The sequence below is a fragment of the Chiloscyllium plagiosum genome, unplaced genomic scaffold (genome assembly GCF_037043375.1).
Source record: "Chiloscyllium plagiosum isolate Xiang-an unplaced genomic scaffold, Cpla_swu_hap1 HiC_scaffold_27, whole genome shotgun sequence".
NCBI lineage: Eukaryota > Metazoa > Chordata > Chondrichthyes > Orectolobiformes > Hemiscylliidae > Chiloscyllium > Chiloscyllium plagiosum.
This window is the reverse complement of record NW_028270165.1, coordinates 68,276,749-68,348,837: the sequence shown is the minus strand read 5'-3', so window position 1 is coordinate 68,348,837 and position 72,089 is coordinate 68,276,749. Positions and strand designations below refer to the sequence as shown.

At 35.0% G+C, this 72,089-nt stretch overlaps 2 protein-coding genes across 4 annotated transcripts; one reads left to right on the top strand and one right to left on the bottom strand.

Moving 5' to 3' along the window:
• The first annotated feature begins 40,778 nt into the window (after window positions 1–40,778).
• Window positions 40,779–43,826, top strand: LOC122545558 (proteasome subunit beta type-5-like). The gene is made up of 3 exons (XM_087974818.1): window positions 40,779–41,004; window positions 41,716–42,022; window positions 43,007–43,826. The coding sequence occupies exons 1-3, from the start codon at window positions 40,801–40,803 to the stop codon at window positions 43,291–43,293; spliced, it is 798 nt and encodes a 265-aa protein (XP_087830944.1). The 5' UTR covers window positions 40,779–40,800; the 3' UTR covers window positions 43,294–43,826.
• A 7,563-nt stretch (window positions 43,827–51,389) lies between these two features.
• On the bottom strand, window positions 51,390–55,036 carry LOC122543597 (uncharacterized). 3 transcript variants are annotated; one of them, XM_043682421.2, is made up of 3 exons: window positions 54,957–54,982; window positions 53,312–53,506; window positions 51,390–52,801 (listed from the first exon to the last, which is right to left on the bottom strand). In XM_043682421.2, exon 3 carries the CDS (start codon window positions 52,717–52,719, stop codon window positions 51,439–51,441), a length of 1,281 nt encoding a protein of 426 aa, XP_043538356.1. In that variant the 5' UTR covers window positions 52,720–52,801; window positions 53,312–53,506; window positions 54,957–54,982; the 3' UTR covers window positions 51,390–51,438. The 3 variants fall into 3 exon arrangements, with proteins under 3 accessions (XP_043538356.1, XP_043538355.1, XP_087830962.1); XM_043682420.2 differs by lacking the exon at window positions 53,312–53,506 and having other exon boundaries at window positions 54,957–55,036; XM_087974836.1 differs by lacking the exons at window positions 53,312–53,506; window positions 54,957–54,982 and adding an exon at window positions 54,461–54,605.
• Window positions 55,037–72,089: the final 17,053 nt, after the last annotated feature.

Here is a 72,089-nt window from a genome sequence, read left to right as displayed (position 1 = left end):
GTAACTGTAAATATAAGATGTAACAGTAAATGTAAGATGTAACTGTAAATATAAGATGTAACTGTAAATGTAAGATGTAATTGTAAATATAAGATGTAACAGTAAATATAAGATGTAACTGTAAATGTAAGATGTAATTGTAAATATAAGATGTAACAGTAAATATAAGACGTAACTGTAAATATAAGATGTAACAGTAAATATAAGATGTAACAGTAAATGTAAGATGTAACAGTAAATGTAAGATGTAACTGTAAATATAAGATGTAACAGTAAATGTAAGATGTAACTGTAAATGTAAGATGTAACTCTAAATATAAGATGTAACAGTAAATATAAGATGTAACTGTAAATATAAGATGTAACAGTAAATGTAAGATGTAACTGTAAATATAAGATGTAACTGTAAATATAAGATGTAACTGTAAATGTAAGATGTAATTGTAAATATAAGATGTAACAGTAAATATAAGATGTAACTGTAAATGTAAGATGTAATTGTAAATATAAGATGTAACAGTAAATATAAGACGTAACTGTAAATATAAGATGTAACAGTAAATATAAGATGTAACAGTAAATGTAAGATGTAACAGTAAATGTAAGATGTAACTGTAAATATAAGATGTAACAGTAAATGTAAGATGTAACTGTAAATGTAAGATGTAACTGTAAATATAAGATGTAACTGTAAATCTAAGATGTAACAGTAAATATAAGATGTAACAGTAAATATAAGATGTAACTGTAAATATAAGATGTAATAGTAAATGTAAGATGTAACTCTAAATATAAGATGTAACTGTAAATGTAAGATGTAACAGTAAATATAAGATGTAACTGTAAATGTAAGATGTAACAGTAAATATAAGATGTAACAGTAAATATAAGATGTAACTGTAAATATAAGATGTAATAGTAAATGTAAGATGTAACTCTAAATATAAGATGTAACAGTAAATATAAGATGTAACTGTAAATATAAGATGTAACAGTAAATGTAAGATGTAACTGTAAATATAAGATGTAACTGTAAATATAAGATGTAACTGTAAATGTAAGATGTAATTGTAAATATAAGATGTAACAGTAAATATAAGATGTAACTGTAAATGTAAGATGTAATTGTAAATATAAGATGTAACAGTAAATATAAGACGTAACTGTAAATATAAGATGTAACAGTAAATGTAAGATGTAACAGTAAATGTAAGATGTAACAGTAAATATAAGATGTAACTGTAAATATAAGATGTAACAGTAAATATAAGACGTAACTGTAAATATAAGATGTAACAGTAAATATAAGATGTAACAGTAAATGTAAGATGTAACAGTAAATATAAGATGTAACAGTAAATATAAGATGTAACTGTAAATATAAGATGTAACAGTAAATGTAAGATGTAACTGTAAATGTAAGATGTAACTGTAAATATAAGATGTAACTGTAAATGTAAGATGTAACAGTAAATATAAGATGTTACTGTAAATGTAAGATGTAACTGTAAATATAAGATGTAACAGTAAATGTAAGATGTAACTGTAAATGTAAGATGTAACTGTAAATATAAGATGTAACTGTAAATATAAGATGTAACTGTAAATGTAAGATGTAACTGTAAATGCAAGATGTAACAGTAAATATAAGATGTAACAGTAAATATAAGATGTAACTGTAAATATAAGATGTAACTGTAAATATAAGATGTAACTGTAAATGTAAGATGTAACTGTAAATGCAAGATGTAACAGTAAATATAAGATGTAACAGTAAATGTAAGATGTAACAGTAAATATAAGATGTAACAGTAAATATAAGATGTAACTGTAAATGTAAGATGTAACTGTAAATGTAAGATGTAACTGTAAATGCAAGATGTAACAGTAAATATAAGATGTAACAGTAAATGTAAGATGTAACAGTAAATATAAGATGTAACAGTAAATATAAGATGTAACTGTAAATGTAAGATGTAACTGTAAATATAAGATGTAACAGTAAATATAGGATGTAACAGTAAATGTAAGATGTAACTGTAAATGTAAGATGTAACAGTAAATGTAAGATGTAACAGTAAATATAAGATGTAACAGTAAATGTAAGATGTAACTGTAAATGTAAGATGTAACAGTAAATATAAGATGTAACAGTAAATATAAGATGTAACAGTAAATGTAAGATGTAACAGTAAATATAAGATGTAACAGTAAATATAAGATGTAACTGTAAATGTAAGATGTAACTGTAAATATAAGATGTAACTGTAAATGTAAGATGTAACAGTAAATATAAGATGTAATTGTAAATGTAAGATGTAACAGTAAATGTAAGATGTAACTGTAAATGTAAGATGTAACAGTAAATATAAGATGTAACAGTAAATGTAAGATGTAACTGTAAATGTAAGATGTAACAGTAAATATAAGATGTAACAGTAAATATAAGATGTAACTGTAAATATAAGATGTAACTGTAAATGTAAGATGTAACTGTAAATATAAGATGTAACTGTAAATATAAGATGTAATTGTAAATGTAAGATGTAACTGTAAATATAAGATGTAACAGTAAATGTAAGATGTAACAGTAAATATAAGATGTAACTGTAAATGTAAGATGTAAGTGTAAATATAAGATGTAACAGTAAATATAAGATGTAACAGTAAATGTAAGATGTAACTGTAAATATAACACGTAACTGTAAATATAAGAAGTAACAGTAAATATAAGATGAAACTGTAAATATAAGATGTAACTGTAAATGTAAGATGTAACTGTAAATATAAGATGTAACTGTAAATGTAAGATGTAACAGTAAATATAACATGTAACAGTAAATGTAAGATGTAACTGTAAATATAAGATGTAACAGTAAATATAAGATGTAACTGTAAATGTAAGATGTAACAGTAAATGTAAGATGTAACTGTAAATATAAGATGTAACTGTAAATGTAAGATGTAACAGTAAATATAAGATGTAACTGTAAATATAAGTTGTAACTGTAAATGTAAGATGTAACTGTAAATATAAGATGTAACAGTAAATATAAGATGTAACTATAAATATAAGATGTAACTGTAAATGTAAGATGTAACAGTAAATATAAGATGTAACAGTAAATGTAAGATGTAACTGTAAATATAAGATGTAACTGTAAATGTAAGATGTAACAGTAAATATAAGATGTAACTGTAAATATAAGTTGTAACTGTAAATGTAAGATGTAACTGTAAATATAAGATGTAACAGTAAATATAAGATGTAACAGTAAATGTAAGATGTAATTGTAAATATAAGATGTAACTGTAAATGTAAGATGTAACTGTAAATATAAGATGTAACAGTAAATATAAGATGTAACTGTAAATGTAAGATGTAACAGTAAATATAAGATGTAACTGTAAATGTAAGATGTAACAGTAAATATAAGATGTAACAGTAAATATAAGATGTAACTGTAAATGTAAGATGTAACAGTAAATATAAGATGTAACAGTAAATATAAGATGTAACTGTAAATATAAGATGTAACTGTAAATGTAAGATGTAACAGTAAATATAAGATGTAACAGTAAATATAAGATGTAACTGTAAATGTAAGATGTAATTGTAAATATAAGATGTAACTGTAAATATAAGATGTAACTGTAAATGTAAGATGTAACTGTAAATGCAAGATGTAACAGTAAATATAAGATGTAACTGTAAATATAAGATGTAACTGTAAATGCAAGATGTAACAGTAAATATAAGATGTAACTGTAAATGTAAGATGTAATTGTTAATGTAAGATGTAACAGTAAATATAAGATGTAACTGTAAATATAAGATGTAACTGTAAATATAAGATGTAACTGTAAATGTAAGATGTAACAGTAAATATAAGATGTAACTGTAAATGTAAGATGTAATTGTTAATGTAAGATGTAACTGTAAATATAAGATGTAACTGTAAATGTAAGATGTAACAGTAAATATAAGATGTAACAGTAAATATAAGATGTAACTGTAAATGTAAGATGTAATTGTAAATATAAGATGTAACAGTAAATGTAAGATGTAACAGTAAATATAAGATGTAACAGTAAATGTAAGATATAACTGTAAATGTAAGATGTAACTGTAAATATAAGATGTAACAGTAAATGTAAGATGTAACTGTAAATGTAAGATGTAACAGTAAATATAAGATGTAACTGTAAATGTAAGATGTAACTGTAAATATAAGATGTAACTGTAAATGTAAGATGTAACAGTAAATATAAGATCGAACTGTAAATATAAGATGTAACAGTAAATATAAGATGTAACAGTAAATGTAAGATGTAACTGTAAATGTAAGATGTAACAGTAAATATAAGATGTAACTGTAAATATAAGATGTAACAGTAAATATAAGATGTAACAGTAAATGTAAGATGTAACTGTAAATATAAGATGTAACTGTAAATGTAAGATGTAACAGTAAATATAAGATGTAACTGTAAATATAAGATGTAACAGTAAATGTAAGATGTAACTGTAAATGTAAGATGTAACAGTAAATATAAGATGTAACAGTAAATGTAAGATGTAACTGTAAATATAAGATGTAACTGTAAATATAAGATGTAACAGTAAATATAAGATGTAACTGTAAATATAAGATGTAACTGTAAATGTAAGATGTAACAGTAAATGTAAGATGTCACAGTAAATATAAGATCGAACTGTAAATATAAGATGTAACTGTAAATGTAAGATGTAACAGTAAATATAAGATGTAACTGTAAATATAAGATGTAACTGTAAATGTAAGATGTAACAGTAAATATAAGATCGAACTGTAAATATAAGATGTAACTGTAAATGTAAGATGTAACTGTAAATGTAAGATGTAACAGTAAATATAAGATCGAACTGTAAATATAAGATGTAACTGTAAATGTAAGATGTAACAGTAAATATAAGATGTAACTGTAAATATAAGATGTAACTGTAAATGTAAGATGTAACAGTAAATATAAGATCGAACTGTAAATATAAGATGTAACTGTAAATGTAAGATGTAACAGTAAATGTAAGATGTCACAGTAAATATAAGATGTAACTGTAAATATAAGATGTAACAGTAAATATAAGATGTAACAGTAAATGTAAGATGTAACTGTAAATGTAAGATGTAACTGTAAATATAAGATGTAACTGTAAATATAAGATGTAACTGTAAATGTAAGATGTAACAGTAAATATAAGATCGAACTGTGAATATAAGATGTAACTGTAAATGTAAGATGTAACAGTAAATGTAAGATGTAACAGTAAATATAAGATGTAACAGTAAATGTAAGATGTAACAGTAAATGTAAGATGTAACTGTAAATATAAGATGTAACTGTAAATATAAGATGTAACTGTAAATGTAAGATGTAACAGTAAATATAAGATCGAACTGTAAATATAAGATGTAACTGTAAATATAAGATGTAACAGTAAATATAAGATGTAACTGTAAATATAAGATGTAACTGTAAATGTAAGATGGAACAGTAAATATAAGATGTAACAGTAAATGTAAGATGTAACAGTAAATATAAGATGTAACAGTAAATATAAGATCGAACTGTAAATGTAAGATGTAACTGTAAATGTAAGATATAACTGGAAATATAAGATGTAACTGTAAATGTAAGATGTAACAGTAAATGTAAGATGTAACTGTAAATGTAAGATGTAACAGTAAATATAAGATGTAACTGTAAATGTAAGATGTAACTGTAAATATAAGATGTAACTGTAAATGTAAGATGTAAGTGTAAATATAAGATGTAACAGTAAATATAAGATGTAACTGTAAATGTAAGATGTAACAGTAAATATAAGATGTAACTGTAAATATAAGATGCAACAGTAAATATAAGATGTAACAGTAAATATAAGATGTAACTGTAAATGTAAGATGTAACTGTAAATATAAGATGTAACAGTAAATATAAGATGTAACTGTAAATGTAAGATGCAACAGTAAATGTAAGATGTAACTGTAAATATAAGATGTAACAGTAAATGTAAGATGTAACTGTAAATATAAGATGTAACAGTAAATATAAGATCGAACTGTAAATGTAAGATGTAAGTGTAAATTTAAGATGTAACTGTAAATATAAGATGTAACTGTAAATGTAAGATGTAACAGTAAATGTAAGATGTAACTGTAAATATAAGATGTAACAGTAAATATAAGATGTAACTGTAAATGTAAGATGTAACTGTAAATATAAGATGTAACTGTAAATGTAAGATGTAAGTGTAAATATAAGATGTAACAGTAAATATAAGATGTAACTGTAAATGTAAGATGTAACAGTAAATATAAGATGTAACTGTAAATATAAGATGCAACAGTAAATATAAGATGTAACAGTAAATATAAGATGTAACTGTAAATGTAAGATGTAACTGTAAATATAAGATGTAACAGTAAATATAAGATGTAACAGTAAATGTAAGATGTAACAGTAAATGTAAGATGCAACAGTAAATATAAGATGTAACTGTAAATGTAAGATGTAACAGTAAATGTAAGATGTAACTGTAAATGTAAGATGTAACAGTAAATGTAAGATGTAACTGTAAATATAAGATGTAACTGTAAATATAAGATGTAACAGTAAATATAAGATGTAACTGTAAATGTAAGATGTAACTGTAAATATAAGATGTAACTGTAAATGTAAGATGTAAGTGTAAATATAAGATGTAACAGTAAATATAAGATGTAACTGTAAATGTAAGATGTAACTGAAAATGTAAGATGTAACTGTAAATATAAGATGTAACAGTAAATGTAAGATGTAACTGTAAATGTAAGATGTAACTGTAAATATAAGATGTAACTGAAAATGTAAGATGTAACTGTAAATATAAGATGTACCTGTAAATATAAGATGTAACTGTAAATATAAGATGTAACTGTAAATGTAAGATGTAACAGTAAATGTAAGATGTAACTGTAAATATAAGATGTAACAGTAAATGTAAGATGTAACTGTAAATGTAAGATGTAACAGTAAATGTAAGATGTAACTGTAAATATAAGATGTAACTATAAATATAACTTGTAACTGTAAATGTAAGATGTAACAGTAAATATAAGATGTAACTGTAAATATAAGATGTAACTGTAAATATAAGATGTAACTGTAAATATAAGATGTAACAGTAAATGTAAGATGTAACTGTAAATGTAAGATGTAACAGTAAATATAAGATGTAACTGTAAATATAAGATGTAACTGTAAATATAAGATGTAACAGTAAATGTAAGATGTAACTGTAAATGTAAGATGTAACAGTAAATGTAAGATGTAACTGTAAATATAAGATGTAACTGTAAATATAAGATGTAACAGTAAATATAAGATGTAACTGTAAATGTAAGATGTAACTGTAAACATAAGATGTAACTGTAAATGTAAGATGTAAGTGTAAATATAAGATGTAACAGTAAATATAAGATGTAACTGTAAATGTAAGATGTAACTGAAAATGTAAGATGTAACTGTAAATATAAGATGTAACAGTAAATGTAAGATGTAACTGTAAATGTAAGATGTAACTGTAAATATAAGATGTAACTGAAAATGTAAGATGTAACTGTAAATGTAAGATGTAACAGTAAATGTAAGATGTAACAGTAAATATAAGATGTAACTGTAAATGTAAGATGTAACAGTAAATGTAAGATGTAACAGTAAATATAAGATGTAACTGTAAATGTAAGATGTAACAGTAAATATAAGATGTAACTGTAAATGTAAGATGTAACTGTAAATATAAGATGTAACAGTAAATGTAAGATGTAACAGTAAATATAAGATGTAACTGTAAATGTAAGATGTAACAGTAAATGTAAGATGTAACAGTAAATGTAAGATGTAACTGTAAATGTAAGATGTAACAGTAAATATAAGATGTAACAGTAAATGTAAGATGTAACAGTAAATATAAGATGTAACTGTAAATGTAAGATGTAACTGTAAATATAAGATGTAACTGTAAATGGAAGATGTAACTGTAAATATAAGATGTAACTGTAAATGTAAGATGTAACTGTAAATATAAGATGTAACTGTAAATGTAAGATGTAACTGTAAATATAAGATGTAACAGTAAATGTAAGATGTAACAGTAAATATAAGATGTAACAGTAAATGTAAGATGTAACAGTAAATATAAGATGTAACTGTAAATATAAGATGTAACAGTAAATGTAAGATGTAACTGTAAATATAAGATGTAACTGTAAATATAAGATGTAACAGTAAATGTAAGATGTAACTGTAAATATAAGATGTAACAGTAAATGTAAGATGTAACAGTAAATATAAGATGTAACAGTAAATGTAAGATGTAACTGTAAATATAAGATGTAACTGTAAATATAAGATGTAAATGTAAATGTAAGATGTAACTGTAAATATAAGATGTAACAGTAAATGTAAGATGTAACAGTAAATATAAGATGTAACAGTAAATGTAAGATGTAACTGTAAATGTAAGATGTAACAGTAAATATAAGATGTAAATGTAAATGTAAGATGTAACTGTAAATATAAGATGTAACAGTAAATGTAAGATGTAACAGTAAATATAAGATGTAACAGTAAATGTAAGATGTAACTGTAAATATAAGATGTAACTGTAAATATAAGATGTAAATGTAAATGTAAGATGTAACTGTAAATATAAGATGTAACAGTAAATATAAGATGTAACAGTAAATGTAAGATGTAACTGTAAATATAAGATGTAACTGTAAATATAAGATGTAACTGTAAATATAAGATGTAACAGTAAATGTAAGATGTAACTGTAAATATAAGATGTAACAGTAAATGTAAGATGTAACAGTAAATATAAGATGTAACAGTAAATGTAAGATGTAACTGTAAATATAAGATGTAACTGTAAATATAAGATGTAAATGTAAATGTAAGATGTAACTGTAAATATAAGATGTAACAGTAAATGTAAGATGTAACAGTAAATATAAGATGTAACAGTAAATGTAAGATGTAATTGTAAATGTAAGATGTAACTGTAAATGTAAGATGTAACTGTAAATGTAAGATGTAACTGTAAATATAAGATGTAACAGTAAATGTAAGATGTAACTGTAAATGTAAGATGTAACAGTAAATATAAGATGTAATTGTAAATGTAAGATGTAACTGTAAATATAAGATGTAACAGTAAATATAAGATGTAATTGTAAATGTAAGATGTAACAGTAAATGTAAGATGTAACAGTAAATATAAGATGTAACAGTAAATGTAAGATATAACTGTAAATGTAAGATGTAACAGTAAATGTAAGATGTAACTGTAAATGTAAGATGTAACTGTAAATATAAGATGTAACAGTAAATATAAGATGTAACTGTAAATGTAAGATGTAACTGTAAATGTAAGATGTAACAGTAAATATAAGATGTAACTGTAAATATAAGATGTAACAGTAAATGTAAGATGTAACTGTAAATATAAGATGTAATTGTAAATGTAAGATGTAACTGTAAATGTAAGATGTAACAGTAAATATAAGATGTAACAGTAAATGTAAGATGTAACTGTAAATGTAAGATGTAACAGTAAATGTAAGATGTAACTGTAAATGTAAGATGTAACTGTAAATTTAAGATGTAACAGTAAATATAAGATGTAACAGTAAATATAAGATGTAACTGTAAATGTAAGATGTAACAGTAAATATAAGATGTAACAGTAAATATAAGATGTAACTGTAAATGTAAGATGTAACAGTAAATATAAGATGTAACAGTAAATGTAAGATGTAACTGTAAATATAAGATGTAACAGTAAATGTAAGATGTAACGTAAATGTAAGATGTAACAGTAAATGTAAGATGTAACAGTAAATATAAGATGTAACTGTAAATGTAAGATGTAACAGTAAATATAAGATGTAACTGTAAATGTAAGATGTAACAGTAAATATAAGATGTAACTGTAAATGTAAGATGTAACAGTAAATATAAGATGTAACAGTAAATATAAGATGTAACTGTAAATATAAGATGTAACTGTAAATGTAAGATGTAACAGTAAATATAAGATGTAACTGTAAATGTAAGATGTAACTGTAAATATAAGATGTAACAGTAAATATAAGATGTAACTGTAAATGTAAGATGTAACAGTAAATGTAAGATATAACTGTAAATGTAAGATGTAACTGTAAATATAAGATGTAACAGTAAATGTAAGATATAACTGTAAATGTAAGATGTAACAGTAAATATAAGATGTAACTGTAAATGTAAGATGTAACAGTAAATATAAGATGTAACAGTAAATGTAAGATGTAACTGTAAATATAAGATGTAACAGTAAATGTAAGATATAACTGTAAATGTAAGATGTAACTGTAAATATAAGATGTAACAGTAAATATAAGATGTAACAGTAAATGTAAGATGTAACTGTAAATATAAGATGTAACTGTAAATGTAAGATGTAACAGTAAATATAAGATGTAACAGTAAATGTAAGATGTAACTGTAAATATAAGATGTAACTGTAAATGTAAGATGTAACAGTAAATATAAGATCGAACTGTAAATATAAGATGTAACAGTAAATATAAGATGTAACAGTAAATGTAAGATGTAACTGTAAATGTAAGATGTAACAGTAAATATAAGATGTAACTGTAAATATAAGATGTAACAGTAAATGTAAGATGTAACTGTAAATATAAGATGTAACAGTAAATATAAGATGTAACAGTAAATGTAAGATGTAACAGTAAATATAAGATGTAACGGTAAATGTAAGATGTAATAGTAAATATAAGATGTAACAGTAAATGTAAGATGTAACAGTAAATATAAGATGTAACTGTAAATGTAAGATGTAACAGTAAATGTAAGATGTAACTGTAAATGTAAGATGTAACAGTAAATGTAAGATGTAACAGTAAATATAAGATGTAACTGTAAATGTAAGATGTAACAGTAAATATAAGATGTAACTGTAAATATAAGATGTAACAGTAAATTTAAGATGTAACTGTAAATATAAGATGTAACAGTAAATGTAAGATGTAACTGTAAATGTAAGATGTAACAGTAAATGTAAGATGTAACTGTAAATATAAGATGTAATTGTAAATATAAGATGTAACAGTAAATATAAGATGTAACAGTAAATGTAAGATGTAACTGTAAATATAAGATGTAATTGTAAATATAAGATGTAACAGTAAATGTAAGATGTAACAGTAAATGTAAGATGTAACAGTAAATATAAGATGTAACAGTAAATGTAAGATGTAACAGTAAATGTAAGATGTAACTGTAAATATAAGATGTAACAGTAAATGTAAGATGTAACTGTAAATGTAAGATGTAACAGTAAATATAAGATGTAACAGTAAATGTAAGATGTAACTGTAAATGTAAGATGTAACAGTAAATGTAAGATGTAACTGTAAATGTAAGATGTAACAGTAAATATAAGATGTAACAGTAAATGTAAGATGTAACAGTAAATATAAGATGTAACAGTAAATGTAAGATGTAACTGTAAATGTAAGATGTAACAGTAAATGTAAGATGTAACTGTAAATGTAAGATGTAACAGTAAATATAAGATGTAACAGTAAATGTAAGATGTAACAGTAAATATAAGATGTAACTGTAAATGTAAGATGTAACAGTAAATATAAGATGTAACAGTAAATGTAAGATGTAACAGTAAATGTAAGATGTAACTCTAAATATAAGATGTAACAGTAAATGTAAGATGTAACTGTAAATGTAAGATGTAACAGTAAATATAAGATGTAACTGTAAATGTAAGATGTAACAGTAAATGTAAGATGTAACAGTAAATATAAGATGTAACTGTAAATGTAAGATGTAACTGTAAATGTAAGATGTAACAGTAAATATAAGATGTAACTGTAAATGTAAGATGTAACTGTAAATGTAAGATGTAACAGTAAATGTAAGATGTAACTGTAAATGTAAGATGTAACAGTAAATATAAGATGTAACAGTAAATGTAAGATGTAACTGTAAATGTAAGATGTAACAGTAAATATAAGATGTAACAGTAAATGTAAGATGTAACTGTAAATGTAAGATGTAACAGTAAATGTAAGATGTAACTGTAAATGTAAGATGTAACTGTAAATATAAGATGTAACAGTAAATATAAGATGTAACAGTAAATGTAAGATGTAACTGTAAATGTAAGATGTAACAGTAAATGTAAGATGTAACAGTAAATGTAAGATGTAACTGTAAATGTAAGATGTAACAGTAAATGTAAGATGTAACTCTAAATATAAGATGTAACAGTAAATGTAAGATGTAACTGTAAATGTAAGATGTAACAGTAAATATAAGATGTAACTGTAAATGTAAGATGTAACAGTAAATGTAAGATGTAACAGTAAATATAAGATGTAACTGTAAATGTAAGATGTAACAGTAAATGTAAGATGTAACAGTAAATATAAGATGTAACTGTAAATGTAAGATGTAACAGTAAATATAAGATGTAACAGTAAATGTAAGATGTAACTGTAAATATAAGATGTAACAGTAAATGTAAGATGTAACAGTAAATGTAAGATGTAACTCTAAATATAAGATGTAACAGTAAATGTAAGATGTAACTGTAAATGTAAGATGTAACAGTAAATATAAGATGTAACTGTAAATGTAAGATGTAACAGTAAATATAAGATGTAACTGTAAATGTAAGATGTAACAGTAAATGTAAGATGTAACAGTAAATATAAGATGTAACTGTAAATGTAAGATGTAACAGTAAATGTAAGATGTAACTGTAAATGTAAGATGTAACAGTAAATATAAGATGTAACAGTAAATGTAAGATGTAACAGTAAATATAAGATGTAACTGTAAATGTAAGATGTAACAGTAAATGTAAGATGTAACAGTAAATATAAGATGTAACAGTAAATGTAAGATGTAACAGTAAATATAAGATGTAACTGTAAATGTAAGATGTAACTGTAAATGTAAGATGTAACAGTAAATATAAGATGTAACTGTAAATGTAAGATGTAACAGTAAATGTAAGATGTAACAGTAAATGTAAGATGTAACTGTAAATATAAGATGTAACTGTAAATATAAGATGTAACTGTAAATGTAAGATGTAACAGTAAATATAAGATGTAACTGTAAATATAAGATGTAACTGTAAATGTAAGATGTAACAGTAAATATAAGATGTAACAGTAAATGTAAGATGTAACAGTAAATATAAGATGTAACTGTAAATGTAAGATGTAACAGTAAATGTAAGATGTAACAGTAAATATAAGATGTAACTGTAAATGTAAGATGTAACAGTAAATGTAAGATGTAACTGTAAATATAAGATGTAACTGTAAATATAAGATGTAACTGTAAATGTAAGATGTAACAGTAAATATAAGATGTAACTGTAAATATAAGATGTAACTGTAAATGTAAGATGTAACAGTAAATATAAGATGTAACAGTAAATGTAAGATGTAACAGTAAATATAAGATGTAACTGTAAATATAAGATGTAACTGTAAATGTAAGATGTAACTGTAAATATAAGATGTAACTGTAAATATAAGATGTAACTGTAAATGTAAGATGTAACAGTAAATATAAGATGTAACAGTAAATGTAAGATGTAACAGTAAATATAAGATGTAACTGTAAATGTAAGATGTAACAGTAAATGTAAGATGTAACAGTAAATATAAGATGTAACAGTAAATGTAAGATGTAACAGTAAATATAAGATGTAACTGTAAATGTAAGATGTAACTGTAAATGTAAGATGTAACTGTAAATATAAGATGTAACAGTAAATATAAGATGTAACTGTAAATGTAAGATGTAACTCTAAATATAAGATGTAACAGTAAATGTAAGATGTAACTGTAAATGTAAGATGTAACAGTAAATGTAAGATGTAACTGTAAATATAAGATGTAACAGTAAATGTAAGATGTAACAGTAAATATAAGATGTAACAGTAAATGTAAGATGTAACAGTAAATATAAGATGTAACTGTAAATATAAGATGTAACAGTAAATGTAAGATGTAACTGTAAATATAAGATGTAACAGTAAATGTAAGATGTAACAGTAAATATAAGATGTAACAGTAAATGTAAGATGTAACTGTAAATATAAGATGTAACTGTAAATATAAGATGTAAATGTAAATGTAAGATGTAACTGTAAATATAAGATGTAACAGTAAATGTAAGATGTAACTGTAAATGTAAGATGTAACAGTAAATATAAGATGTAATTGTAAATGTAAGATGTAACTGTAAATGTAAGATGTAACTGTAAATATAAGATGTAACAGTAAATGTAAGATGTAACTGTAAATGTAAGATGTAACAGTAAATATAAGATGTAATTGTAAATGTAAGATGTAACTGTAAATATAAGATGTAACAGTAAATATAAGATGTAATTGTAAATGTAAGATGTAACAGTAAATGTAAGATGTAACAGTAAATATAAGATGTAACAGTAAATGTAAGATATAACTGTAAATGTAAGATGTAACAGTAAATGTAAGATGTAACTGTAAATGTAAGATGTAACAGTAAATATAAGATGTAACTGTAAATATAAGATGTAACAGTAAATGTAAGATGTAACTGTAAATATAAGATGTAATTGTAAATGTAAGATGTAACTGTAAATGTAAGATGTAACAGTAAATATAAGATGTAACTGTAAATGTAAGATGTAACTGTAAATATAAGATGTAACAGTAAATGTAAGATGTAACTGTAAATGTAAGATGTAACAGTAAATATAAGATGTAACTGTAAATGTAAGATGTAACAGTAAATATAAGATGTAACAGTAAATATAAGATGTAACAGTAAATGTAAGATGTAACTATAAATGTAAGATGTAACTGTAAATTTAAGATGTAACTGTAAATTTAAGATGTAACAGTAAATATAAGATGTAACAGTAAATATAAGATGTAACAGTAAATGTAAGATGTAACTGTAAATATAAGATGTAACTGTAAATGTAAGATGTAACTGTAAATGTAAGATGTAACTGTAAATATAAGATGTAACAGTAAATGTAAGATGTAACAGTAAATGTAAGATGTAACTGTAAATATAAGATGTAACAGTAAATATAAGATGTAACTGTAAATGTAAGATGTAACAGTAAATGTAAGATGTAACTGTAAATATAAGATGTAACAGTAAATGTAAGATGTAACTGTAAATGTAAGATGTAACTGTAAATATAAGATGTAACAGTAAATGTAAGATGTAACTGTAAATGTAAGATGTAACAGTAAATATAAGATGTAACAGTAAATATAAGATGTAACTGTAAATGTAAGATGTAACAGTAAATATAAGATGTAACAGTAAATATAAGATGTAACAGTAAATGTAAGATGTAACTGTAAATATAAGATGTAACAGTAAATGTAAGATGTAACGTAAATGTAAGATGTAACAGTAAATGTAAGATGTAACAGTAAATATAAGATGTAACTGTAAATGTAAGATGTAACAGTAAATATAAGATGTAACTGTAAATGTAAGATGTAACAGTAAATATAAGATGTAACTGTAAATGTAAGATGTAACAGTAAATATAAGATGTAACAGTAAATATAAGGTGTAACTGTAAATGTAAGATGTAACTGTAAATATAAGATGTAACTGTAAATGTAAGATGTAACAGTAAATATAAGATGTAACTGTAAATATAAGATGTAACAGTAAATGTAAGATGTAACTGTAAATGTAAGATGTAACAGTAAATATAAGATGTAACTGTAAATGTAAGATGTAACAGTAAATATAAGATGTAACAGTAATTGTAAGATGTAACTGTAAATATAAGATGTAACTGTAAATGTAAGATGTAACAGTAAATATAAGATCGAACTGTAAATATAAGATGTAACAGTAAATATAAGATGTAACAGTAAATGTAAGATGTAACTGTAAATGTAAGATGTAACAGTAAATATAAGATGTAACTGTAAATATAAGATGTAACAGTAAATGTAAGATGTAACTGTAAATATAAGATGTAACAGTAAATATAAGATGTAACAGTAAATGTAAGATGTAACTGTAAATATAAGATGTAACTGTAAATGTAAGATGTAACAGTAAATATAAGATGTAACTGTAAATATAAGATGTAACAGTAAATGTAAGATGTAACTGTAAATGTAAGATGTAACAGTAAATGTAAGATGTAACAGTAAATATAAGATGTAACTGTAAATATAAGATGTAACTGTAAATGTAAGATGTAACAGTAAATATAAGATGTAACTGTAAATATAAGATGTAACAGTAAATATAAGATGTAACAGTAAATGTAAGATGTAACTGTAAATTTAAGATGTAACTGTAAATGTAAGATGTAACAGTAAATATAAGATGTAACTGTAAATATAAGATGTAACAGTAAATATAAGATGTAACAGTAAATGTAAGATGTAACTGTAAATATAAGATGTAACAGTAAATATAAGATGTAACTGTAAATATAAGATGTAACTGTAAATGTAAGATGTAACAGTAAATGTAAGATGTCACAGTAAATATAAGATGTAACTGTAAATGTAAGATGTAACAGTAAATATAAGATCGAACTGTAAATATAAGATGTAACTGTAAATGTAAGATGTAACAGTAAATATAAGATGTAACTGTAAATATAAGATGTAACTGTAAATATAAGATGTAACTGTAAATGTAAGATGTAACAGTAAATATAAGATCGAACTGTAAATATAAGATGTAACTGTAAATATAAGATGTAACAGTAAATATAAGATGTAACAGTAAATGTAAGATGTAACTGTAAATGTAAGATGTAACTGTAAATATAAGATGTAACTGTAAATATAAGATGTAACTGTAAATGTAAGATGTAACAGTAAATATAAGATCGAACTGTGAATATAAGATGTAACTGTAAATGTAAGATGTAACAGTAAATGTAAGATGTAACAGTAAATATAAGATGTAACAGTAAATGTAAGATGTAACTGTAAATATAAGATGTAACTGTAAATATAAGATGTAACTGTAAATGTAAGATGTAACAGTAAATATAAGATCGAACTGTAAATATAAGATGTAACTGTAAATATAAGATGTAACAGTAAATATAAGATGTAACTGTAAATATAAGATGTAACTGTAAATGTAAGATGGAACAGTAAATATAAGATGTAACAGTAAATGTAAGATGTAACAGTAAATATAAGATGTAACAGTAAATATAAGATCGAACTGTAAATGTAAGATGTAACTGTAAATGTAAGATGTAACTGGAAATATAAGATGTAACTGTAAATGTAAGATGTAACAGTAAATGTAAGATGTAACTGTAAATATAAGATGTAACAGTAAATATAAGATGTAACTGTAAATGTAAGATGTAACTGTAAATATAAGATGTAACTGTAAATGTAAGATGTAAGTGTAAATATAAGATGTAACAGTAAATATAAGATGTAACTGTAAATGTAAGATGTAACAGTAAATATAAGATGTAACTGTAAATATAAGATGCAACAGTAAATATAAGATGTAACAGTAAATATAAGATGTAACTGTAAATGTAAGATGTAACTGTAAATATAAGATGTAACAGTAAATATAAGATGTAACTGTAAATGTAAGATGCAACAGTAAATGTAAGATGTAACTGTAAATATAAGATGTAACAGTAAATATAAGATGTAACAGTAAATGTAAGATGTAACTGTAAATATAAGATGTAACAGTAAATATAAGATCGAACTGTAAATGTAAGATGTAAGTGTAAATTTAAGATGTAACTGTAAATATAAGATGTAACTGTAAATGTAAGATGTAACAGTAAATGTAAGATGTAACTGTAAATGTAAGATGTAACAGTAAATATAAGATGTAACTGTAAATGTAAGATGTAACTGTAAATATAAGATGTAACTGTAAATGTAAGATGTAAGTGTAAATATAAGATGTAACAGTAAATATAAGATGTAACTGTAAATGTAAGATGTAACAGTAAATATAAGATGTAACTGTAAATATAAGATGCAACAGTAAATATAAGATGTAACAGTAAATATAAGATGTAACTGTAAATGTAAGATGTAACTGTAAATATAAGATGTAACAGTAAATATAAGATGTAACAGTAAATGTAAGATGCAACAGTAAATATAAGATGTAACTGTAAATATAAGATGTAACAGTAAATGTAAGATGTAACTGTAAATATAAGATGTAACAGTAAATATAAGATGTAACTGTAAATGTAAGATGTAACAGTAAATGTAAGATGTAACTGTAAATATAAGATGTAACAGTAAATGTAAGATGTAACTGTAAATGTAAGATGTAACTGTAAATATAAGATGTAACTGTAAATGTAAGATGTAACAGTAAATATAAGATGTAACTGTAAATATAAGATGTAACAGTAAATGTAAGATGTAACAGTAAATATAAGATGTAACAGTAAATATAAGATGTAACTGTAAATATAAGATGTAACGGTAAATGTAAGATGTAACAGTAAATGTAAGATGTAACAGTAAATATAAGATGTAACAGTAAATATAAGATGTAACAGTAAATTTAAGATGTAACTGTAAATATAAGATGTAACTGTAAATATAAGATGTAACAGTAAATGTAAGATGTAACAGTAAATTTAAGATGTAACTGTAAATATAAGATGTAACTGTAAATGTAAGATGTAACAGTAAATATAAGATGTAACTGTAAATGTAAGATGTAACTGTAAATATAAGATGTAACAGTAAATGTAAGATGTAACTGTAAATGTAAGATGTAACTGTAAATATAAGATGTAACTGAAAATGTAAGATGTAACAGTAAATGTAAGATGTAACTGTAAATATAAGATGTAACAGTAAATATAAGATGTAACAGTAAATGTAAGATGTAACTGTAAATATAAGATGTAACAGTAAATATAAGATGTAACAGTAAATGTAAGATGTAACTGTAAATATAAGATGTAACAGTAAATATAAGATGTAACAGTAAATATAAGATGTAACAGTAAATGTAAGATGTAACAGTAAATATAAGATGTAACAGTAAATATAAGATGTAACTGAAAATGTAAGATGTAACTGTAAATGTAAGATGTAACTGTAAATATAAGATGTAACAGTAAATATAAGATGTAACTGAAAATGTAAGATGTAACTGTAAATATAAGATGTAACTGTAAATGTAAGATGTAACAGTAAATATAAGATGTAACTGTAAATATAAGATGTAACTGTAAATGTAAGATGTAACTGTAAATATAAGATGTAACAGTAAATGTAAGATGTAACAGTAAATGTAAGATGTAACTGTAAATATAAGATGTAAATGTAAATGTAAGATGTAACAGTAAATATAAGATGTAACTGTAAATGTAAGATGTAACTGTAAATGTAAGATCTAACTGTAAATATAAGATGTAACTGTAAATATAAGATGTAACAGTAAATATAAGATGTAACAGTAAATATAAGATGTAACTGTAAATGTAAGATGTAACAGTAAATATAAGATGTAACAGTAAATATAAGATGTAACAGTAAATGTAAGATGTAACTGTAAATGTAAGATGTAACAGTAAATGTAAGATGTAACTGTAAATGTAAGATGTAACTGTAAATATAAGATGTAACAGTAAATGTAAGATGTAACTGTAAATGTAAGATGTAACTGTAAATGTAAGATGTAACAGTAAATATAAGATGTAACAGTAAATGTAAGATGTAACAGTAAATATAAGATGTAACAGTAAATATAAGATGTAACTGTAAATGTAAGATGTAACAGTAAATGTAAGATGTAACAGTAAATATAAGATGTAACTGTAAATGTAAGATGTAACTGTAAATATAAGATGTAACTGTAAATGTAAGATGTAACAGTAAATATAAGATGTAACAGTAAATATAAGATGTAAATGTAAATGTAAGATGTAACTGTAAATGTAAGATGTAAATGTAAATGTAAGATGTAACAGTAAATATAAGATGTAACAGTAAATATAAGATGTAACTGTAAATGTAAGATGTAAATGTAAATGTAAGATGTAACAGTAAATATAAGATGTAACTGTAAATATAAGATGTAACTGTAAATATAAGATGTAACTGTAAATGTAAGATGTAACAGTAAATGTAAGATGTAACTGTAAATATAAGATGTAACAGTAAATGTAAGATGTAACTGTAAATGTAAGATGTAACTGTAAATATAAGATGTAACAGTAAATATAAGATGTAACTGTAAATATAAGATGTAACTGTAAATATAAGATGTAACAGTAAATGTAAGATGTAACTGTAAATGTAAGATGTAACAGTAAATGTAAGATGTAACTGTAAATATAAGATGTAACTGTAAATGTAAGATGTAACTGTAAACATAAGATGTAACTGTAAATGTAAGATGTAAGTGTAAATATAAGATGTAACAGTAAATATAAGATGTAACTGTAAATGTAAGATGTAACTGAAAATGTAAGATGTAACTGTAAATATAAGATGTAACAGTAAATGTAAGATGTAACTGTAAATGTAAGATGTAACTGTAAATATAAGATGTAACTGAAAATGTAAGATGTAACTGTAAATGTAAGATGTAACAGTAAATGTAAGATGTAACAGTAAATATAAGATGTAACTGTAAATGTAAGATGTAACAGTAAATGTAAGATGTAACAGTAAATATAAGATGTAACTGTAAATGTAAGATGTAACAGTAAATATAAGATGTAACTGTAAATGTAAGATGTAACTGTAAATGTAAGATGTAACTGTAAATGTAAGATTTAACAGTAAATGTAAGATGTAACTGTAAATATAAGATGTAACTGTAAATGTAAGATGTAACAGTAAATGTAAGATGTAACAGTAAATATAAGATGTAACAGTAAATGTAAGATGTAACTGTAAATATAAGATGTAACTGTAAATGTAAGATGTAACAGTAAATGTAAGATGTAACTGTAAATATAAGATGTAACAGTAAATGTAAGATGTAACTGTAAATGTAAGATGTAACTGTAAATGTAAGATGTAACTGTAAATATAAGATGTAACTGTAAATGTAAGATGTAACTGTAAATATAAGATGTAACAGTAAATATAAGATGTAATTGTTAATGTAAGATGTAACTGTAAATATAAGATGTAACAGTAAATATAAGATGCAATTGTTAATGTAAGATGTAACTGTAAATGTAAGATGTAACAGTAAATGTAAGATGTAACAGTAAATATAAGATGTAACAGTAAATGTAAGATGTAACTGTAAATATAAGATGTAACAGTAAATATAAGATGTAATTGTTAATGTAAGATGTAACTGTAAATATAAGATGTAACAGTAAATATAAGATGTAATTGTTAATGTAAGATGTAACTGTAAATGTAAGATGTAACTGTAAATGTAAGATGTAACTGTAAATATAAGATGTAACAGTAAATGTAAGATGTAACTGTAAATATAAGATGTAACTGTAAATGTAAGATGTAACTGTAAATATAAGATGTAACAGTAAATATAAGATGTAATTGTTAATGTAAGATGTAACTGTAAATGTAAGATGTAACAGTAAATGTAAGATGTAACTGTAAATATAAGATGTAACAGTAAATGTAAGATGTAACTGTAAATGTAAGATGTAACAGTAAATGTAAGATGTAACTGTAAATATAAGATGTAACAGTAAATATAAGATGTAATTGTTAATGTAAGATGTAACTGTAAATATAAGATGTAACAGTAAATGTAAGATGTAACAGTAAATATAAGATGTAACAGTAAATATAAGATGTAAATGTAAATGTAAGATGTAACAGTAAATGTAAGATGTAACAGTAAATGTAAGATGTAACTGTAAATGTAAGATGTTACAGTAAATGTAAGATGTAACTGTAAATGTAAGATGTAACAGTAAATATAAGATGTAACTGTAAATGTAAGATGTAACTGTAAATGTAAGATCTAACTGTAAATATAAGATGTAACTGTAAATATAAGATGTAACAGTAAATATAAGATGTAACAGTAAATGTAAGATGTAACTGTAAATGTAAGATGTAACAGTAAATGTAAGATGTAACTGTAAATATAAGATGTAACAGTAAATATAAGATGTAACAGTAAATATAAGATGTAACAGTAAATGTAAGATGTAACTGTAAATGTAAGATGTAACAGTAAATGTAAGATGTAACTGTAAATATAAGATGTAACAGTAAATGTAAGATGTAACTGTAAATGTAAGATGTAACTGTAAATGTAAGATGTAACAGTAAATGTAAGATGTAACTGTAAATATAAGATGTAACAGTAAATATAAGATGTAACAGTAAATGTAAGATGTAACAGTAAATATAAGATGTAACAGTAAATATAAGATGTAACTGTAAATGTAAGATGTAACAGTAAATGTAAGATGTAACAGTAAATATAAGATGTAACTGTAAATGTAAGATGTAACTGTAAATATAAGATGTAACTGTAAATGTAAGATGTAACAGTAAATATAAGATGTAACTGTAAATGTAAGATGTAAATGTAAATGTAAGATGTAACAGTAAATATAAGATGTAACAGTAAATATAAGATGTAACTGTAAATGTAAGATGTAAATGTAAATGTAAGATGTAACAGTAAATATAAGATGTAACTGTAAATATAAGATGTAACTGTAAATATAAGATGTAACTGTAAATGTAAGATGTAACTGTAAATATAAGATGTAACAGTAAATATAAGATGTAACTGTAAATGTAAGATGTAACTGTAAATGTAAGATGTAACTGTAAACATAAGATGTAACTGTAAATGTAAGATGTAAGTGTAAATATAAGATGTAACTGTAAATATAAGATGTAACAGTAAATATAAGATGTAACTGTAAATGTAAGATGTAACTGTAAACATAAGATGTAACTGTAAATGTAAGATGTAAGTGTAAATATAAGATGTAACTGTAAATATAAGATGTAACAGTAAATATAAGATGTAACTGTAAATGTAAGATGTAACTGTAAACATAAGATGTAACTGTAAATATAAGATGTAACAGTAAATATAAGATGTAACTGTAAATGTAAGATGTAACTGTAAACATAAGATGTAACTGTAAATGTAAGATGTAAGTGTAAATATAAGATGTAACAGTAAATATAAGATGTAACTGTAAATGTAAGATGTAACTGAAAATGTAAGATGTAACTGTAAATATAAGATGTAACAGTAAATGTAAGATGTAACTGTAAATGTAAGATGTAACTGTAAATATAAGATGTAACTGAAAATGTAAGATGTAACTGTAAATGTAAGATGTAACAGTAAATGTAAGATGTAACAGTAAATATAAGATGTAACTGTAAATGTAAGATGTAACAGTAAATGTAAGATGTAACAGTAAATATAAGATGTAACTGTAAATGTAAGATGTAACAGTAAATATAAGATGTAACTGTAAATGTAAGATGTAACTGTAAATATAAGATGTAACAGTAAATGTAAGATGTAACAGTAAATATAAGATGTAACAGTAAATGTAAGATGTAACTGTAAATATAAGATGTAACTGTAAATGTAAGATGTAACAGTAAATGTAAGATGTAACTGTAAATATAAGATGTAACAGTAAATGTAAGATGTAACTGTAAATATAAGATGTAACTGTAAATGTAAGATGTAACTGTAAATATAAGATGTAACAGTAAATATAAGATGTAATTGTTAATGTAAGATGTAACTGTAAATATAAGATGTAACAGTAAATATAAGATGTAATTGTTAATGTAAGATGTAACTGTAAATGTAAGATGTAACAGTAAATGTAAGATGTAACTGTAAATATAAGATGTAACAGTAAATGTAAGATGTAACTGTAAATATAAGATGTAACAGTAAATATAAGATGTAATTGTTAATGTAAGATGTAACTGTAAATGTAAGATGTAACAGTAAATGTAAGATGTAACTGTAAATATAAGATGTAACAGTAAATGTAAGATGTAACTGTAAATGTAAGATGTAACAGTAAATGTAAGATGTAACTGTAAATATAAGATGTAACAGTAAATATAAGATGTAATTGTTAATGTAAGATGTAACTGTAAATATAAGATGTAACAGTAAATGTAAGATGTAACAGTAAATATAAGATGTAACAGTAAATGTAAGATGTAATTGTTAATGTAAGATGAAACTGTAAATATAAGATGTTACAGTAAATGTAAGATGTAACTGTAAATATAAGATGTAACAGTAAATATAAGATGTAACTGTAAATATAAGATGTAACAGTAAATATAAGATGTAATTGTTAATGTAAGATGTAACTGTAAATGTAAGATGTAACAGTAAATATAAGATGTAACAGTAAATGTAAGATGTAATTGTTAATGTAAGATGTAACTGTAAATATAAGATGTAACAGTAAATGTAAGATGTAACTGTAAATATAAGATGTAACTGTAAATATAAGATGTAACAGTAAATATAAGATGTAACTGTAAATATAAGATGTAACAGTAAATATAAGATGTAATTGTTAATGTAAGATGTAACTGTAAATATAAGATGTAACAGTAAATATAAGATGTAATTGTTAATGTAAGATGTAACTGTAAATGTAAGATGTAACAGTAAATGTAAGATGTAACTGTAAATATAAGATGTAACAGTAAATGTAAGATGTAACTGTAAATATAAGATGTAACAGTAAATATAAGATGTAACTGTAAATGTAAGATGTAACAGTAAATATAAGATGTAACTGTAAATATAAGATGTAACAGTAAATGTAAGATGTAACAGTAAATATAAGATGTAACTGTAAATATAAGATGTAACAGTAAATGTAAGATGTAACAGTAAATGTAAGATGTAACAGTAAATATAAGATGTAACAGTAAATGTAAGATGTAACTGTAAATATAAGATGTAACAGTAAATATAAGATGTAACAGTAAATGCAAGATGTAACAGTAAATGCAAGATGTAACAGTAAATATAAGATGTAACAGTAAATATAAGATGTAAATGTAAATGTAAGATGTAACAGTAAATATAAGATGTAACTGTAAATATAAGATGTAACAGTAAATGTAAGATGTAACAGTAAATGTAAGATGAAACAGTAAATATAAGATGTAACAGTAAATGTAAGATGTAACTGTAAATATAAGATGTAACAGTAAATATAAGATGTAACAGTAAATGTAAGATGTAACAGTAAATGCAAGATGTAACAGTAAATATAAGATGTAACAGTAAATGTAAGATGTAACTGTAAATGTAAGATGTAACAGTAAATATAAGATGTAACAGTAAATATAAGATGTAACTGTAAATGTAAGATGTAACAGTAAATATAAGATGTAACTGTAAATATAAGATGTAACAGTAAATTTAAGATGTAACTGTAAATATAAGATGTAACTGTAAATATAAGATGTAACAGTAAATGTAAGATGTAACTGTAAATGTAAGATGTAACAGTAAATGTAAGATGTAACTGTAAATGTAAGATGTAACTGTAAATATAAGATGTAATTGTAAATATAAGATGTAACAGTAAATATAAGATGTAACAGTAAATGTAAGATGTAACTGTAAATATAAGATGTAATTGTAAATATAAGATGTAACAGTAAATGTAAGATGTAACAGTAAATATAAGATGTAACAGTAAATGTAAGATGTAACTGTAAATGTAAGATGTAACAGTAAATGTAAGATGTAACTGTAAATGTAAGATGTAACTGTAAATATAAGATGTAATTGTAAATATAAGATGTAACAGTAAATATAAGATGTAACAGTAAATGTAAGATGTAACTGTAAATATAAGATGTAATTGTAAATATAAGATGTAACAGTAAATGTAAGATGTAACAGTAAATATAAGATGTAACAGTAAATGTAAGATGTAACTGTAAATGTAAGATGTAACAGTAAATGTAAGATGTAACTGTAAATATAAGATGTAATTGTAAATATAAGATGTAACAGTAAATGTAAGATGTAACAGTAAATATAAGATGTAACTGTAAATGTAAGATGTAACTGTAAATGTAAGATGTAACAGTAAATGTAAGATGTAACAGTAAATATAAGATGTAACAGTAAATGTAAGATGTAACTGTAAATGTAAGATGTAACAGTAAATGTAAGATGTAACTGTAAATGTAAGATGTAACAGTAAATGTAAGATGTAACTGTAAATGTAAGATGTAACTGTAAATGTAAGATGTAACAGTAAATATAAGATGTAACTGTAAATGTAAGATGTAACTGTAAATGTAAGATGTAACAGTAAATGTAAGATGTAACAGTAAATATAAGATGTAACAGTAAATGTAAGATGTAACTGTAAATGTAAGATGTAACAGTAAATGTAAGATGTAACTGTAAATGTAAGATGTAACAGTAAATGTAAGATGTAACTGTAAATGTAAGATGTAACAGTAAATGTAAGATGTAACTGTAAATGTAAGATGTAACAGTAAATGTAAGATGTAACAGTAAATATAAGATGTAACAGTAAATGTAAGATGTAACTGTAAATGTAAGATGTAACAGTAAATGTAAGATGTAACAGTAAATGTAAGATGTAACAGTAAATATAAGATGTAACGGTAAATGTAAGATGTAACAGTAAATGTAAGATGTAACAGTAAATATAAGATGTAACAGTAAATGTAAGATGTAACTGTAAATGTAAGATGTAACAGTAAATGTAAGATGTAACAGTAAATGTAAGATGTAACAGTAAATATAAGATGTAACGGTAAATGTAAGATGTAATAGTAAATATAAGATGTAACAGTAAATGTAAGATGTAACAGTAAATATAAGATGTAACAGTAAATGTAAGATGTAACAGTAAATATAAGATGTAAATGTAAATGTAAGATGTAACAGTAAATATAAGATGTAACTGTAAATATAAGATGTAACAGTAAATGTAAGATGTAACAGTAAATGTAAGATGTAACAGTAAATATAAGATGTAACAGTAAATGTAAGATGTAACTGTAAATATAAGATGTAACAGTAAATATAAGATGTAACAGTAAATGTAAGATGTAACAGTAAATGCAAGATGTAACAGTAAATATAAGATGTAACAGTAAATGTAAGATGTAACTGTAAATGTAAGATGTAACAGTAAATATAAGATGTAACAGTAAATATAAGATGTAACTGTAAATGTAAGATGTAACAGTAAATATAAGATGTAACTGTAAATATAAGATGTAACAGTAAATTTAAGATGTAACTGTAAATATAAGATGTAACAGTAAATGTAAGATGTAACTGTAAATGTAAGATGTAACAGTAAATGTAAGATGTAACTGTAAATATAAGATGTAATTGTAAATATAAGATGTAACAGTAAATATAAGATGTAACAGTAAATGTAAGATGTAACTGTAAATATAAGATGTAATTGTAAATATAAGATGTAACAGTAAATGTAAGATGTAACAGTAAATATAAGATGTAACAGTAAATGTAAGATGTAACTGTAAATGTAAGATGTAACAGTAAATGTAAGATGTAACTGTAAATATAAGATGTAATTGTAAATATAAGATGTAACAGTAAATGTAAGATGTAACAGTAAATATAAGATGTAACAGTAAATGTAAGATGTAACTGTAAATGTAAGATGTAACAGTAAATGTAAGATGTAACTGTAAATATAAGATGTAACAGTAAATGTAAGATGTAACTGTAAATATAAGATGTAACTGTAAATATAAGATGTAACAGTAAATGTAAGATGTAACTGTAAATGTAAGATGTAACTGTAAATATAAGATGTAACAGTAAATGTAAGATGTAACTGTAAATGTAAGATGTAACAGTAAATATAAGATGTAACAGTAAATGTAAGATGTAACTGTAAATATAAGATGTAACAGTAAATGTAAGATGTAACTGTAAATGTAAGATGTAACAGTAAATATAAGATGTAACAGTAAATATAAGATGTAACAGTAAATGTAAGATGTAACTGTAAATGTAAGATGTAACAGTAAATATAAGATGTAACAGTAAATGTAAGATGTAACAGTAAATATAAGATGTAACAGTAAATGTAAGATGTAACTGTAAATGTAAGATGTAACAGTAAATGTAAGATGTAACTGTAATATAAGATGTAACAGTAAATGTAAGATGTAACAGTAAATGTAAGATGTAACTGTAAATGTAAGATGTAACAGTAAATGTAAGATGTAACTGTAAATGTAAGATGTAACAGTAAATATAAGATGTAACAGTAAATGTAAGATGTAACAGTAAATATAAGATGTAACAGTAAATGTAAGATGTAACTGTAAATGTAAGATGTAACAGTAAATGTAAGATGTAACTGTAAATGTAAGATGTAACAGTAAATATAAGATGTAACAGTAAATATAAGATGTAACAGTAAATATAAGATGTAACTGTAAATGTAAGATGTAACAGTAAATGTAAGATGTAACTGTAAATGTAAGATGTAACAGTAAATATAAGATGTAACAGTAAATGTAAGATGTAACAGTAAATATAAGATGTAACAGTAAATGTAAGATGTAACAGTAAATATAAGATGTAACTGTAAATGTAAGATGTAACTGTAAATATAAGATGTAACTGTAAATGTAAGATGTAACAGTAAATGTAAGATGTAACTGTAAATGTAAGATGTAACAGTAAATATAAGATGTAACAGTAAATATAAGATGTAACTGTAAATATAAGATGTAACAGTAAATTTAAGATGTAACTGTAAATATAAGATGTAACAGTAAATGTAAGATGTAACTGTAAATGTAAGATGTAACAGTAAATGTAAGATGTAACTGTAAATATAAGATGTAATTGTAAATATAAGATGTAACAGTAAATATAAGATGTAACAGTAAATGTAAGATGTAACTGTAAATGTAAGATGTAACAGTAAATATAAGATGTAACTGTAAATATAAGATGTAATTGTAAATATAAGATGTAACAGTAAATGTAAGATGTAACAGTAAATATAAGATGTAACAGTAAATGTAAGATGTAACTGTAAATGTAAGATGTAACAGTAAATGTAAGATGTAACTGTAAATATAAGATGTAATTGTAAATATAAGATGTAACAGTAAATGTAAGATGTAACAGTAAATGTAAGATGTAACAGTAAATATAAGATGTAACAGTAAATGTAAGATGTAACTGTAAATGTAAGATGTAACAGTAAATGTAAGATGTAACAGTAAATGTAAGATGTAACTGTAAATGTAAGATGTAACAGTAAATATAAGATGTAACAGTAAATATAAGATGTAACAGTAAATGTAAGATGTAACTGTAAATGTAAGATGTAACAGTAAATATAAGATGTAACAGTAAATGTAAGATGTAACAGTAAATATAAGATGTAACAGTAAATGTAAGATGTAACTGTAAATGTAAGATGTAACAGTAAATGTAAGATGTAACTGTAAATATAAGATGTAACAGTAAATGTAAGATGTAACAGTAAATGTAAGATGTAACTGTAAATGTAAGATGTAACAGTAAATGTAAGATGTAACTGTAAATGTAAGATGTAACAGTAAATATAAGATGTAACAGTAAATGTAAGATGTAACAGTAAATATAAGATGTAACAGTAAATGTAAGATGTAACTGTAAATGTAAGATGTAACAGTAAATGTAAGATGTAACTGTAAATGTAAGATGTAACAGTAAATATAAGATGTAACAGTAAATGTAAGATGTAACAGTAAATGTAAGATGTAACAGTAAATGTAAGATGTAACTGTAAATGTAAGATGTAACAGTAAATATAAGATGTAACAGTAAATGTAAGATGTAACAGTAAATGTAAGATGTAACTGTAAATGTAAGATGTAACAGTAAATATAAGATGTAACTGTAAATGTAAGATGTAACAGTAAATGTAAGATGTAACTGTAAATGTAAGATGTAACAGTAAATGTAAGATGTAACAGTAAATATAAGATGTAACAGTAAATGTAAGATGTAATTGTTAATGTAAGATGTAACAGTAAATGTAAGATGTAACATTAAATATAAGATGTAACTGTAAATGTAAGATGTAACAGTAAATATAAGATGTAACAGTAAATATAAGATGTAACAGTAAATATAAGATGTAACTGTAAATGTAAGATGTAACAGTAAATGTAAGATGTAACTGTAAATGTAAGATGTAACAGTAAATATAAGATGTAACAGTAAATGTAAGATGTAACAGTAAATATAAGATGTAACAGTAAATGTAAGATGTAACAGTAAATATAAGATGTAACTGTAAATGTAAGATGTAACTGTAAATATAAGATGTAACTGTAAATGTAAGATGTAACAGTAAATGTAAGATGTAACTGTAAATGTAAGATGTAACAGTAAATATAAGATGTAACAGTAAATGTAAGATGTAACTGTAAATGTAAGATGTAACAGTAAATATAAGATGTAACAGTAAATGTAAGATGTAACAGTAAATATAAGATGTAACAGTAAATGTAAGATGTAACTGTAAATATAAGATGTAACTGTAAATGTAAGATGTAACAGTAAATGTAAGATGTAACAGTAAATATAAGATGTAACGGTAAATGTAAGATGTAACTGTAAATGTAAGATGTAACAGTAAATATAAGATGTAACTGTAAATGTAAGATGTAACAGTAAATATAAGATGTAACTGTAAATGTAAGATGTAACTGTAAATGTAAGATGTAACAGTAAATGTAAGATGTAACTGTAAATGTAAGATGTAACAGTAAATATAAGATGTAACAGTAAATATAAGATGTAACTGTAAATGTAAGATGTAACAGTAAATGTAAGATGTAACTGTAAATGTAAGATGTAACAGTAAATATAAGATGTAACAGTAAATGTAAGATGTAACAGTAAATATAAGATGTAACAGTAAATGTAAGATGTAACAGTAAATATAAGATGTAACTGTAAATGTAAGATGTAACTGTAAATATAAGATGTAACTGTAAATGTAAGATGTAACAGTAAATGTAAGATGTAACTGTAAATGTAAGATGTAACAGTAAATATAAGATGTAACAGTAAATGTAAGATGTAACTGTAAATGTAAGATGTAACAGTAAATATAAGATGTAACAGTAAATGTAAGATGTAACAGTAAATATAAGATGTAACAGTAAATGTAAGATGTAACTGTAAATATAAGATGTAACTGTAAATGTAAGATGTAACAGTAAATGTAAGATGTAACAGTAAATATAAGATGTAACGGTAAATGTAAGATGTAACAGTAAATGTAAGATGTAACAGTAAATGTAAGATGTAACAGTAAATATAAGATGTAACTGTAAATGTAAGATGTAACTGTAAATATAAGATGTAACAGTAAATGTAAGATGTAACTGTAAATGTAAGATGTAACAGTAAATGTAAGATGTAACAGTAAATATAAGATGTAACTGTAAATGTAAGATGTAACTGTAAATATAAGATGTAACTGTAAATGTAAGATGTAACAGTAAATGTAAGATGTAACAGTAAATATAAGATGTAACAGTAAATGTAAGATGTAACAGTAAATATAAGATGTAACTGTAAATGTAGGATGTCACAGTAAATATAAGATGTAACTGTAAATATAAGATGTAACAGTAAATGTAAGATGTAACTGTAAATATAAGATGTAACTGTAAATGTAAGATGTAACTGTAAATATAAGATGTAACAGTAAATGTAAGATGTAACTGTAAATGTAAGATGTAACATTAAATGTAAGATGTAACAGTAAATATAAGATGTAACTGTAAATGTAAGATGTAACTGTAAATATAAGATGTAACAGTAAATATAAGATGTAACAGTAAATATAAGATGTAACAGTAAATGTAAGATGTAACTGTAAATGTAAGATGTAACTGTAAATATAAGATGTAACAGTAAATGTAAGATGTAACAGTAAATGTAAGATGTAACTGTAAATATAAGATGTAACAGTAAATGTAAGATGTAACAGTAAATGTAAGATGTAACTGTAAATGTAAGATGTAACAGTAAATATAAGATGTAACTGTAAATGTAAGATGTAACTGTAAATATAAGATGTAACTGTAAATGTAAGATGTAACAGTAAATGTAAGATGTAACTGTAAATGTAAGATGTAACTGTAAATATAAGATGTAACAGTAAATGTAAGATGTAACTGTAAATGTAAGATGTAACTGTAAATATAAGATGTAACAGTAAATGTAAGATGTAACTGTAAATGTAAGATGTAACTGTAAATATAAGATGTAACAGTAAATGTAAGATGTAACTGTAAATGTAAGATGTAACATTAAATGTAAGATGTAACAGTAAATATAAGATGTAACTGTAAATGTAAGATGTAACTGTAAATATAAGATGTAACAGTAAATATAAGATGTAACAGTAAATGTAAGATGTAACTGTAAATGTAAGATGTAACTGTAAATATAAGATGTAACAGTAAATGTAAGATGTAACTGTAAATGTAAGATGTAACAGTAAATGTAAGATGTAACAGTAAATGTAAGATGTAACAGTAAATGTAAGATGTAACTGTAAATGTAAGATGTAACAGTAAATGTAAGATGTAACTGTAAATGTAAGATGTAACAGTAAATGTAAGATGTAACTGTAAATATAAGATGTAACAGTAAATGTAAGATGTAACTGTAAATGTAAGATGTAACATTAAATGTAAGATGTAACAGTAAATATAAGATGTAACAGTAAATGTAAGATGTAACAGTAAATATAAGATGTAACTGTAAATGTAAGATGTAACTGTAAATATAAGATGTAACTGTAAATGTAAGATGTAACAGTAAATATAAGATGTAACAGTAAATGTAAGATGTAACTGTAAATGTAAGATGTAACAGTAAATGTAAGATGTAACTGTAAATATAAGATGTAACAGTAAATGTAAGATGTAACAGTAAATATAAGATGTAACAGTAAATATAAGATGTAACAGTAAATGTAAGATGTAACAGTAAATATAAGATGTAACAGTAAATGTAAGATGTAACAGTAAATATAAGATGTAACTGTAAATGTAAGATGTAACTGTAAATATAAGATGTAACTGTAAATGTAAGATGTAACAGTAAATATAAGATGTAACTGTAAATATAAGATGTAACAGTAAATATAAGATGTAACTGTAAATGTAAGATGTAACTGTAAATATAAGATGTAACAGTAAATGTAAGATGTAACAGTAAATATAAGATGTAACTGTAAATATAAGATGTAACTGTAAATATAAGATGTAACAGTAAATATAAGATGTAACAGTAAATGTAAGATGTAACAGTAAATATAAGATGTAACAGTAAATGTAAGATGTAACAGTAAATATAAGATGTAACTGTAAATATAAGATGTAACTGTAAATATAAGATGTAACAGTAAATATAAGATGTAACTGTAAATGTAAGATGTAACAGTAAATATAAGATGTAACAGTAAATATAAGATGTAACTGTAAATGTAAGATGTAACTGTAAATATAAGATGTAACTGTAAATGTAAGATGTAACAGTAAATGTAAGATGTAACAGTAAATATAAGATGTAACAGTAAATATAAGATGTAACGGTAAATGTAAGATGTAACAGTAAATATAAGATGTAACTGTAAATGTAAGATGTAACAGTAAATGTAAGATGTAACAGTAAATATAAGATGTAACAGTAAATGTAAGATGTAACAGTAAATATAAGATGTAACTGTAAATGTAAGATGTAACTGTAAATATAAGATGTAACTGTAAATGTAAGATGTAACAGTAAATGTAAGATGTAACAGTAAATATAAGATGTAACAGTAAATGTAAGATGTAACAGTAAATATAAGATGTAACTGTAAATGTAAGATGTAACTGTAAATATAAGATGTAACTGTAAATGTAAGATGTAACTGTAAATATAAGATGTAACTGTAAATGTAAGATGTAACTGTAAATATAAGATGTAACTGTAAATGTAAGATGTAACAGTAAATATAAGATGTAACTGTAAATGTAAGATGTAACAGTAAATGTAAGATGTAACAGTAAATATAAGATGTAACAGTAAATGTAAGATGTAACAGTAAATATAAGATGTAACAGTAAATGTAAGATGTAACAGTAAATATAAGATGTAACAGTAAATGTAAGATGTAACAGTAAATATAAGATGTAACTGTAAATGTAAGATGTAACTGTAAATGTAAGATGTAACGGTAAATGTAAGATGTAACAGTAAATATAAGATGTAACGGTAAATGTAAGATGTAACAGTAAATGTAAGATGTAACGGTAAATGTAAGATGTAACAGTAAATGTAAGATGTAACAGTAAATATAAGATGTAACTGTAAATGTAAGATGTAACTGTAAATATAAGATGTAACTGTAAATGTAAGATGTAACTGTAAATATAAGATGTAACTGTAAATGTAAGATGTAACTGTAAATATAAGATGTAACAGTAAATGTAAGATGTAACAGTAAATATAAGATGTAACAGTAAATGTAAGATGTAACAGTAAATATAAGATGTAACAGTAAATGTAAGATGTAACAGTAAATATAAGATGTAACTGTAAATGTAAGATGTAACTGTAAATATAAGATGTAACTGTAAATGTAAGATGTAACAGTAAATGTAAGATGTAACAGTAAATATAAGATGTAACGGTAAATGTAAGATGTAACAGTAAATGTAAGATGTAACTGTAAATGTAAGATGTAACAGTAAATATAAGATGTAACAGTAAATGTAAGATGTAACAGTAAATATAAGATGTAACTGTAAATGTAAGATGTAACTGTAAATGTAAGATGTAACAGTAAATGTAAGATGTAACTGTAAATGTAAGATGTAACTGTAAATATAAGATGTAACTGTAAATGTAAGATGTAACAGTAAATATAAGATGTAACAGTAAATGTAAGATGTAACAGTAAATGTAAGATGTAACTCTAAATATAAGATGTAACAGTAAATGTAAGATGTAACTGTAAATGTAAGATGTAACAGTAAATATAAGATGTAACTGTAAATGTAAGATGTAACAGTAAATGTAAGATGTAACAGTAAATATAAGATGTAACTGTAAATGTAAGATGTAACAGTAAATGTAAGATGTAACAGTAAATATAAGATGTAACGGTAAATGTAAGATGTAACAGTAAATGTAAGATGTAACAGTAAATGTAAGATGTAACTGTAAATGTAAGATGTAACAGTAAATATAAGATGTAACAGTAAATGTAAGATGTAACAGTAAATATAAGATGTAACTGTAAATGTAAGATGTAACTGTAAATATAAGATGTAACTGTAAATGGAAGATGTAACTGTAAATATAAGATGTAACTGTAAATGTAAGATGTAACTGTAAATATAAGATGTAACAGTAAATGTAAGATGTAACAGTAAATATAAGATGTAACAGTAAATGTAAGATGTAACAGTAAATATAAGATGTAACAGTAAATGTAAGATGTAACAGTAAATGTAAGATGTAACTGTAAATATAAGATGTAACAGTAAATGTAAGATGTAACAGTAAATATAAGATGTAACAGTAAATGTAAGATGTAACTGTAAATATAAGATGTAACAGTAAATGTAAGATGTAACTGTAAATATAAGATGTAACTGTAAATATAAGATGTAAATGTAAATGTAAGATGTAACTGTAAATATAAGATGTAACAGTAAATGTAAGATGTAACTGTAAATGTAAGATGTAACAGTAAATATAAGATGTAATTGTAAATGTAAGATGTAACTGTAAATATAAGATGTAACTGTAAATGTAAGATGTAACTGTAAATATAAGATGTAACAGTAAATATAAGATGTAATTGTAAATGTAAGATGTAACAGTAAATATAAGATGTAACAGTAAATGTAAGATGTAACAGTAAATGTAAGATGTAACAGTAAATATAAGATGTAACAGTAAATGTAAGATGTAACTGTAAATATAAGATGTAACAGTAAATATAAGATGTAACTGTAAATATAAGATGTAACTGTAAATGTAAGATGTAACAGTAAATATAAGATGTAACTGTAAATATAAGATGTAACAGTAAATGTAAGATGTAACTGTAAATATAAGATGTAATTGTAAATGTAAGATGTAACTGTAAATGTAAGATGTAACAGTAAATGTAAGATGTAACAGTAAATATAAGATGTAACAGTAAATGTAAGATGTAACTGTAAATTTAAGATGTAACAGTAAATATAAGATGTAACAGTAAATATAAGATGTAACAGTAAATATAAGATGTAACTGTAAATGTAAGATGTAACAGTAAATATAAGATGTAACTGTGAATATAAGATGTAACAGTAAATGTAAGATGTAACTGTAAATGTAAGATGTAACTGTAAATATAAGATGTAACAGTAAATGTAAGATGTAACTGTAAATGTAAGATGTAACAGTAAATATAAGATGTAACAGTAAATATAAGATGTAACTGTAAATGTAAGATGTAACAGTAAATATAAGATGTAACAGTAAATATAAGATGTAACAGTAAATGTAAGATGTAACTGTAAATATAAGATGTAACAGTAAATGTAAGATGTAACGTAAATGTAAGATGTAACAGTAAATGTAAGATGTAACAGTAAATATAAGATGTAACTGTAAATGTAAGATGTAACAGTAAATGTAAGATGTAACTGTAAATGTAAGATGTAACTGTAAATATAAGATGTAACAGTAAATGTAAGATGTAACAGTAAATATAAGATGTGACTGTAAATGTAAGATGTAACAGTAAATATAAGATGTAACTGTAAATGTAAGATGTAACAGTAAATGTAAGATGTAACTGTTAATGTAAGGTGTAACTGTAAATATAAGATGTAACAGTAAATGTAAGATGTAACAGTAAATATAAGATGTAACTGTAAATGTAAGATGTAACAGTAAATATAAGATGTAACTGTAAATGTAAGATGTAACAGTAAATATAAGATGTAACTGTAAATGTAAGATGTAACAGTAAATGTAAGATGTAACTGTAAATGTAAGATGTAACAGTAAATATAAGATGTAACAGTAAATATAAGATGTAACAGTAAATGTAAGATGTAACTGTAAATATAAGATGTAACAGTAAATATAAGATGTAACAGTAAATGTAAGATGTAACTGTAAATGTAAGATGTAACAGTAAATGTAAGATGTAACTGTAAATGTAAGATGTAACTGTAAATATAAGATGTAACAGTAAATATAAGATGTAACTGTAAATGTAAGATGTAACAGTAAATATAAGATGTAACTGTAAATATAAGATGTAACAGTAAATATAAGATGTAACTGTAAATGTAAGATGTAACAGTAAATATAAGATGTAACAGTAAATGTAAGATGTAACTGTAAATGTAAGATGTAACAGTAAATGTAAGATGTAACAGTAAATATAAGATGTAACTGTAAATGTAAGATGTAACTGTAAATGTAAGATGTAACAGTAAATGTAAGATGTAACAGTAAATATAAGATGTAACAGTAAATGTAAGATGTAATTGTTAATGTAAGATGTAACAGTAAATGTAAGATGTAACAGTAAATATAAGATGTAACTGTAAATGTAAGATGTAACAGTAAATATAAGATGTAACAGTAAATGTAAGATGTAACTGTAAATGTAAGATGTAACAGTAAATGTAAGATGTAACAGTAAATATAAGATGTAACAGTAAATGTAAGATGTAATTGTTAATGTAAGATGTAACAGTAAATGTAAGATGTAACAGTAAATATAAGATGTAACTGTAAATGTAAGATGTAACAGTAAATGTAAGATGTAACAGTAAATATAAGATGTAACTGTAAATGTAAGATGTAACTGTAAATATAAGATGTAACAGTAAATATAAGATGTAACTGTAAATGTAAGATGTAACTGTAAATATAAGATGTAACTGTAAATATAAGATGTAACTGTAAATGTAAGATGTAACAGTAAATATAAGATGTAACAGTAAATATAAGATGTAACTGTAAATATAAGATGTAACAGTAAATGTAAGATGTAACTGTAAATATAAGATGTAACAGTAAATGTAAGATGTAACTGTAAATATAAGATGTAACAGTAAATATAAGATGTAATTGTTAATGTAAGATGTAACAGTAAATGTAAGATGTAACTGTAAATATAAGATGTAACAGTAAATGTAAGATGTAACAGTAAATATAAGATGTAACTGTAAATGTAAGATGTAACAGTAAATATAAGATGTAACAGTAAATGTAAGATGTAACTGTAAATGTAAGATGTAACTGTAAATATAAGATGTAACAGTAAATATAAGATGTAATTGTTAATGTGAGATATAACTGTAAATATAAGATGTAACTGTAAATGTAAGATGTAACTGTAAATATAAGATGTAACAGTAAATATAAGATGTAACAGTAAATGTAAGATGTAACAGTAAATATAAGATGTAACAGTAAATGTAAGATGTAACAGTAAATATAAGATGTAACTGTAAATATAAGATGTAACAGTAAATGTAAGATGTAACAGTAGATATAAGATGTAACTGTAAATGTAAGATGTAACTGTAAATATAAGATGTAACTGTAAATATAAGATGTAACAGTAAATGTAAGATGTAACTGTAAATATAAGATGTAACAGTAAATATAAGATGTAATTGTTAATGTAAGATGTAACTGTAAATGTAAGATGTAACTGTAAATGTAAGATGTAACAGTAAATATAAGATGTAACAGTAAATTTAAGATGTAACTGTAAATATAAGATGTAACTGTAAATATAAGATGTAACAGTAAATGTAAGATGTAACTGTAAATGTAAGATGTAACTGTAAATATAAGATGTAACTGTAAATATAAGATGTAACAGTAAATGTAAGATGTAACTGTAAATATAAGATGTAACAGTAAATATAAGATGTAACAGTAAATGTAAGATGTAACTGTAAATGTAAGATGTAACAGTAAATGTAAGATGTAACTGTAAATATAAGATGTAACAGTAAATGTAAGATGTAACTGTAAATATAAGATGTAACTGTAAATATAAGATGTAACAGTAAATGTAAGATGTAACTGTAAATGTAAGATGTAACAGTAAATGTAAGATGTAACAGTAAATGTAAGATGTAACTGTAAATGTAAGATGTAACTGTAAATGTAAGATGTAACAGTAAATGTAAGATGTAACTGTAAATATAAGATGTAACAGTAAATGTAAGATGTAACAGTAAATATAAGATGTAACAGTAAATATAAGATGTAACTGTAAATATAAGATGTAACAGTAAATATAAGATGTAACTGTAAATATAAGATGTAACAGTAAATATAAGATGTAACTGTAAATATAAGATGTAACAGTAAATGTAAGATGTAACAGTAAATATAAGATGTAACTGTAAATATAAGATGTAACTGTAAATATAAGATGTAACAGTAAATATAAGATGTAACTGTAAATGTAAGATGTAACAGTAAATATAAGATGTAACAGTAAATATAAGATGTAACAGTAAATGTAAGATGTAACTGTAAATATAAGATGTAACAGTAAATATAAGATGTAACTGTAAATATAAGATGTAACTGTAAATGTAAGATGTAACAGTAAATGTAAGATGTAACAGTAAATATAAGATGTAACAGTAAATATAAGATGTAACAGTAAATGTAAGATGTAACAGTAAATATAAGATGTAACTGTAAATGTAAGATGTAACAGTAAATATAAGATGTAACAGTAAATGTAAGATGTAACTGTAAATGTAAGATGTAACAGTAAATGTAAGATGTAACTGTAAATGTAAGATGTAACAGTAAATGTAAGATGTAACTGTAAATATAAGATGTAACAGTAAATGTAAGATGTAACTGTAAATGTAAGATGTAACTGTAAATATAAGATGTAACAGTAAATATAAGATGTAACTGTAAATATAAGATGTAACAGTAAATGTAAGATGTAACAGTAAATGTAAGATGTAACTGTAAATATAAGATGTAACAGTAAATATAAGATGTAACTGTAAATATAAGATGTAACAGTAAATGTAAGATGTAACTGTAAATATAAGACGTAACAGTAAATATAAGATGTAACTGTAAATGTAAGATGTAACAGTAAATGTAAGATGTAACAGTAAATATAAGATGTAACAGTAAATATAAGATGTAACTGTAAATGTAAGATGTAACAGTAAATGTAAGATGTAACTGTAAATATAAGATGTAACTGTAAATGTAAGATGTAACTGTAAATGTAAGATGTAACAGTAAATGTAAGATGTAACTGTAAATATAAGATGTAACTGTAAATGTAAGATGTAACTGTAAATGTAAGATGTAACAGTAAATGTAAGATGTAACTGTAAATATATAATATGATTGTTAATGTAAGATGTAAGGGGCAGCAGCGCCTCCCAATGTCCGGGGGATGACACAACAAACTCTGTTGCTCCACCTGCTGCAGCCTGAGTCATCCAGGACCACCCACTTCCGGGTCTTCCAGGGACATACATCGAACCACGATCACATCGATCCGCGTGACGCCATTTCCGGTCCCGCTCGCTCACCCTCCCTCCCCCCCACTTCCGGATCAAGATGGCGCTGGCGGACGTGCTGAGTTGTCCCTCGTCGGGGTCCCGGAGCAGCTGGTCCCCGGGGCTGGGAGCGGCAGCGGCCCCAGGCCCAGACCGAGGCCGGGAGCTGCTGGGGCTGGATTTCCTGCTGGCCCCGGGGGCCCGGGAGAGTGGCACCGGGGACAGGATCGAGATTTTACACGGAACCACCACCTTGGGCTTCCGGGTCAGAGCCAGCTCCCGCGGCACCGACCCCCCACCCCATCACCCCTCACCCCCTCCCTCAACTCCCCCCTCACCCCCCCCCACACACACTCCACCCCACACAGACCTCACACACCCTCAACCCCCCCTTCCCCCTCCCAACCCCCTCACCCCCCTCACCCCACACTCCCCCCTCACCCCCCTCCCAACCCCACACACACCCCCAAGACTCACTCCCCCCACCCCCTCCCACCTCACACTCCCCCTCACACACACACCCCATCCAACACCCACCCACCCCACAACCCCCCCACCCCCTCCCACAACCCCCCCCCACACACCCTCACCACCCCACCCCCAACACCCTCCCCCTCCCCACCCCCCCTCAACCCCCACCTCACCCTGTCCCTCGCCACCCCCCATTCCCCCCCCCCACACACACCCCCCTCAACCCCAACACTCACCCCCCCCCCCCGCAAACTCACTTGCCCCACCCCCACACTCTCACCCACTCACCTCCCCACCCCCCACCCCCGACCGAGGTGGGTGAGAGACAGGAAGGAGACAGACTGCATGGGGAGGGGTGTGGGAGGGACGGGGTGACGGAGAGAGACGGGACGAGAGAGGTTGTGAACAGGAAGGATGGATGACGGTAAAGACTGAACAAGCAGCCGTGGCCTCCCACCCCGACAGTGTCTCTGATTTCCTTTCTCTCTCTCTCTCTCCGGTCCAGTTTGCCCACGGTGTGATTGTGGCGGTGGATTCCCGGGCCACTGCCGGCTCTTACGTGGCGTCCCAGACGGTGAAGAAGGTGATTGAGATTAACCCATACCTCCTGGGTACTATGGCCGGGGGGGCAGCTGACTGCAGCTTCTGGGAGCGCCTCCTGGCCCGTCAGTGCCGCATCTACGAGCTGAGGAACAAGGAGAGGATCTCTGTGGCTGCTGCCTCCAAGCTGCTGGCTAACATGGTCTACCAGTACAAAGGCATGGGCCTCTCCATGGGCACCATGATCTGTGGCTGGGACAAGAGAGGGCCAGGTAAGGGGGCAGCCTGGGGTACTGTCCATTCACCCTCCTTATCCCTCAGGTTGGGTGTTGACGGGACTCATCTCAATCCGAGAATCCCTGTGCTGTGGACAGAGGTCCTGCAGCCCAATAAGCAGAGTATCCCACCCAGACCCATTCCCCTACCCTGTTACCCCACATTTACCCCTGACTAATGCACCTAACCTACATACCACTGGGCACTGTGGTTAATTTAGCATGGCCAATCCACCCTAACCTGTATATTCCTGGGCACTATGGGTAATTTATCACAACCAATCCACCCTAACCTGCACATCCCTGGGCACTATGGGTAATTTAGCATGGCCAATCCACCCTAACCTGTACATTCCTGGGCACTATGGGTAATTTATCACAACCAATCCACCCTAACCTGCACATCCCTGGGCACTATGGGTAATTTAGCACGGCCAATCCAGCCTAACCTATACATCCCTGGGCACTATGGGTAATTTAGCATGGTCAATCCAGCCTAACCTGCACATCCCTGGGCACGATGGGTAATTTAGCACGGCCAATCCATCCTAACCTTCACATCCCTGGGCACGATGGGTAATTTAGCACGGCCAATCCATCCTAACCTTCACATCCCTGGGCACTATGGGTAATTTAGCATGGCCAATCCACCCTAACCTGCACATCCCTGGGCACTATGGGTAATTTCGCCCGGCCAATCCACCCTAACCTGCACACCTTTGGACTGTGGGTGGAAACCCACACAGATGCACTGGGGGGAGAATGTGCAAACTCCACACAGACAGTTACCCGAGGCGGGAATCGAACCTGGGTCCCTGGCGCCGTGAGGCAGCAGCGCTAACCACTGAGCCACCGTGTCACCTTCGAGTCTCTGAAATGTGTGCTGCCCCTGCAGTCGGCCATCTTGGATGGTGCTTCTGCCTTGGTTCTCTCCCACCCTCTCTGACTTTCTCTCTCTCTCTCACACACCCCCTCCTCCAGGTCTCTATTACGTCGACAGCGAGGGGAATCGAGTCTCGGGCCAGGTCTTCTCGGTGGGCTCGGGCTCCGTCTACGCGTACGGCGTGCTGGACCGGGCATACCGCCATGACATGAGCCCCGCCGAGGCCTACGAGCTGGCCAAGAAAGCTATCTACCACGCCACTTACCGCGACGCCTACTCCGGGGGGATCGTCAGCCTCTACCACGTCAAGGAGACCGGCTGGGTGCGCATCTGTCGCGATGACGTCATGGACCTCCATCAGAAGTACAAAGAGGCCTGTGACTAAAGCCGGGGCATTGGGGTGGGGGCGCAGGCTGCAGAGGATAGGAGACATGCTCAGGGCTGGGGGCAGGGCGGTTTGTTCATTGAGTTGAGGTTTGCTCCGGCAGAGTCAGGTGAGGGAACCCCCGCCTCCCTTCTATCTCTCTCACTCTTGCTCCCCTCCCCCAGTCCAAGCTCAGAGGTATTTCACTGGCTGTGGGTGCAGGTGGAGGAGGAGACAAGAGAGAGAGAGAGATGCATCTTCTGTGCCCCAGCTTTACAAATCTCTGATGGGTTTGGGAGGGGTGCGCCTGGGAATTCTGTGGGCGAACACTCCACTGTCTCCCCTCCTTTCGATGTAAGCGTGGGAAGGACCTTAATGAGGATCAGACACAGGGTTGGGGGGGTGGGGGGGGGGATGGTTTGTCTTTTGGGATTGAGGAGTGAGACCCATTTTGACCCAGATCTGGGCACTTTGTAACGGTCGCTCCCACGTTAACACTAATCCTGTGTAGTTGTGTTTCCTTGCTTGGAATGGCAATAAACTGTTACGTTTAAGGGTCTGGTTGTGCCATTTCTGGTCAGGGATCTGAGTGTAATCTTGTATTTTTTAAAAATTCATTCACGGGATGAGGACGTGGCTGGCCAAGCCAGCATTTATTGCCCAGAGGGCAGTTAAGAGTCAACAACAATGCTGTGGGTCTGGAGTCGCATGTAGGCCAGACCAGGTAGGGATGGAAGATTCCTTCCCTTAAGGGTGTCAGTAAACCGGGCGGGTTTTTCCAACGTTTGACAAAGGATTCGAGTTCTAATTACACCATCTGCCGTGGCGGGATTTGAGCCCAGTTCCCCAGAGCATTACCTGGGCCTCTGGATTAACAGTCTAGCGATACTGTCACTAGGCCATCGCCTACCCTCAAGCTGTATGTCTCATATATGTTTCAACTTGAGCGATGCGAAACAAGAGGGAGCAGCTAATAGGACCCAATTTAGACCGTCCTGCGTGGAAAGGAGATGGAGAGGAAAGGATAGCAAAGGTGATTCTGGATAGGAGCGAGAGTGACAGGGTAGTTGTTCTGGGAGACTTGAACTTTCCAAATATTGACTGGGAATGCTGGAGTGTGAATTAGATGAATCAGTTTTTGTCCAATGTGTGTAGGAGGGTTTCCTGACACAGTATGTAGACAGACCAACAAGGGGCGAGGCCACATTGGATTTGGTACTGGGGCATGAACCTGGTAGGTGAGCACTTTGCTGATAGTGACCACAATTTGGTATATTCATTTTAGTGATGGAAAGGGATAGGTATATAGCACAGGGTAAGAGCTATAGCTGGGGGAAACACAATGATGTGATTAGGCAAGATATAGGATGGGGAAAGAAACTGCAGGGGATGGGCACAACTGAAATGTGGAGCTTATTCAAGGAACAGCTACTGTGTGTCCTTGGAAAGTATGTACCCGTCAGGCAGGAAGGAAGTGGTTGAGCGTGGGAGCCGTGGTTTACTAAGGAAGGCAAATCTCTTGTCAAGAGGAAGGAGGAGGATTATATAAAGATGAGACATGAAGGCTCAGTTAGGGCAGGAAAGACCTAAAGAGAGAGAGAGCTAAGAAGAGCCAGGAGGGGGGACGTGAGAAGTTGTTGGCAGATAGATTAGATTAGATTAGATTAGATTACTTACAGTGTGGAAACAGGCCCTTCGGCCCAACAAGTCCACACCGCCCCGCCGAAGCGCAACCCACCCATACCCCTACACTTACCCCTTACCTAACACTACGGGCAATTTAGCATGGCCAATTCACCTGACCTGCACATCTTTGGACTGTGGGAGGAAACCGGAGCACCCGGAGGAAACCCACGCAGACACGGGGAGAACGTGCAAACTCCACACAGTCAGTCGCCTGAGGTGGGAATTGAAACCGGGTCTCTGGTGCTGTGAGGCAGCAGTGCTAACCACTGTGCTACCGTGCCGCCCATAGATAGGATCAAGGAAAACCCTAAGGCTTTCTCTAGGTACATCAGGAATAAAAGAATGACGAGAGTAAGATTAGGGCCAATCAAGGACAGTAGTGGGAAGTTGTGCATGCAGTCAGAGATGGGAGAAGCGCTAAATGAATATTTTTGTCGGTATTCACACTGGAAAAAGACAGTGTTGTCGAGGAGAATACTGAGATACAGCCTACTCGACTAGATGGGATTGAGGCTCACAGGAGGTGTTATCTATTTGCACACTTTCCAGAATCGCTAAGTCCCCTGGACTGCATGGGAAGCCAGGGAGGAGATTGCAGAGCCTTTGGCTTTGATTGTTGTCATCATTGTCTGCAGGAATAGTGCCAGATAGCAAATGCTGTCCCCTTGTTCAAGAAGGGAAGTAGGGACAACCCTGGTAATTATAGACCAATGAGCCTTATTTTGGATGTGGGTAAATTATTGGAAAGGGTTATAAGAGATAGCATTTATAATCATCTGGAAAGGAATAAGTTGATTAGGGATAGTCAGCACGGTTTTGTGAAGGGTGGGTCATTCCTCACAAACCTTATTGAATTCTTTGAGAAGGTGACTAAACAGATGGATGTGGGTAAAGAGGTTGATGTGGTGTATGTGGATTTCAGTAAGGCCTTTGATAAGGTTCCCCACAGTAGCTATTGCACAAAATACAAAGGGATGGGTAGGAGGGTGATTTCGCGGTTTGGATCAGAAATTGGCGAGCTGAAATAAGACAGAGGGTGGTGGTTGATGGGAGATATTCATCCTGGAGTTCAGTTACTTGTGGTGTACCACGAGGGTCTGTTTTGGGTCCACTGCTGTTTGTCATTTTTATAAATGACCTGGATGAGGGCATAGAAGGACAGGTCAGTAAATTTGCGTATGACACTAAGGTCAGTAGACGAAAGTGAGGACTGCAGATACAGGATGATGAGCTTTTGCCCGAAACGTTGACTCAGGTCGGTAGAGTTGTGGATAGTCCCAAACGATATTGTGGGTTTTACAGATGGATAGAGATAAGCTGCAGAGCTGGGCTGAGGGGTGGCAAAGGGAGTTTAATGTGGAAAGGTGTGAGGTGATTCACTTTGGAAGGAGTAACAAGAATGCAGAGTACTGGGCTAATGGTAAGTAGTGTAGATGAACAGAGAGATCTCGGTGTCCATGCACATAGATCCCTGAAAGTTGCCACCCAAGTTGTTGGGGTGGCTAACAAGGCATACGGTGTGGTAACTTTTATTGGGAGAGGGATTGAGATTCGGAGCCACGGGGTCACACTGCAGCTGTACAAAACTCTGGTGCAGCCCCATTTGGAGTATTGCGTACAGTTCTGGTCACCGCATTATAGGAAGGATGTGGAAGCATTGCAAAGGGTTCAGAGGGGATTTACCAGGATGTTGCCTGGTATGGAGGGAAGGTCTTATAAGGAAAGGCTGAGGGACTTGAGGCTGTTTCGTTAGAGAGAAGGTTGAGAGGTGATTTTATAGAGACATATAAGATAATCAGAGGGTTAGATAGGGTGGATAGTGAGAGCCTTTTTCCTCGGATGGTGATGGCGAGCACAAGGGGAGATAGCTTTAAACTGAGGGGTGATAGATATAGGACAGATGTCAGAGGTAGTTTCTTTACTCCGAGAGTAGTAGGGGCGTGGAACGCACTGTCTGCAACAGAAGTAGACTCGCCACCTTTAAGGGCGTTTAAATGTGCATTGGAGAGGCACATGGACGAGAATGGGATAGTGTAGGTTAGATGGGCTTCAGATCGGTTTCACAGGTTGGCCCAACATTGAGGGCTGAAGGGCCTGTACAGCGCTGGAATGTTCTAGAACCAAAACAATGAGCATTACCCCCTCGAGAGGAAATGAGTCCGTGACTAAATACAAAGGCAAGTGTTTCTCAACCCATTTGCAGGTTTAATCTGAATTTTGTCTCACTGATTATTACACGTTATTTATAAAATTATAATGCAGACAGCATACTCCAAAACCAGGAATCCACTCAGTTAAATGGCAGGTATTCCAGTGCTCCTACAGTGATTATTAAAATTAAAGGATCATTGGAAATAAGAGCAAGAGAAGGACATTTGCCTCCTTGAGCCAGCTCTGCTTATCGATAAGGTCGTGGTTGACCTGGGCTCAGCATTGCTTTCCTTCCCGTCCCACATAACTCTCAACTCCCTCAATCAAGACCCTGTCCAACTCAGCCTTGGATATGTTCAGTGGCCCAACCTCCACTGCTTTCTGGGAAAGAGAGAATCCCCAGACTCCTCATCCTCACAAGGTAGTGAAGTTCATCCTCCTCTCCAACAGAGAGGCCTGCGTGGAGTGGAGAAGATACTTACACTGTAAGGAGAGACCAGGATCCGAGGGCATTGCCTCAGTGTGAAGGGACGACCCTTTAAGACCGACATGAGGAGGAATCTCTTCAGCCAGAGGGTGGGCTCCTCTGTGGAACTCATTGCCACAGAGGGCTGTGGAGGCCAAGTCATCAAGTGTCCTGAAGGTAGAGATAGGTAGGTTCTCGATTAGTAAGGGGGATCGAGGGTTACAGGGAGAAAGCAGAGAATGAAGTTGAGAAACATCTCAGTGGGCCAAATGGCGTAATTCTGCTGCTGGGTTGTGTGGTCCTTAACGATTTCGGCGAGAGAACTAACACACTTTGACCAAGTGTGTAGATGAGGGTAGAGCCGAGAGTGTGGTGCTGGAAAAGCACGGCAGGAGAATCCAAGTTTCGGGCATCAGCCCCTCATCAGGAACAGAGATGATGTAGTTTGTACGGATTTCAGCAAGGCCTTTTCCAAGGAGCCACGTGGGAAACTGGTAAAAGGTAGTAGCTCATGGGATCCAAGGTAACTCGTCAAGTTGGATCCAAAAATTGGTTTAGTGGCAGGGGCCAGACGGCGGTGATAGAAGACTGGGCCCCTCATTGTTTGTGATATTCATAAATGGTGCAGATGAGAATGTTGGGGGGAGGTGATGAGTACGTTTGTGGATAAGTGGTTGGCAGTGATGAGGGACACCTTAGATTGCAGGAGGGTATAGTTGAGTTGGTCAGATTTAACCCTGATAAATGTGAGGCCATGCAGTTTGGAAGAACAACAAGACAAGGGAATACTCAACGAAAGGCAGGACACGGGGAAATTCAGAGGAACGGTGGGATCTTGGGGGAGCCTGTCCACCGATCCCTGAAGGTGGCAGGGCAGGTTGATAGTGGAATGACAAAGATATATACAGGACGCCCGCCTTTATCAGTGAACGTATAGATGACAGGAGCATGGAGGGTACACTGGACCTGTGCAGAACTTGGGTTAGGTCACAGCTGAAGTAGTGTGTGCAGTTTCTGGTCTCCACACTATGGCAAGGATGTGATTGTACTGGAGGTGGGAGGGGCGGCAGAGGGGATTCACTAGGATGCTGCCTACGATGGCACAATTTAGTTATGAAGAGAGGCTGAATAAACTCAGGATGTTTTCTTTAGAACATGATTTGGAGGTGCCGGTGTTGGACTGGGGTGTACAAGGTTAAAAATCACACAACACCAGGTTATAGTCCAACAGGTTTAATTGGAAGCATCGGCTTTCAGAGCTCTGCTCCTTCAAACAAGACTTCCTCTCTCCACAGGACCTCCAACCAACACTACACACCATGTATAGTGACATTTTCTTCCTCTGGACCCATGGCGAGGAGTCACTGAAACAACTCCACAGTGATATCAACGAGTTTCATCCCAGCATCAAACTTACCATGGACTACTCTTTAGTTATCAGTCTCATTCTTGGACACGTGCATCTCCATTAAGGATGGGCGCCTCACTCTACTGCAAACCCACCGATAACCTCACAATACTACACTTCTCCAGCTTCCACCCAAAATCTACTAAAACAGCCATCCCCTGTGGAGAAGTCCTACGCATACACAGGATCTATTCAGATGAAAGACGATTACCTGAAGGAGTAGTGCTCCGAAAGCTAGTGCTTCCTAGTAAACCTGTCGGACTATAACCTGGGGATTGTGTGATTTTGTTTTAACCTTCTTTACAGCAGAGAAGGTAGAAGGAGATTCTGATTGAGGTGTATAAGATTATGAAGTGGGGGGGGGCAGACAGGGTGGAGAGAAAGCAGCTGCACCCCTTCATCCGAAGGTCAAGACCAAGGGGCACACTTTTAAAACGAAGGGGACGAGGTTTCGAGGGAATTTGAGGAAGATCTGTTTTCACCCAGAGGGTAATGGGAATCTGGAACACATTCCCTGGGAGGGTTGTTGAGGTTGGAAACCTCACAACCTTTAAAAAAACGCTTAGATGAACTTTTGAAGTGTCCCGACATTCAGCACTATGGACCTAGTGCTGGAAAGTAGGACTGGTGTAGGCAGAAGTGTAACATAAAGCTGGGTGGGATGGTGAACTGTGAAGTATAGTCCAGGGAATTACAGACCAGTCAGTCTTCTGTTAGTGCTGGGTAAACTACTGGCCCAGGATTCTGAGAGACAGGATTTATGATTACTTGGAAAACCATAGTTTGATTAGAGACAGTCAGCATGGCTTTGTGAGGGGCAGGTCATGCCTCACAAGCCTGATTGAATCCTTTGAGAATGTGACAAAACACATTGATGAAGGCAGAGCTGTGGATGTGATGCACATGGATCTTTGCAATGCATTGGATAATGTTTCCGATTGTAGGCTCATTCAGAAAGTAAGGAGCGTGGGATACAGGGAAATTTGGCTGCCTGGATACAGAATTAGCTGGCCATTAGAAGACAAAGGGTGATGGCAGATGGAAAGTATTCAGCCTTGAGCTATGTAACCTGTGGTGTTCTGCAGGGATCTGTTCTGGGACCTCTGCTCTTTATGATTTTTATAAAGGACTAGGATAAGGAATTGGAAGGGTGGGTTAGTAGGTTTGCCAATGACATGAAGGTTGGTGGTGTTGTTGATAGTGTGGAGGGCTGTGGAGCTTGAAATGAGACACTGACAGGATATAGAACTGGGCTGAGTGTGGCAGATGGAGTTTAACCTGGTATAGAGAAGTCATTCACTTTGGAAGGTTGAATTTGAATGCAGAACACAGGGTTAAAGGCAGGGTTCTTGGCAGTGTGGAGGAACAGAGGGATCTTGGGGTCCATGTCCATAGATCCCTGAATGTTGCCACCCAAGTTGGTAGGGTTGTGTAGAAGGCGTATGGTGTGTCGCCTTTCATTAGCAGGGGAATTGAGTTTAAGAGCTGTGAGGTTATGCTGCAGCTCTATAGAGCCCTGGTTAGAGCACACTTGGTATATTGTGTTCAGTTATGGTCGCCTCATTACAGGAAGGATGCGCAAGCTTTCGAGATGGTACGGAGGAGATGTACCAAGATGCTGCCTGGACTGGAGGGCATGTCTTATAATGAAAGGTTGAGAGAGCTAGGGATTTTCTCATTGGAGCAAAGAAGGATGAGAGGTGACGTGATAGAGGTGTATAAGACGATTAGGAGGCATGGATAAAGTGGATAGCTAGAGGCTTTTTCCCAGGGCAGGAATGTCTATCACAAGAGGGTATAATTTTAAGGTGATTAGAGGAAGGTTTAGGGGAGATGTCAGAGGTAGGCTCTTTACTCAGACAGTGGTGGGTGCCAGCAGTGGTAGTCGAGTCAGATACATTAGGGACAGTTAAGTGACTCTTGGCTCGGCACATGGAAGTTAGGCAAAAGTGAGGACTGCAGATGCTGGAGATTACAGTCGAGATTAGAGGGATGCTGGAAAAGCACAGCAAGTCAGGCAGCATCCGAGGAGCAGGAACATCGACGTTTCAGGCAGGAGCCCTTCATCCCTTAGTACAAAGGAGGGCATGTAGGTCAGTCTAATCTTAGAGCAGGATAGAAGGCTGGCACAACATGGAGGGCAGAAGGGTCTGTACTGTGCTGTACTGAGCATACTGAAGGGGGAGTAGCTGGAAAAACCAGCGAGATGGAGAAAGGAGCAGCAGGATAGGGTGATGGGTGCTTGATGAAGAGAGAATGGAACGAGGCTCAAGTGGTGAAGAACTGTGTCCTCAGACCAATTGAGCCAAATGGCCTGTGCTGTCGCGTTCATGTGACACCGTGAGAGATTCAATGAAGGGAACCATCAGCTGAACAGGCTGCAACCCAAAGGAACAACACGGGAAATTCACCGAGTACTTTTTACTTCAGGCCAGCTACCATTCAGGGTCACATGCTAGGAAGCAGGGTGAACCCGCTGGTGCCTCAGCAAGTGGGAGGACCGAATGAAGCCCTTCCCGCACACGGAGCAAGTGAACGGTCTCTCGTCTGTGTGGACCCGTTGGTGTCTCAGCAGGTGGGACGAGTCCGTAAAACCCTTCCCGCACTCGGAGCAGGCGAACGGTCGCACTGCAGTGTGATAGCGCTGGTGTATCACCAGGCTGTTGGTGCTTTTAAAACACTTCCCGCAGGTCGAACAGGGGAACGGTCTCTCGTCGGTGTGGACCTGCTGGTGGGTCAGTAGTTTGGAGGACCGAATGAATCCCTTCCCGCACACAGAGCAGGTGAACGGCCTCTCGCCAGTGTGGATGCGCTGGTGGGTCAGCAGGTTGGAGGATTGGGTGAAGCCTTTCCCACACACCGAGCAGGTGAACGGCCTCTCCCCGGTGTGGACCCGCTGGTGGGTCAGGAGGGCGGACGACCGAGCGAACCCTTTTCCGCACACCGAGCAGGTAAACGGCTTCTCCCCGGTGTGGACCCGCTGGTGTGTTTCCAGGTTGGAAGCCTGGGCAAACTCCTTCCCGCAGTCCGGGCAGGCGAACGGCCTCTCCCCCGTGTGGACCCGCTGGTGGGTCAGCAGGTTGGAGGTGCGGGCAAACTTCCTGCCACACGCGGGGCAGGCGAACGGCCTCTCGCCAACTCCCTGCAGCTGATGTCTCCTCTGCTTCGGGTTGCGTTTATCAGAACTCTGAAACGCTCGTGCGTTGCTGTGAAACTGCTGGTGCCTCAGGAGGGAAGACGATCGAGTGAACTCTTTCCCGCAAGAGGAGCACTCGAGGAGCGGCTGAACGGAGTGGCTCTTCCAGTGCCTCTGCAGGTCAGATAGCTGAGTGAATCCCTTCCCACACACCGAGCAGGAGAAAGGCCTCTGCCCAGTCTGTCGGCATTGGTCTCGCTTTGCCTCCTGCGGGCTCTTGGAGCCCTTGGCACGGTCAGAACATTTCCACGGTGTCTTGTCGCAGTGAACCCACTTGTGTGCCTGTCGGTGGGAGGGATAGGACAAACCCTTCCCACATGCACAGTAGGTAAACCCACTCTCCTCAGCGGCAGGACGCTGACCATCTTCCAACACGGACAGTGTGCTGAATCCTGTCTCGCCGTCCCCACCTTCCCCTGGGTCCTCCTCGCTGTGACAGTGCACGTGTCTCTCCAGGTCAGGTGAAAGGATGATGCTGAGACCACACACGGTACAAGTGTGTGGTTTGTCCACCGGTCGGTCACTGCTTTCTCCTTCCATGTGCAAACACCGACAATATTGAGATCCCAGTGAAACTCGCTACTGGATCAGATCTTAAAGGGAGGCCTCGTATGTAAAACCCCTGTAAAATGAATGGAGAAGCAGAAAGATGGAACACAATTACTTTGCAGCCAATTTTCTCTCCGAAGAATAATAAAATGGCTTTCTATGAGCGCGTTGGCAGGAAGCGGAGAGTCTGCGGTGGGGGGAGGGGAAGATTAAGCACAGATAGAGGAGTGGAGATGGAAGCAGACCGTTGTGAAATTGGCCGTGATTATAAATGAAGACATTCATGATTTAGGAAGCAGATCATGTGACTGCTGCACTAGGGTCAAGGGGAGGGGATGGCGCATTGGTAATGACACTTGACTAATTATCTGAAACCCCAGGCTAATGCTCTGAGGACATGGACTCAAATCACTGACTGTGGAGTAGAAAGCCAAATGTACTGATAACACAAAGAATAATGGCTTTGAAAGCAATCGAAAGGTACATATGAGTTAGGACCGGACATTTAGCTCTTCAAGCCTGTTCTGCCATTCAATAATATTAATCCATGATCTCACCCATCCATCAACATCCATCCACTTACTTGTTTGTCAAGAATCTATGTAATTCTGCCTTACGATAGTTCAAAGTCTTCTTTACCATTACCATTTCCTCTTCCTATTTGTTTTAGATTGTCAACTCTTTATTTTGAAACAGTGATCCCTCGTTCTAGAATGTCCTTCAAGGGAAAACATCCTTTACAGAAGTAGCAGGAAAAGCTCAGTAGGTCTGACAGCATCTGTGAAGAGAAATCAGAGTTGACGTTTTGCATCCAGAGACCCTTCCTCAGAAAGGACCTGAAATGTTAACTTTGATTTCTCTTCATAGATGCTGCCAGACCTGCTGAGCTTTCCAGCGACTTCTGTCTTTGTTTCTGACCTACAGGATCTGCAGTTTTTTTGTCTTTTCACATCTACCCTGACAAGATTTGGAGCGGCTGGGGTGGATAAAGTTAAAAATCACACAACACCAGGTTATAGTCCAACAGGTTTTTTTTAAGATTAGCCCAACAAGTCCACACCGACCCTCTGAAGAGTAACCCACCCATACACATTTCCCTCTGACTGATGCACCTAACACTATGGACAATTTAGCATAGCCAATTCACCTGACCTGCACATCATTGGACTGTGGGAGGAAACAGGAGCACCCGGAGATACCCTCACAGACATGGGAAGAATGTGCAAACTCCACACAGACAGTCACCGAAGGTCAGAATTGAACCTGGGACTCTGGTGCTGTGAGGCAGCAGTGCTGACCACTAAGCCACCATATCGGAATAATTGCCACTATATTCCACTTTAGAAATAGAACTAGTCTGACTCAAGATAGGGATTCAGAGAGACTTAAATCTCACACCTTTAATGCATTGTCTGAGCTGTGTTGGCACCTTTTGTTATAAAACCTGAAGTTGTCTTGAAAATTTGACTTAAAAGAAGTTCTGGGATTTACATATTGAAGAACCGAAACTAGTAAAACCATTCTAAAAGATGAAGGACTTAATCTCAGTTTGTTCAATCTATCATTTCAGCTGCATGACACTGTAATCTTTTGCAATAAATGCTGTGTCTTATGATCCTGCTTCACAACCACTTGATGAAGAAGCAGCGCTTCGAAAGCTAGTGCCTCCAAATAAACCTATTGTTGTGTGATGTTTAACCCTGACTAGAGTCCTCATCAGTTTGACTCTTACCCATCTAAACCACAGCCCTAATCTATTCAATCGCAGAAACACCCGCCAATTCCAGTCTCGAGTAGGCTTCCAACGGCGTTTACATCCTTCCTTGAAGAAGGTGACCCGTGACCCACAATAGTAGGGCAGGCTCAAGGAAGCTGAACGGCCTTGCTGCTGTTCCTGGTGCTGGCTGGTCTGCAGCATCCCGGGGAGCTCAGCTGAGAAACTTCCCTTGCCGGTCGGGTGGTTGGTCAGCCACTGGCGGGAGATGGGCCCCCACAAGGGCGGCTGGGCCATCCCACAAAGCTCCGCGCGGCAGAAAGGACTCTATTTGTTCCATGGGGAGAGACGCGCATGCGCAGACTGGCCCCAGACACCCCCCCCCCACCCAGCCCAAGAAGAGCTGATAAGAGATCCTTGGCAGAAAGTGACCCTTCCGGGGGGGAGGGGTGTCAACATCGGAGAGAATAGGAGCGGGCGATACAATAAAAAATGAAAGAAAGAAAAGACGAACCGATCATCCGGAAGCTTTCCCTCCCGGTGGAACCAAACCGGAGCCGCCTCGGTTCCAGGGCCAAGCCACGTGACCTTCCCATCAAGGGGGCGGGACTGTCAGCTGATCAACATGTGTCCAGACCAATAGGCAGCTCCGATCTCCCTTGGCGGACCAATGGTCGTCCAACCAATCGGAGGGCCCATGTGCGGCCACCTCCTCCCACTCCTGGGAGTCTTTGAGGTGGAGCTGAGGCCATTCATCCCATCGATTTCGCTCTGCTATGCAACCACTGAACTGGTAGCCCTTGATGTTTTTTTCTGCCACTGCCCTGTCCCTTCATTCCCTTACTGACCCTGGACCATTCGCCTCGAGGTGGGTTGGTCGTGGGAAATGCAGGGTTACAGGGATAGGGGAGGGGAAATGGAGGTCTGTGTGGGATGCTCTTTGGAGTGTCAGTATGAAACCGTTGGGCCGAATGGCCTTTTCCCACAGTGTAGGGAACCTCTGATTCTATGATGAAGAGTCATCGCGACTCGAAACATTAGCTTGCTCTCTCTCTCTCCATGGATGCATGTCTGACCCGGTGTGATCTTCAGCTTTTTAAAATTGTTTTCACAAGACAGATCGTCCGTGTGAGAATCTGATAACAACTTCCCAGATCGGGCTGTGGTTACCACCCGGCCAAGGATGGACAAGACATTCGCCGTCGTTGTGGAAATTTGGGAGGTGCTGAAAATGTGTTGCTGGAGAAGCGCAGCAGGTCAGGCAGCATCCAGGGAACAGGGGAAACGACGTTTCGGGCATAAGCCCTTCTTCAGGAATCTCACTTTCTCCTCAAATATTTGGGAGGTGCACCATAGCCCCATCTCCTGAATGCTGCCCAGACCTTTGGGAAAGAAATAGACCATTTAAACCCTTATCTGTTGGAACAGACTCTGGGAGACTGCCTGAAAAACCTCTTCCTGAGTGGGGGAGAACAATCACACCATCTGTCCTCTACAGTGCTCTTGTGAAGTCCCAAAGAGACATTTTGTGTTCTTGTGAATTTGATGATCTGCTATCCAGAACATGGGTCACAGAATCCCTAATGTGCAAGTACAAGCTATTTGACCCATCAATTCTGCACCGACCCTCCAAAGGGCATCCTACCCAGGTCCACTTCATTCCATAACCCACATTTCCTATGGCTAACCCATCTAACCTGCACATCCCTGGATACAATGGGCAGTTTAGCATGTCCAATCCACCAAGACAGCACATCTTCAGACTCTGGAAGGAATCCAGAGGAAACCCAAGCAAACACAGAGAGAAGATGGGTATGCTTTTGTTTGTAAGTTCAAAGCCTGGGACATGGTATTATCTAGCTAAATAAATAAGTAACTATTTGACTAATTCGATGAATAAGGGTAGACCCTGGGTAAAAGACCCTTGTCATTCACCTTATCTATGTCCCTTATGATTTTATAAAGCTCATTAAGGTCACCCTTTAACCTCCTGTGCTCCAGTGGAAAAAAAAATCCAAGCCTTTCCAGTCTCAAACCTCCATTCTCGGCAAAATTCTGGTAAATCTTTTCTGACCCCTGTCCAGTTTAATGATATCATTCCTACAAATGAACGATCAGAACTGGATACAGTACTCCAAAAGAGGCCTCACCCATGTTCTATGCAAGCTCAACAAAGTGTCCCAACACCTGTACTCAAAAGTCTGAGCAATGAGGACAAGGAGACTAAACACCTTAATCACCCCATCTACCTGTGATGCAAACTTCAAAGATATATGTACCTGAAGCCTGAGGTCTCTCTGTTCTAAAACACTACTTATGCCTCTATCATAGGTAGGGCCTACTTTAGGGCCCTATCAGTCCTTGTCTTCCAAATTCATAACCTCCACCATGAAAAGGAGATGGCCAGCTGATACATGGGAACACTATCACCTGCAAACTCCCATTCAACCCACACACCGTCCTCACTCAGATTTCTTCACTGTTGCTGGGCCAAAGTCTTTAAATCCCCTCCCCAATGCCATTGTCTATCAATGTACACCAAATGGACTACAGCATTTCAATAAGGCAGCTCACTATCACCTTCTCCTGGGAAATTATGAATGGCCACAAATGCAGTAACCCACAGAGGTATTAGGGTTACAGTTTCAGGATTTTAACCCCACCACTATGAAGGAACGGTGATATAATTCCAAATCAGCATGGTCAGTGGCAGAGAGTGGAACTTGCAGGTTGTGGTGTTCCTCAGTAGCTGTTGCTCCCTGTTTTTCAGAGTGGTGGAGTTTGTAACAACTGCTCTTGAAGAAGTCACGGAGGAAGTCAATGTTTCAGGTGTTGGATTGTATATCAATGAAGTACAGCTGCTTCATCCTGGATGATGTTGACCCTCCCCAGTGCTACTGGAGCTGAATCCATCCAAGCAGGTGTAGAGTATTCCCCCATCACACTCCAGGTTCGGGACTTGTATATTGTAGAAAAGTTTGGAGAGTCAAGATACGAGTCACTAATTGCAGTGTTCTTGTCCTACGAATTCTGGTGTAGCCACAATTTTTATGTATCTGCCCTTTACAGTTACCCTTTGCAGATCAGCAACTCTTCATTAGAACAGATAACACTGAAAAAGTGGGATTTATGCTGAAGATGAGATGGGGTTAGTGGAAGGGAGAGGTAAGCCGGTCAGTGAACATGTAGACCAGAGAGAGAAAGAGAGAGATATGAAAGGGGCAGGCAAACAAGGGGATTATTGACAATAGGCCAAGACAGAAGGGAGCTGAATAAGTGATAATGAGAGCTGAGAGCAGGAAAGAATGGGTTGGCTGTACTGAAAACAACCCGTGTCATGACAGGACCAGGGGGTGGAGATGGGTAGAAAGCATGGAAGGACAAAATCAGACTCTAAAGTTATTCAACTCCATGTTGAGTCCAAGTAGAAAATGACTTGTTGTTTGTTGAGCTGGCACTAAGGGTCACTGGAACACTGCAGCAGGCCTGTGACAGAAATGTTGGTGTGGGAACATGGCATGTAACTGGAGCTCCACCTTTTTTGTCCTGATTGGTAAAAGCTACCAATCCTCAGGTTGCTGCTTTTTCTGGTCATTTTATATGATTCCTCTTTGGATCTAATACTGACCCTCATTTCTTGTGGAAGCTATGGCTGAGCTGTCTTTTCTCTATTATTTTTGTACCAGACAGGAATGAATGATTATTGTAATTCATGCACAAGTTGTTTAAATATTTATCATTAATTCTCCACTATCAAATTTTTCAGTAAAGTTCTTCAATCTGTTCTTGCCAGTTTGCAATTTATACCCTTGTATTTCCCTTCAATATAGAATCAGGACCATAGTTTCAGATTCGACTACTTTACTTTCCACATTAATGAAAAATTGTATTATGGTTCTCTTCCCCAAGGGATCCCGTGCAACAAGCTTATTAATTATTTCTTTTTTTTAAGTGCAAAGGAGGTCGAGAGTAAGAACAGGGATATTTTGCAATGACTGTACAGGGCATTGGTGAGACCACACCTGGAGAACTGTGCACAGTTTGATCTCATCTAGGGAGGGATGGACTTGCAGTTGGAGCAGGGCAGGGAAGGTTCACTCAGCTGATTTCTGTGATGAAGGTAGTTTAGTTCTGAGGAAAGGTTGAGCAGGTTGGGTATTGAAGTTGAGAAGAATGAGTGGTGATCTTCACGAAACCAATAAGATTCTGAGGGGGTTTGGCAGTATCGACTGATGGTCAGAAGATGTTTGACTGTCCTAGGGGATCACAGCTTAAAACTGAAGTGTTTGTTCGTTTAAGTTGAAGATAACGATGAATTTCATCATGCAGTGAGATGACGAGTCTGTGGAATTCTCTCTCCCAGAAAGCAGTGAAGGTTGGGCCACTGAACATATTCAAGGCTGATTGAGGGAGTTGAGAGTTATGCCCGACAGAAAGGAAAGCAATGCTGAGCCCACAACCAGGTCAACCACGACCTTATTGAAAAGTGGAGCTGGCTCAAGGAGGCAAATGTCCTTCTCCTGCTCTTATTTCCAATGATCTTTTAATTTAAATAATCACTGTAGAAGGAGCACTGGAATACCTGCCATTTAAATGAGTGGATTCCTGGTTATGGAACACAATAATGTTGTATGTGTATAGAATCATGTAATGTTACAATACGGAGGTCATTCAGCACGGTGCAGAAAGAGCTACCCAGCTGGTCCCATTCTCCAGCCCTACTCCTGCACCTCTCTAAATTCATCACTTTTAAGTATATATCCAAGTCTCTTTTAAAACATCCTGAAAGAGAATAAGGAGAGAGTAAAAAGGGAAAACCCAAGGAAAGTAGCAGAATACTACAGAAAGTAGCAGAATAGAAAATAAACTTGTGCAAGCAGTAGGTGGTAGTGCTGAGTGAAATACATCCATATAAGGAAATAGTTAGTGCATGCTTTGACAATCTCACAGCAGTGGCAGAGAAAGGGAACAATCTAACTGAAGGAGTAGCTGTTACTTGTGTTGGGCAAGATGGCCATGCTATATTGATCCCTAGACCATGGGTTATTGGCATCACACAGTACATCAGTTAGGAACAGGAATACAGGACGTGGAGGACAAATGGGGAAAACAGATTAGCCGTGCAAAGAAAGAAGGGAATCGGAAGGTCTGGTGAAAACGTGAAAACCACAATTGGGAACTGACAAGAAATTGATTGATGTGGTGCTTAATTTATACTGACGTTGCATGTAACAGCCTCAGATCCCTCAGCCTTTCCTCAGAAGACCTTCCCTCCATAACAGGAAACATCATGGTAAATCTCCTCTGCACCCTTTCCTCGGCTTCCACATCCTTCCTGTAATGCGGTGACCAGAATTGTACGCAATACTCCAAGTGCGGCCGCACCAGAGATTTGTACAGCTGCACCATTGCTCTGATAAGTGTAACACCAGTGACCCTCAAGAAACCTGACACCCATCCAGGACTCAGCAAAACACTTGGTTGACACCACATTGCAGCTCCGTCAATGATGTACAGTAGCAGCAGTGTGTACCCAACTACAAGATGCACTGCAGAAATTTGTCAAATGTTCCTGACACAGCACATTCCACAATCTGTTAAGAGCCTGCTGAACAGTTTTTCAAAAGCTGGTATTGCAATTAAAGATGCAGGTGTATTGGTGGTTGGGGTTTGCCTTCTACCTGACCTGTAAGGAATGTCTGGCAAAATGTAACCACATCATTATGAAATAAAAATGTTTCGTTATTTTAGTTTGCATCTTCACTGGTTATTGGAATTTTGAGTCACGTGTAAAATATTGTTCCAATACTCACACTGAATGACCACCCAGTGAATGACTGCCCATTCCTTACTGGCTACTATGTGAGATGGTTTCCATTTCCTCAAGGTACTTTTTGTTTAAGTCATGACATTCAGACATTGATTTTGATCCAGTTTTGGTGTGGCCTGTTTGATTCAGGTCTCTCAGTTAGGATCTGCCATTTTGTTGCATTTCAAGAAGGTGGTCTAAATATGTCAGCCTCATTCTCTTTACCTTTGACCCTATTGTATAAGTTTTCAAAAATTGCAGCTTGGAATATCATTTCCATGACATCTCCCATTTCATTGACTCCTCTTTCTCTCTAAATCTAAGAGACTGAGATCTAATCACAACACAGTCAGAAAACAGCCCAGAATGTTGCTGTTACTTTTTCTGGTTACTGCACCACCCTCAATGAGACCAATATTTTTGAACCAGACAGGTCGTAGACTAGGATAAAATCAATTCCTCCTCTTCACTGTTGGTACACTATTCCAATTCCAACGTCTCAACATTTGCTCAGTCATTCTTCAATCCAGCTCTCCATTATGGGACCAGTGTATACCTCCAACTTATATTTCCCTTTCACTGATTCCTCTGGAAATCCACTCACATCATCATCATCCAGCATTGCTGACTGATTAGTTCCAGTCTCTCTCAAAAATCTTCAAACTTAAAAATCACACAACACCAGGCTATAGTCCAACAGGATTAATTGGAAGCAACTTGACACTGACATTTTTTACAAACCCACCGACTCCCACAGCTACCTGGATTACACCTCTTCCCACCCAACCTCTTGCAAAAATGCCATCCCGTATCCCCAATTCATCCGCCTCCGCAGGATCTGCTCCCAGGAGGACCAGTTCCACCACAGAACACACCAGATGGCCTCCTTCTTTAGAAACCGCAATTTCCCTTCCCACGTGGTTAAAGATGCCCTCCAACGCATCTCGTCCACATCCCGCACCTCCGCCCTCAGACCCCACCCCTCCAACCGTAACAAGGACAGAACGCCCCTGGTACTCACCTTCCATCCTACCAACCTTCGCATAAACCAAATCATCCGCTGACATTTCCGCCACCTCCAAACAGACCCCACCACCAGGGATATATTTCCCTCCCCACCCCTTTCTGCCTTCCGCAAAGACTGTTCCCTCCGTTACTACCTGGTCAGGTCCACGCCCCCCTACAACCCACCCTCCCATCCTGGCACTTTCCCCTGCCACCGCAGGAACTGTAAAACCTGTGCCCACACCTCCTCCCTCACCTCCATCCAAGGCCCTAAAGGAGCCTTCCACATCCATCAAAGTTTTACTTGCACATCCGCTAATATCATTTATTGTATCCGTGGCTCCCGATGTGGTCTCCTCTACATTGGGGAGATTGGGCGTCTCCTAGCAGAGCGCTTTAGGGAACATCTCCGGGACACCCGCACCAATCAACCACACCGCCCCGTGGCCCAACATTTCAACTCCCCCTCCCACTCTGCCGAGGACATGGAGGTCCTGGGCCTCCTTCACCGCCGCTCCCTCACCGCCTGGAGGAAGAACGCCTCATCTTCCGCCTCGGAACACTTCAACCCCAGGGCATCAATGTGGACTTCAACAGCTTCCTCATTTCCCCTTTCCCCACCTCATCTTAGTTCCAAACCTCCAGCTCAGCACTGTCCCCATGACTTGTCCGGACTTGTCCTACCTGCCTATCTCCTTTTCCACCTATCCACTCCACCCTCTCCTCCCTGACCTATCACCTTCATCCCCCTCCCCCACTCACCCATTGTACTCTACGCTACTCTCTCCCCACCCCCACCCTCCTCTAGCTTATCTCTCCACGCTTCAGGCTCTCTGCCTTTATTCCTGATGAAGGGCTTTTGCCCGAAACGTCGATTTCGCTGCTCCTCGGATGCTGCCTGAACTGCTGTGCTCTTCCAGCACCACTGATCCAGAATCTGGTTTCCACCATCTGCAGTCATTGTTTTTACCTAATTGGAAACAACACCAACTTTCGGAGCGACGCTCCTTCGTCAGGTGATAGTGGAGAGCTCGATCGTAACACAGAATTTATCGCAAAGAATTGATAGTTGTGTGATTTTTTTTAACATTGTCCACCCCAGTCCAACACCGGCATCTCCAAATGGTCAAGAATCTTCATTCGTTTTACACCCTTGTTCTCCCCCTGACTTAATCCAGGATTTTAAACTGGACTGAACTACAATATCTGGCTTTGGGGGTTATTGAGTTCACTCGATGAGAGCAACTTGTGCATTTCTTCATCTTCATCTTCATCTTCATCTTCAGCGCCACCGGCACGAACCCGCCAATCACAGCCTCGCTTTGCCGCTCGCGCTCCGGCCGTTGAGATTTAAATACCCAATCTCCCGCGCCACGCGGCCGCCCCTCCCCCGAGAGCGGAGCGGCCCCGCCAATCACAGCCTCGCTTTGCTGCTCGCGCTCCGGCCGTTGAGATTTAAACACCCAATCCCTCGCGCCACGCGGCCGCCCCTCCCCCGAGAGCGGAGGAGTGTCCGCCAATCACAGCCTCGCTTTGCCGCTCGCGCTCCGGCCGTTGGGATTTCAACACCCAATCTCCCGCGCCACGCGGCCGCCCCTCCCCCGAGAGCGGAGCGGCCCCGCCAATCACAGCCTCGCTTTGCTGCTCGCGCTCCGGCCGTTGGCGGTTTGAAAAGGTCCGAGCTCGCGCGGGCTGAGGGTGACGCTGCGCGATCTTTCCGTCTCCTGCCGTCAGTCTGCGGAGGGAGGGAGGGCTCAGAGGGAGGTCACTCACCCATACCACACAGGGACAAGGGGGTAAAAAAAAACACACAGGGGAATGAATTTGGGGGTGGGCTGGGGCATGCCATCGTCATTCCTGGTCAAAACTAACAGTAAAACCCCCCACAGAGCTGGAGGGAAAGACCCCTTTGGGGCACTGTCTGCAGGACCTCTGGCTGACGACGTCGCGCTGCTTGGCATCTTCTCCCAATTTCTGCCAACACTGTGCATGTGGTGCCCAGGTAACCATCGATCCCACCGGATTGTCCAGCACACACACAAATACTGCTGTTGAAGTTAGTACCTACTGTGACCATCGATAATTGATGAAGTTTATAATCTACTATTGTTGTTTCAGACCTCGGGTTCTAAGGTGTACGAGTGATGAATCGTTTTAAATTTGATCTGTATTTCTACGTGGTTTTAGTTACATTTTCCATTTGTTCTGTGAACGCTGCATGGATCCCTGGAGTTTGTTTACTAGTTTGTGTAGTGCAACGGTTTAATCCTGAGGTGAACAGTTCAGTACATCAGGAAACAAAGTGATCGATATGGACTTGAAGTGATAACTTTATTTCTGTCTCCCCAGATGCTACCAGACCTGCTGAGTTTCTTCAATATTTTCTGCATTTAATCCAGGACGTTAGTTTGGGATTCTGGAATACTAATCCTGTGGCATTACCATAACACCACAACCTCACCTTGCTTGACTGCTGACCAACAACTGTGCAAAGACACCATGGGTTTACAGTTTTAGACCTGGGAGCCCTAACCTCTCGCAGTAGTAAAGCTGGAGGGATAGATGTATGACAGATGGATCCTCCAGCATTCATTCTCATAGTCTCTTTGGCGTGTTGCGCACTGTTCCAAATCCTGAACAGCTCATTGACCTCATTGCTGTTTCCAATCACCTCAATGTACCTGGTAAAAAATCTCATAGGGTCATAGAGATGTACAGCCACGGAAACAGACCCTTCGTTCTGACTTGTCCATGCTGACCAGATATCCTAACTTAATCTCATCCCATTTGCCAGCACTTGGCCCATATCCCTCTAAACCCTTCCTAGTCACATACCATCCAGATGCCTTTTAAAAGCTGTAATTGTACCAGCCTCCACCACTTCTTTGGCAGCTCATTCCATGCACGCACCACCCTCTGTGAAAACGTTGTCCGGTCGGTCCCTTTTATATCATTCCCCTCTCACCCAAAATCTATGCCCTCTAGTTCTGGACTCCCCCACCCCAGGGAAAATATCTTGTCCATTTTTCCTATCCATGCCGCTCATGATTTTATAAATCTCTATAAGGTCAACCCTTGGCCTCTGATGCTCCAGGGAAAACAGCCTCAACCCATTCAGCCTCTCCCTGTAGCTCAAACCCTCCAACCCTGGCAACATCCTTGTAAATCTTTTCTCCACCCTTTCAAGATCCACAACATCTTTCTGAGATCAGAATTGCACCCAATGTTCCAAAAGTGGCCGAAACAATGTCCTGTGCAACCGCAACATGACCTCCCAACTCCGATATTCAATGCTCTAACCAATATAGGAAAGCATACCAAATGCCTTCTTCACTATCCTATCCACGTTTTCAAGGAACTATGAAGCTGCACTCTAAGATCTCCTTTTTCAGCAGCACTCCCCTTGACCTTATCATTAGGTGTATCAGTCCTGCTCTGATTTGCTTTTCCAAAATGCAGCACCTCGCATTTATCTAAGTTAAACTCCATCTCCTCAACCCATTGGCCCATCTGATCAAGAGCCCATTGTACTCTGAGGTGACCTTCTTCACTGTCCATTGCACCTTCAATTTTGGTGTCATCTGCAAACTTAGTATCTACAACTCCGATGATCATATCTACATCATTTACATAAACGACAAAACGCAGTGGACCCAGCACTGATTCTTGCGCACACCACTGGTCACAGGCCTCCAGTCTGGAAAGCAAACCTCCACCACCACCCTCTGTCTTCTACCTTTGAGTCAGTTCTGCTTCCAAATGGCTAGTTCTCCCTATAGTCCATGAGATCTAACCTTGCTTATCAGTCTCCCATGAGGAACCTTGTTGGATGCCTTACTGAAATCCATATAGATCACGTATACCACTTTACCCTCACCAATCCTCTTTGTTACTTCTTCAAGAAACTCAATCAGATTTGTGAGACATGATTTCCCATGCACAAAGCCTTGCTGACTATCCCTAATCATGCCTTGCCTTTCCAAATACATGTAAATTCTGTCCCTCAGGATTCCCTCCAACAGCTTTCCCACCACTGATGTCAAGCTCACCAGTCTATAGTTCCCCAGCTTTTCTTACCACCTTTCTTAAATAATGGCACCATGTTAGCCAACCTGCATTCTTTCGGCATTGACGTGAGCGATATCGTGTTGGACAGATGAATGGTCACAATGTGGTTTTATTGCAATGACAGTGAATACAGTGGTTCCACAGTGAAGATTAAAAGCGATGTCCCATTACCCTTGTCCTAGAAGGCTTTCAGACATTCCAACTATCCTGAGATGTTTTTGAACATTGTTTTTCTCTGGTGGGCAATCCCTATAGGCAGAGGATATTTGCAGAATGAAATTGATTGCATTTGAATAAAGAAGACTCAGTTCAGTGGCATGAATTCTTCCGTCTTCTTCACAGGGATGTGAACCCCTTGGCTTGGAATTTGGGTTATTTCTGGTAATTCTGGATTGTCAAGCCTTTTTTGTATTGGCATTAGGTGTGAATTGGAGGGAACATTGACCAGTCAGAGAAGAACTTAAATGTTTTTGAAAGATTAGGTTGAAGACGCAGGGAGGTGGGGGTATATTCAAAATAAAGTAAAAAAGGATTCAGCTCAGGTCAGATGGGTATCACAGTTGATCATAGCCGAATGATCAAGTTGCTGCTGTCCATTTAGTCATGCTGCACTCACAGTATAGATAAGGTGGGAGCTCCAGGTCCTTGACCTCACAACACTGAAAGAGTGGCAGTATAGTTCCCAATCAGAGTGATGTGCTCCTTGGAGGGGAATATTTTAGTACACATGGCGTTTGTTAAGAAGATTTTGCTGGAGTGCTGCGGGTTCGAAGCAGCGGACGTGTACTGCCTGCAGGATTTCCCTGGGGCAGGCCATTTTGACGTGACCTTCAGGAGTGTGAAGAATTGTGAGCAGCTCCTGAAGGTCTTCAAGGAGAAGGAAGGGGAACCTCTGTTCTCCATCTTGTCAGCAGTCCCGTTGTGTGTGCTTCCTGTGCAGAGGAGTCGAGTTGTTACAATCCATATGTACAACCCCCACGTCCCAGCAGCAGATGTCCTCACCTCCATGAGAAGATACGTCCAGGTCAAGGGAGAAAGCACCGATGTGGTCAATCCTTTCGGGATCTGGACCAGCAAATGACAGGTCAGGGTAACCCTGAGGGTCGATGCCAGTGGGAACATCTTCCACCCACACTCCAGCTTTGCCATCGGAGGAAGCAGAGGTTACCTGACATACGCAGGGCAGCTGAAAGTGTGTCGAACCTGCAGGAGGTCAGGTCACATGGTCGTGGATTGTAAGGTGACCGTCTGTCGAAACTGCAAGCAGGAAGGCCACCCGACCAAGGAATATAAAGAGGCCAAGAACTGTAATCTGTTCGGAGAAGCGGACCACATGTACAAGGCCTGCCCAAGACGAGGGGCAGCCACTTATGCACAGATGACCGGAGGTGGCAACATGAGCCGTGGACCGCATCAGACCAGCAAGGTACCACAAAACAGCTTGGGAACGGTGTCTTGGGGCACCCAGAAGGAAGGGCAGGCTGGAATGGATCAGACGGCAGACAGCGGGGAGGTGCAGCAGCCGATCCAAGCTCCTTCACAACAGACGGAGGTGGCAGAGGATTAGATTACTGTCAAAAGCAGGAAGAGGAAACCTCGCAGAGGGATTGAATTCAAGAGTCGTGAGGTGATGTTGCAGCTCTACAGGACCGTGGTAAGGCCACATTTGGAGTATTGTGTGCAGTTCTGGTCACCTCACTTTAGGAAAGATGTGGAAGCTTTGGAGGAGATTTACCAGGATGTTGCCTGGAATGGAGAATAGGTCGTACGAGGATAGGTTGAGAGTGATAGGCTTTTCTCATTGGAATGGCGAAGGATGAGGGGTGACTTGATAGAGGTTTATAAGATGATCAGGGGAATAGATAGAGTAGACAGTCAGAGACTTTTTCCCCGGCTACAACAGAGTGTTACAAGGGGACATAAATTTAAGGTGAAGGGTGGAAGGTATAGGGGGGATGTCAGGGGTAGGTTCTTTAGCCAGAGAGTGGTGGGGGCATGGAATGCGCTGCCTGTGAGAGTGACAGAGTCAGAATCATTGGTGACCTTTAAGCGGCAATTGGATAGGTACATGAATAGGTGCTTAAGCTAGGACAAATGTTCGGCACAACATCGTGGGCCGAAGGGCCTGTTCTGTGCTGTATTGTTCTATGTTCTCGCCAAGCCCCCAAAGCCACCCAGCAAAGGGGGAAGCGACACCTACATGACGAGGATACAGGATAAAGAGGACGGGTGCAAGGGGGGTCGGCACCAGAGGAAGAGTCAGAGCGCCATGGGAAAAACGGAGGGCAGCACCGCCCAAACAGGGAAAGATGATCCCTCTGAGGGGATGGGTAAAGACCACCCCCTACTCGGTGAGAACCAAGAGGTATCCACTGACCCACAGCTCCAGGTAACTGGGAGCAACAGTCCTATGACAGCCCCGCTGTCGTAAAGAGAACTGGGCTGTGCAGACCCTGGGCCCGTCCCGAAGGCACCAGAGCGGGGAAATGGCCCCAGCGTGGAGCCGGACAGCTACCTCAGCCCTGGGAGGGTCCAGCAGTTTGCCGTCACCACGGGGATGCACACACTACCCCAGAGAGGCAAGACCAGCAGCAAATGTACACTGGTAACCTCGTAAACTGTTAAAATGGGGATAAGAATTGCCAGCATCAATATGCATAGCATCAAATCGGCTACGTGATGTGTTTCTACGATGGCCTTCCAGGCCAACGTTAAAGCCGATGTCCTGTTTCTGCAGGAGTGTGGGATACCACACCTCAGTAGCTACAGGAGATGGTCGAGCTTGTGGGCCCATGGGCCATCAGTTTGGTCGTGGATACCCTCCGGCCTGGGTATCCTGTTGCGAGGAGGCAACTTCACCATCTCCGAGGTTAAGGAGGTGGTGGGCGGGTGCCTCCTCATCACCGACGTCATGTGCAGGAATGCTCCCCTGACACTGATTAATGTGTACGCCCCAGTGGGTAAGAGTGAACGATTGGCCGTCCTGCAGCAGCTTCCACTGTTCCCGGCTCCATCCAGGCCAGTCATTCTGGCTGGAGACTCCAACTGTATCATTGATGCAGATGGATAATCTGGCGGGGGGACAGTAAACTGGTTGCCACGTTCAGAGCCCTGATGGACACGGTAAAAGATGCCAACCTGCACGACGTCTTCAGCACCCCTGCAGGTGCAGCGCAGCATAGATACACCTGGTCACGGGCAGACGGGTCTATCCGCTCAAGGATAGATTACCTGTTTGTGTCTCGAACGCTCTCAGTCAGATCCACCAACGTCAAGCCGGTGTTCTTCTCTGACCACTGCCTCCTTTTGGCTGACTGTCACCTACAGGACGAGCAGCAGGCTGGTAAGGGAACGTGCAAGCTGAACACAAAGCTGTTGACCCCGGGAGACATTGAGGAGCTCAAGAGGGACTACGCAGGTTGGAGAACCGTGAAGCCCCTCTTTGAGTCCCCAGCGGACTGGTGGGAAACAGTAAAAGGGAACATCAAAAGGTTCTTCATCCTCAAAGGTGTTCAGGAGGCGAGAGAGACGCGGGGAAAACTGTCCCAGCTCCAGGAAAGTATGCAGAGCCTGCTCCTGCTGCAGGCGATGGGGGTCGATGTCACGGAGGATCTCAAGGAGGTGAAGGGCCAGCAAGCCTCGCTCTTTGCCTGTAGGCCTCCAAGATGATCTTCCGGTCCAGGGTCCGCTCGGTGGAGCAGGATGAGACGTGCTCATGTTTCTTCTTCCAGAAGGAGCACAAAGTGAGCTCAGTACTCAGCAGCCTGAAGGAAGAAGATGGCTCGGTAATGTCATCTCAGGCTGATGTCATGAGAATCAACAAATCCTTCTATGCCAGTCTGTATAACACGAAGCCAACCGACAGCGCAGCCTCTCAGTCATTCCTGTCCTCTACAACAGAGGTCTTAGATGACAGAACACGGGAGAAGCTGGACCAGCCGTTATCTCTGGACGAGCTGACCAAGGCCCTCGAGTCCTTCGAAAAGAATAAAACTCCTGGAAGCGACAGCTTACCGGTCGAGCTCTATTCTGCTCTGTGGGACTTGATTGGCCAGGACCTGCTGGAGGTATATGTCAGTATGCTTCGGGCAGGTACCATGAGTGAATCCATGAGAAAAAGCATCATTACCCTCATCTTCAAGCGGAAGTGGGAGAGGGAGGAACTCAGAAATTGGAGACCAATCTCACTATTGAATGGGGATTACAAAATTCTGTCAAAGGTTATCACCAACTGGGTCAGGTCTGCTCTGGGGTCGGGGATTCACCCTGACCAAAGCTGTGCTCTACCGGGCAGGAAGATCGCTGAGACTCTCGTACTCCTCAGGGATATGATCGCCTACGTGCAGGACAGAGGGTTGGACATCTGCCTCATCAGCCTGGACCAGGAGAAAGCATTTGTCAGAATATCACACACGTATATGAGAGATGTTCTCTACAAAATGGGCTTTGGGGAGGGAATCTGCAATTGGATCAGACTGCTGTACACCAACATTGTCAGTGCAGTCTCAATCAATGGGTGGGAATCAGATAGATTCCCAGTTAGATCTGGAGTCAGGCAGGGCTGCCCTCTCTCTCCTGCCTTGTTTATGTGCTGCATAGAGCTGTTTGCAGAGTCCATCAGGAAGGATGCGAGCCTGAGAGGTGTGACTATTCCTGGCAGCAGGAGCCTGCAGGTTAAGGCCTCCCTGTATATGGATGACGTCGCCGTTTTCTGCTCAGATCCGCTGTCCGTGCACAGACTCATGTGCATAAGTGACCAGTTCGAACGGGCCTCGGGGGCCAAGGTAAACCGAGGCAAGAGCGAGGCCATGCTCTTCAGGAACTGGGCCGACCAATCCTCGTCCCCTTCACTGTCAGGACCGACCACCTGAAGGTGCTGAGTATTTGGTTCGGTGGGTCTGGGGCGTGCGCCAAGTCTTGGGAGGAGCGTATCAGCAAATTGAGGCAGAAACTGGGCAGATGGAAGCTACGGTCGCTCTCCATCGCGGGAAAAAAACCTGGTCATCAGGTGTGAGGCACTGTCATTGCTGTCATGCCTATTCCCAGAACCTGTGCCGCTGCAGTCTTTCACACAGATCTTTATACATTGAGTCCCTTCGGACCTGGGCCATCTTTCAATTTATATGGAGATCAAAGATGGACCGGGTCCAAAGGGACTCGATGTATAAAGATCTGGGCAAAGGGGGAAAAAATACACCCAATGCCACCCTCACCCTGATGGCCACCTTTGTGTGTGGCTGCATCAAGCTGTGCGTGGATGTGCCTATGCAGAAGAAGTCTGGAGAGGAATGCAGTGGTGTTTGTCAAGGTTCGTCCCGAGCATGTATGGCATGAACAATTGTACAGATCACCAAAATATTTTATGAATAAAGTATATTTTTGAAATTTAAAGAAAGGGAATATGCAGGTGATATTGGACCGTTCCGTACCACCTGTCCTTCATGGAGAAATTTATGAAGAAAAATACCTTTGACCACAAGTCCATCAGGAGGTGGTCAGCACGTAGTGTCCTTGAGACCCTTCAGGAAAAGGAGAGGGCGGATCCTATCGAGCGGTTCCCTGAGCAGACTATCAAAGTCATTTGGCAGAATGCCTCATCGCCAGAACTTTCCAACAAGCACCGAGACATGGCTTGGCTGGCTGTGAGAAGGGCTCTGCCTGTGAGATCCTTTATGCACGCCTGGACGTTCTGCTGCACCGCACGCTGCCCTCGAAGCGGCTGCAGTGGGGACAAGACTGTCACACCTCCTTCTGGAATGTGCCTATGCAGAAGAAGTTTGGAGAGGAATGCAGTGGTGTTTATCGATGTTCGTCCCGAGCAGTGCTGTGATGCGGGACTCCATGCTCTACAGCCTGTTCCCCGGGACGCACACCCACACAAACATCAACTGTGCCTGGAGGATCATCAACTTGGTGAAGGACGCTCTCTGGGTGATCCGAAATCTGTTGATCTTCCAGCTGAAGGAGTTGACCCTGACTGAGTGTTGCAGCCTGGCATATTCCAAAGTCCAGGACTACGTGTTGAGGGACGCGCTGAAGCTTGGGGCAGCTGCCACCAAGGAGCAGTGGGGAAAGACCACCATGTAACGTCTGCCTGCCTAAGCACAGGGAGCCTACGCGGTAAGGGGGCTTCGCTGACCCCCAGCTAAATATGTGGGTAGTAATCGTACAGACCTGTATATATGAATGATTACTCTGTCTCTGTATGCAACAAAATGGAATGTTTGCGTATGTGTGGCATGACCAATTGTACAGATCATCAAAATATTTTATGAATAAAGTATATTTTTGAAATTAAAATAAGTGCAGGTGATAGTGTATTTGGGAATCTGCTGCCCTTTCTCTAGGTGGTAGCCTTTGCAGGTTTGGGAAGTGCTGCAGAAACTTTCTTGACAAGGTGTTGCAGTGAATTGTGCAAATAGTACACATTGCTGCCACTTTGTATAGTTGTTTAAAGAACTGAATGGGATATCAATCAAATGTATTATAAATTCCTGGATTGTGTGAAACATCTTGATTGTTGGGTGGAGCTGCACTGAGCATGTAAGTGCATGCAACTTTCTTTTTCTGGATGACTGCACCCTAAGTACCCATTCAGCAAAAGAAATCCAGAATTGCATGGATCATTCTGACTGATTGCGTCACGGACTCTGCATCCCACTTTCTTCCTCAGTTTTAAAGCAGGTAGGAGAGCACATTGCTATTTGCCATAACCATAATCTTTCACAGTTACTTAGATTCAGGAGTTGGACCTCTGGATTAGAA

Excerpts from the sequence above, each read along its gene's own strand:
- LOC122545558 (XM_087974818.1), top strand. The coding sequence starts at position 40,801 with ATGGCGCTGGCGGACGTGCTGAGTTGTCCCTCGTCGGGGTCCCGGAGC. Across the intron at positions 41,005-41,715 it reads CCACCACCTTGGGCTTCCGG|TTTGCCCACGGTGTGATTGT; the intron begins GTCAGAGCCAGC and ends TCTCCGGTCCAG. Across the intron at positions 42,023-43,006 it reads CTGGGACAAGAGAGGGCCAG|GTCTCTATTACGTCGACAGC; the intron begins GTAAGGGGGCAG and ends CCCCTCCTCCAG.
- LOC122543597 (XM_043682420.2), bottom strand. The coding sequence starts at position 52,719 with ATGGAAGGAGAAAGCAGTGACCGACCGGTGGACAAACCACACACTTGT.